Genomic DNA, 52027 nt, shown 5'->3' with positions numbered 1-52027 from the left:
CTTAATTTTCGGCACACATAGATAATATGGACTCCATATTATGTTTGTCAAAATGTCAATTTGTCTTATGTCACATGTCATATGTAACATAAATTTGTTATGTATTTTTAACATATTAAAAATCAACGTATTAATAAAAATACGTCACATACAAAAATCGACTTAGTAATTCATAATTACTTGTACCAAAATATTTTACCAATTTATAAAGCACAATAACTTGTATTTATAATAATTCATTCAATTTCAATTGTTTCCTTAAACAATAATTTCATCTGAGTAATGAAACAATTCAATTTCTCAGACCGTATCTCTTTTAATCAAATTTCAATGAGATACGTAAATATTACTTCCAAAATCGTCCGTCAATTTTAAATATTTTAATTAACCCGTATCTTCATACGATCAATTAAATGATCAATTAAGAGTGTTGCCCTATAGGTATGACCTAGGGGATCAACTGATCACCACCGTCGCACGACAGTAATGTCAAACTCTAGTCAGCTAATCATTACCGATATGTGTGGACCAGTTGACAGTAAAAATATTACTTCCCAATTGTATTCTTTATAATGAGACTTAAACACGTGATCATCATGATCAACAATCGTGATCGCATTATTGTCGGAGGACACATATTCCAACAATCTCCCACTTGTCCTCGACAAGTGTGCGTCACCAATTCTCTTGTCCTATTACTATCTCCCACTCAATGCAAGGTGTCTTTCAGGTCGTACTTGCAAGTGATCATATCGAGAGTGGTTTCCTCGATCTGGAGAATAACTGATTGACCGGATTTATCCACCATTGAGACATTCCGAGCGTGGCCACGCATTTCCAGTTCATTACTCCTCGAGTGGCCCTGAGATATTGTTATAACCCTGACTAGGGGTGGACAATTCCTATCGCACTCATTCCCTTCAACTAGCCACAGCCATCATAACCCAAAATATGCCCATTTGACCCCATTTACGAAGGTCGTAGTAACACAAATCAAAGTTAATCTGAAACTGTGCCATCTTAGGCGAATAGTCTTTAGTCAAAAGAATCGACTCATTTGAATACTATAGCAGCTCTCGCCACGACCAGGCTATATAAATTTGCCAGAACTCTATAAGCGGTCATAAGGCTCGACAAAATGTTCCTAACAGTCTGCCTATGTGATCGACTAGTCATCTCACATGACTCTATGGCACTTGAACTTGCCATCAATCGCATCACACTCTAGTCACTTCGAGACGTCACCTCATGTAAGTAACTATGGGCAAATACAATGCTAATCCGTGTTCACTTAAACGGGGTTCAATTGTCTCTACAACCCATTGGATGTAACAAAGTATAAGGTGAGTTACTAATAACTCAAACGACAAATGTCGACATCACACTCGGGTAGTCAATACCATATTACAACCTTGTGATGCACATCGCAAGTGTGTAAACACTTGTTGATTGCAATAGAAGTTTAACATGTCATGTGTCCATGTGTTCAAATTTCTCAATCGTATTGTCCTTTACATTCATGTTATCACTCATAGCATGAACCTTACCAAGTACACATCAAGGTTCCCGACCTTGGTTTCGGTTCTTTATCTTGAAAGAACTTCCTTATCGATTATCACATAACGAACGAATTTGTGATGAATGATATAACTTGTACTGATCAAGTACTCCATCCGCACACAATGCACTAGGTATATGTTTCGCAGAGTCTTGCAACAATTTGTCAAGATGATTAGCCTAGCACTTCTCACAAGTCCTAGCATATTAGGAAAGATTAGTTTTGAGCAACTTCTTCTCTAACTAAGTATCTTTCCAAACTTCTTATTTCTCTTTTGAGCTTGAAAGGCTTAGGATTCTCATAAATCCTTACATGTGCTCGGATTTTCATTAATATGTGCAACCTCTTGTCACATAACAGAGCATTCTGTCAAACACCGAAATCGCTCATCGGATTCTTCTCGAGAATTCATGACTTTCTATTATAGCTTACAAATGATTCATCATGCTCCTATGCATATGATTCATAATTGGACATGCGCATGATTATTCTAATGGCGGAAACATTAGTAACTTTTAATCATGTCATCAACTATATTTAGGTTCAAGGAACGACCATGACTGCTAATGACAATTCCATTTTCATTTAAATGAATAACCTATGTTTCTTGTTGATTCGATGTGTATCTTTCAATACTTATCCAACATCTCATGATGTAGTTGGATTCATCATGGTCCATTTTCATCCAGAATTGAAAACTCAAAACTTCCTCTGTGAAGGAAGGTATTAGCTCGTCATTCTTCAATGAGTGATGAGTTATAAGCTTTTACAAGATGATTGCTCTCACTAAATAATTCCATGTCTTCACATGATAATTTCCAAACTTCCACTCAATTCCACATGTTTCGAAATTTACTTCTTAATTGAAACATTTCAAGAATTGAAATTGAAATATAAATTGCATTGCCAAGTTATTAAGATAAAACTATATATGTTCCCATCATATCCATTCAAAATACCTATTTTGAAGTGGTCTCATCTTAACCTTATTGAAAAGATTTTAATCTCTAACTCACACATATCATAATGATGTGTAGCAATGTCATTATTCAAATATAAATAATATCTAGAACACGTCCTTTGAAATACCCTTTCGGAAGGAGGTTTAACCATTTCATTTTCATAATGAGGTTAAGTAATGACATCTGCGTGGTTAAAACTTGGCTATTGAAGATATCGGTATATCAATCCTTGCAACCTCTAGTCATAAATCTTGTTTATTTTCTAGGATGTTACTTTGATTCATTTAGGCTCTTAAGTAAATCTCAAGGTTGAAACTATTGGTCAAAATTTATCATAAACTAGTCTAAACTTAGTCAAAACTCTTGTTAAGACTTTACATTAGTCATTTTTCTTACAAAACTTTCTTTTGGTGTCCTCACGTAGTTATCTTAAGAATATGTTCTTTCGATTACTTCACTTGGTCTCATTAGTCATGTAGAACTATTTGAGACCATATATCTCATCTCTTGGGTATACTATATAAATAGATATACCTCCATTCAAATCATTCTTCCTTGCGTAGATCTCATTTACACAAGTACACAAACTTATCTTGGTGTGAGTTGTGTCCTCATTTTTCTCCCACTCTATCTTTAGAATAAATATACTAGAGATTCAAAGACAGCATATGAGACACAAATAATGATTTTGAAGTATAAGGAGAACTATCTCATAGTTTGACTAATAGTTTTAGATTATGAAGTGTACTTGGTGATTGACATTCTTTTAAGGGAGTTCATAGACTCAATATCACTTTATAAATGATCATACACAAGCCTTAAGCATGTGGACATATAATGAATCCCGTCATTATAGTTGTCTATTAGATCACTTTAAGTGAATAATCATATGTTTCTAAGAGCAAGCATTTAAATACAAATTTTAGAACAAGGATAAAATGATAAAACGGGTGACTTGGGTTGCAAACCAAGCCACCATTATCCAAAATACAACCAATTATCCAAAATACCTTTCCATGTCGAACACGGAAACTTAAGGTTCTAAAAATCCAAAACATAATTAAAATAAGACAATAAAAAGCAAAGCTCCATGAAAGCTATTCCTAGCTTCTTGATGGTTTCTCAAGCTTGCTTTTCTTTTCCCTTGTATTTGCTTGGTGGAGGCCCTATTTACAATAAAAAGGGAGATACATTATCACAACTTTGTATCACAATACCATAGTTGAATTAGAAACATAAAAGAAAGGATAGTCATTTACCTACTGGAGTAATCTTTCCATCCTTAATATCACCAAGGTATTTGGAACAATTTCTTTTCCAATGTCCAACACCATTAAAATAATGGCATTTATCAAGAGGACCCTTCTTGATTTTTGAAGTGCTAGCTTCATAAGTCCTAGCTTTGGTGAAAGTGGGAGTTTGCTTCTTACCCTTTCTCCCATTCTTTTTGAACTTCCCCTTGCTTTTAGTGCTTATGTTAAGCACATCCTTTGGTGGGTTCACATTTAACCCCATGTCCCTTTCGGCTTGCACAAGTAACTTGTGCAATTCTTCAAGAGACACATCCTTGTCTTGCATGTTAAAATTCACCCGGAATTGAACATATGCCTTGACTTTGGATAAGGAGTGTAGAATCCTATCTACAATGAGTTCTTTGGGGATTTCAACCTTTTGAATCTTCAAGGTCTCCACAAGCTCCATAAGTTTGAGCACATGAGGGCTAACCTTTTGGCCCTCTTTGAAGTCGAGATCAAAGAATGCCGCGGCCGCCTCATATTGGACGATCCGCGGAGTTTGTGAAAACATTGTCACAAGCTTGGAGCAAATCTCATTAGCGGTGCCCATTTTAAAGGCTCTCCTTTGGAGATCCGCCTCCATCGCAAAGATCAACACGTTTTTCATTGCGGCGGACTCCTTATGGTAAGCCTCATATGCTTCCCTAGTAGCGGCGGTCGACCTAGTATTAGGTTCGGGTGGAGAGGCCTCGGTTAGGTAACGAAGCTTGTCGTCACCTTGGGCGGCTAACTTGAGTTGGGCATCCCAATCGGAGAAATTTGACCCATTCTTTTCAAGTTTACATCGATCCATGAAGGATCGGAGCCATGATGAATTAGCGAGAGGCGTGGCGTTAGGGGTTTGTGTAGCTATTTGTTATGAGAAAAAGAAGTGGTCTACAAAACAAAATAGAAGGAGTAAAACAAATGTCGTTTTTATAATAATACTCGTAAAAAGTATAATTTAAACAAGTTTTATGCATTTTTCTAGTGACCTCTACCCAACTAGATAAATGATTCCAAGACCCAAATTCATATTAACTTAAGCACGGTGGGGCCGATTCATCCTTTATCAATATAACTTGGTGGATTAACGTTTAATCGATTCTACTTTTAGAACTCTTGGTCGATAATATTACATTAACATTTATCTTTAGCCCAAAACACATTCAACAAGGGCACGGTGTGGCCGATAGAACCCTTATCGAAAAACTTTTGTTGAGTTCAATCCAAATTTCGAATAAATGTGTCCATGATCCAAACCCACATTAACTTGGGCACGGTGTGACCGATTCATCCCTTATCAACATGAATTCGGTGGATAGACATTTATCACCCACTTCCCCTACGTAACAAGGTTTGTACCCCGGTGTGGCCGAGTGCACTCCCTCACGAAATAGGTTTTCATGGTTTCTACTATTTGGTAAGGCTATGTCTCAATGGATTGTATTAGCGAGAGGTCATGTCAATTTATTATCTATCACGTTTTAAGTGAACTAAAGCGGTGAACTACGATAATTGTAATTGACACGGTCGATAAACTCGATGAAAGAAGATGCATGTTTTAGTTATGGCAATTTAGCGATGCATGTGACATATAAATAAAATGCAAAGCATAAAAATAAATCCTAGTATGGCCTTCCTAAAATAGAAAAACTATTTAACTATTACATATTCGGAAACCAACTCCATTGGTTCCTTGAACTTCGGTTGTGGCACGCATCTCGAGGTAACACATTCTTTATGTATCGCCATCTTGAAGAAATCCGTCTTTGGGAACTCCGAAATAAATAAAATTACATAGCAAATTACATAATTTCCTATTATACATTTGTAACTAAAATAAAATAAATCTATTAAATTACAAAACGGTGATACGAGATCACAATAAATTACAACCGAATCGATATTCCCATACATTTCGGGTACCAATTAAAAACTAAGGCCATACTAAGTAAAAATTACATAAAATAAAATTTATGACAATCATAAAGAAAATGCAGCATTATAATATGTATGAACATGCCCAATTTTATGCTAAATCGCCTTTAAATAGCCAATATCGTATATTACTCGGTTTTTACGAATTTGCGTGATTTCAACATTTTATAATCACAAAATTACATAAATTCATATTTATGCATAAGTTAATTACCCTAACCTCTTAGAACTCAAAATTTAGTCTTCACTAATTATTTGACCATAATTAACTCATATTTCAAAAATTGTTCATTAATGGACTTAAAATTATAAAAATAAGCTATAACCTTCAAATAAATCACAAAATTTTCAAATAAATTCAAAATTTAAATTCATGAACATTCTGGAAAATACCATGACACTCATAATGTTCAAAAAACTTAGGTTAAAAATTTCGAAATTTATCCGGAAAAACAATGTTGCGGTTTATCGGTTTTAACTAAAATAATCATAAAAACATGTGAAAAGGTATATTCATCAACTTTTCAATTTTATATCTCAAAAAGATAATAAAATGCAACATGTGATGTTTTTCTTTAGTCATAGAGCATGTTTTATTAATATTTCACAAATTAAGTCACTATTCATGCTATTTTTCTTCAAAAATCCATAAATCATGCAAAAAGACTTCAATATAGCCTATTATTTTACACACATCTTTTAAAATTGCATGTGACAACATACTAAATTTCCATGACCAGATTCGAAATTTATCATATATTAACCTATTTTTCACTTAAATCCGATTTTAATAATGAAAAATCCCTTTTTCGAGCATAAGAAGTCCAAAAATTATGAAAATTTACAGGTCATCTCAAAATAATATATGTGACAACATATCCAAAAATCACTAGAAAATTAGAAGTTTAGCTAATTTTAGTCCGAAAATGACATTTTATTCATAAAATCATATTTTTAATGTCATTATTATGTAATATGAACAATAAAAATCCATAAATTAACCAAAATATCCTAAAAATATTTTAGGACCAAAAACTTTTACATGCATAATGATTTTCGTGATATATCATAATAACACAAATTAAACAAGTTTTGTATGTTAATCTTTATAACTTGGAAAAACTTTTAACCGATTTGCATGCAAACAACCAAGGCTCTTGATACCGATTGAAGGAAAAGTAGATCTAGATACTTAACATATTCATATATGTTTTATTTTAATTTAATCATAAAATTAATTGGTGATCTTATGCATGCAAACAATAAACAATATAAAGAAGAAATCTTTATCTTACATTAGATTTTCGGTTTTTAGGGCACAAGAGAGATCTCCTTCTCTCTTGTTCTTGTGCTTTCCTTAATGGAAGAACAAAGACCCAAGTATAGGATCTCTCCCAAGATATTATACCCAAGGCACACTCTTAATAAAATTAATATTATGTAAACTAGAACAATATTAATTTAGGGAAAAATTGACCCAAAAATATTTTGGAACTCTCTATATTTCGGTTAGAGAGAGGGAAGAGAAAGAAGAGTTTTTATCTCTCTAAAACTCAAATTTTAGATGAAAAATGAATAATTAAATAATACACTTACTACATTTTAGTGTATATTAGGTAAAATAAGATGAACAACCAAAGTGGTTTTTCATCTCTAAAAACCAGGTGGAAGAGGGGATTAGAGGGAGCCAATGCATGCTTGAGTTGTTCTTCACAGTGAGCATTAGGTTTGCATGGCTAGTTTAGTAGGTAATCATTGTGCTTACCACTAACAAAATCAACTTAATTTAAGCCTAAACCTCCTCTTAATTTTCGGCACACATAGATAATATGGACTCCATATTATCTTTGTCAAAATGTCAATTTGTCTTATGTCACATGTCATATGTAACATAAATTTGTTATGTATTTTTAACATATTAAAAATCAACGTATTAATAAAAATACGTCACATACAAAAACCGACTTAGTAATTCATAATTACTTGTACCAAAATATTTTACCAATTTATAAATCACAATAACTTGTATTTATAACAATTCATTCAATTTCAATTGTTTCCTTAAACAATAATTTCATCTGAGTAATGAAACAATTCAATTTCTCAGACCGTATCTCTTTTAATCAAATTTCAATGAGATACGTAAATATTACTTCCAAAATCGTCCGTCAATTTTAAATATTTTAATTAACCCGTATCTTCATACGATCAATTAAATGATCAATTAAGAGTGTTGCCCTATAGGTATGACCTAGGGGATCAACTGATCACCACCGTCGCACGACAGTAATGTCAAACTCTAGTCAGCCAATCATTACCGATATGTGTGGACCAGTTGACAGTAAAAATATTACTTCCTAATTGTATTCTTTATAATGAGACTTAAACATGTGATCATCATGATCAATAGTCGTGATCGCATTATTGTCGGAGGACACATATTCCAACAACATTTACAGTGGAGTATCTTGGGGAATACTCCAAAGAATATTCCTAAAAGTAATATCCTACCTAATATATTATCTATTGATAATATATTTTCCTAATATTCTATTTATCTAATATTCTATTCTAATATTCTCTAATAGAAAGATTTAGGATTATTGCATGAATCAAAACTTCATGCACCATGAGTTGGGGGTACCTTAGTAAGCAGTCGTCTTTCACAGTCACTGTAGGACATTGCAACACCATACCTTGACACTGACGTCAAGGATGTTGTTGTGTCTTTTCCGGCTTACTTTAATAATGTGCTACGTGCCTACGTCAAGCTACTGCAGATTGTAATAATGAAGTTTGATGGAGCTGTAATTTTATTTATTTTTCTAAGATAGCATGTTAGATCGCACATGAGCCTGGGCCGTGTCCGTCGAAGAGGAGAGAGTGTCCACTTTACAAGTATAAGGAGGTTCCATTCTAAAACCAATTCGCCATGAGTGGAGTAGCTCCTTGGTTTATAAAGTAGATCACACTCCTCTATTTCTTCGATGTGAGAGATCTACATGTGATTTTTCACACGCCCCCTCACTTGAAAAAGTGTCTCATGTTCGATCCATCGACAGGAACACCATTCTTTTTCGAACCTGTTTCATCGGGCGGGAATGTCGTCTCTTTTCGGACCCGCCAAATAATGGCCGAATTTCTCTTTTTTGCCGGACGGGAACGCTGTAGTTTTTTCGGACCCATCTTTGTCTCGGAACCTAAGACAATGAAATTTCAATGAATTCGAAAAAATTAACGTTCATTTCGTTTGAATTTTGACGGATCTGAAAAGTTACGACGCTCTCGTCCGGCGAAATTCTTTTGACATGCTCGAAAAGAGTGCGTTCCTGTCCACAATTTGAAGATCGAAGATTGAAGAAACCGATTTTTCGTTCGTTCTTTTTTTTTGTTATTTGTGCGTTTCTCGATGGGCATTGCCTAGACCCCTAAGTTTACCATGACTTTCCGTTACATTTTCGTTCTTCCTTTTTGTTTTTCATCTTCCCTTTTTTTATTCGCATTTTGAGGCGTGCGTTCACCCATGGACGGTTCGAAAGGATGATTCATGTCAGCCGACCCCAAATCATTTTTGGATTAAGGTACTGATGTTGTTGTTGTTGTTACTATTGTATTGAAATTTCGTTGTCAGAAACGCCGCATTTTTTCAAACCTAGAGAAAAAAAAATCATCAATCGGAAGAGAACGGCAGGCCAAACTTTTCAAACTCCTATTCAATCAACGAATTATAACACCAAAAATTTGGTGCTCGTATCACCCTTATTAAATGGAACTATGGAAGTACATGGTACGTACCATAGTACCGTCTAATTGGCATTGTGTCACGGTCCGAAACTTTGAGTCGGGGCGTGACGCGCACCTTTGTCTAAACACTCGACAAGGATGCAAGCGAGAGCGTCAGGCACTAGTGTTTGTCAGGCACTAGGCACTCGTAATCGATCTCGGGTTGTGGGTGTCGAAATCCTAGTCTCGATCGACACACACGGGCTTGTTAGATTGGTGAAGGCAAGAGTCGTTCACAAGAAAGCAACAACAAGCAATAAGAAGGCAACTTGGTGGGAAGCAGATGCTTGATTGACTAGTACTCCCCAAAGAGGGAAATTTGATATTTACATCCTGGTAGCAGGAAACATTGATTTTACAAGTTTAGTTCAGAATAGCGATATACCTATTTATGGAAATAAAAGCTATTCTAAAACTAAGCTAAACTAAGAAATTACTTACTAAAAAAGTACAAGGGAAATAAAATTACATAAGCATAAATAAACTAAGGGTTCAAGTGTGCGGATCATCACACTCTCCCCCACCTAATCTGTTGCCGTCCTCGGCAACGCTTCAAAATCTTCATGGCTGGTTCAGTCGGCTGATGTCGCTGGAAGTTGATTGGAGCGGATGTTGGCGCGCTTGCTCTTGTTGCGGGTGGGATCTTCAGGATCTGGATGGTAAGGCTTTAGACAGCTCACATGAAAGACAGGGTGACACTTCATCCAGGCAGGGCGGTCCAGCTTGTATGCTACTTCCCCAATCCGTTTGATCACTTGGATTGGGCCTTCGTACTTCCGCACTAGACGCTTGTCTCGTCCTCGGAGGAATCTCATCTGCTCTTTGTTCAGCTTCACCATGACCATGTCGCCTACTTTAAACTCCCTTGGTCTCCGATTCTGATCCGCCCACTTCTTCATGCGGCGAGACGCTTTCTCCAAGTAAGCTCGAGCAATTTCGGCATTCACGTTCCATTCTTTCACATATTCGTGGGCTTTCTTTGTCCGGCCTCCATATGTATCTGCAACTGTGGGAGGCAATAGCGGTTGTAAACCTGTAACAAGCTCAAACGGGCTCTTGTTGGATGAAGAGCTGGTCTGCACATTAAAACAGAACTGGGCAACATCAAGGAGTCTTACCCACTCCATTTGAGTTGCCCCCACAAAGTGTCTCAAATACTCTTCCAGCATGCTATTGAATCGTTCAGTCTGACCATCCGTTTGAGGATGGTAACTTGAGGACATCCGCAGCTTCGAACCCAGGAGCTTGAACAATTCTCCCCAAAATAGTCCCGTGAAGCGAGAATCGCGGTCACTGACTATACTTTGAGGCAATCCCCAATATTTCACAACATGTCTGAAGAACATGGTGGCAGTTTCTTCAGCGCTACACGCCTTAGGAAAGGGAATGAAAGTCGCGTATTTTGAGAATCGATCCACAATGACAAGGATCACACTTAACGCCCCTACCTTCGGCAACCCAGAGATAAAGTCCATAGAAATACTCTCCCATGGTCGTGTAGGTACGGGCAACGGATTTAACAAATTTCCCCCGCTTCGTTTCTCTCCCTTATCTTGCTGGCAAATGAGGCATGTCTTCGTGTACTCCATCACATCATCCTTCATCTGGGGCCAATAGTAACTTCTCTTCAATAGGCATAAGGTTCTCTGCCATCCCGGATGACCAGCCCACAAGGTATCATGGCACTCCTGTAGAAGCATCTTCCTTAACCCGGCCGCCTTTGGAACAAAGATGCGATGTCCTTTCGTGAATAAAAGCCCATCTTCCACCCAAAACTTGCGAGTCTTTCCTTCTAAGGCCAACTGTTTCAGAGTCCTCGCCATTGGGTCTTGGTCGAGGTGTTCCTTTGCCTTAGCTCGAATATCTGTGAGCACGGTGGTGGTGGACAAATGAGCAATCGTGTGAAATGTAGCCAAATCACATCTTCGGCTTAGGGCATCAACGACTCTGTTTGCGGCTCCTGGTCTGTAAGCAAATTCCACATCGAACTCTGCCAACAACTCTTGCCATCTAGCTTGTCGGCTTGTCAGCTTGGGCTGAGTCAGGAAGTGAGATGCTGCGGTATTATCAGTCTTGACAACGAACTTTGATCCCAAGAGATAATGCCTCCATCCCCGCAAGCAATGAACAATAGCTAGGAGTTTTTTCTCTTGTACCGCATAACGAGTCTCGGCTCCATTAAACTTTCTGCTCTCGAAAGCCACAGGGTGACCATCTTGGAGTAGCACCCCCCCGAGGGCGTAATCAGATGCATCCGTCTCAACTTCAAAAGGCTTCGTGATATCCGGCAACGCCAAGACCGGTTCCTGTATCACTGCTTCCTTGAGCTTCTCAAAGGCCCTATTCTTGTCGATAGACCACTCCCACTTATTATCTTTCTTCAGCAAGTCGGTGAGCGGGGAAGCAATTTTCGAGTACGCTCGGATGAATCTTCGATAGTAGTTTGCGAGCCCCAAGAAAGAGCGGAGCTCAGACACATTCCTTGGGGTCCCCCAGTCCTTGATAGCGGCAATCTTCTTCGGATCCATCTTCAGTTTGCCTTTGCCCACTATGTGACCAAGGAAATTCACTTCGGGTTGGGCAAATTCACATTTCTCTCTTTTCACGAACAGATGGTTCTCTCGTAGCTTCGCGAACACCAACTCCAAGTGTTTTACGTGTTCAGCCAACGATCGACTATATACAACGATATCGTCCAGATATACCACCACGAATTTGTCCAGGTACTCGTGGAAAACATGGTTCATCAACGTACAAAACGTTGCAGGGGCGTTCGTCAAGCCAAAGGGCATGACCAACCATTCAAAAGACCCACACCTAGTCAAACAAGCAGTCTTCGGCTCATCTCCTTCGGCAATTCGAACTTGATGATAACCAGACCTTAGATCGAGCTTGGTGAAGTATACAGCGCCTTGTAATTGATCGAACAAATCCGCTACCAATGGGATGGGGTAGCGGTTCCTCACCGTCAGCTTGTTCAGAGCCCGGTAGTCGATACACAATCTCAGACTACCGTCCTGTTTCTTCTGGAAGAGTACAGGGGCTCCATAGGGAGCTTTGGAAGGTCGTATCGACCCCGAGCGGATCAGATCGTCTAGTTGTCTTCGTAGTTCCGCTAGTTCGGGAGGCGCCATCCGATATGGTTCTCGAACAGGAGGTCTTGTGCCCGGGAGTAATTCAATTTGATGGTCTACCGAACGTCGGGGTGGCAGACTCATAGGTAGTTGATCAGGCATTAAGTCCTTGTTGTCCTCTAGCACCTTCTCTACTTGTGGGTCTACGCATTCCGCAAAGGTGTCTTCTTTCATGGACACTGTACAAAAGTATGTAGGCTCTCCCTTTTGAAGTCCCCTCTTCAACTGCATTGCCGAGAGGAGTGGCCCCTTTTGCTTTCGGTCAGTTTCAACAGCTTTCACAAGACATGGTTTTGATCCCACCATTATTAAAGACCCATTGTGGGGCGCCAAAAAGGTCGGGGTCCGCTTCATAAAATCCATGCCGAGGACGATCTTGAAGTCATCCATCGGGACGCTGGTGAAGTCGAGCTTCCCCGTCCATTCGCCCATCTTGATCACCACTTCTCTAGCCACACCCTGAATCGGCAAGGCTTTGGAGTTGACAGCTTTCATGCTTCCTCCTCCTCGGTTCAACTTCATTCCAAGTCTCTTCGCTTCGTCGGGGGTGACAAAATTATGGGAGGCTCCTGTATCTATCATTGCTCGAGTAGCCTTTCCATTGACGTTTATCTCCACGTACATCAGCTCCGTGGACTTGGTCTCGGAGCGCTCAGCGCCTTTGTCCATTGAGCACAGCATGTGGACTGCTCCCATTCGAGCCATTTCTCCTTGCTCACTGGCCTCATCATCATCGCACCCCTCTGCATCATGGCCTATCCCCTCGGGATTCTGTTCTACCGACATCTTGGACAAATTCTTCTTAAGGGTGTTGAACTCCCCCTGGTGAGGGCACTCGAACATTCGGTGCGGTCCTCTGCAAAGGAAGCACGCGAACGGCTTCCTAGCAGTCGATGCTTCAGAATTACTACCCTTAGAAGAGGTTGGAGTGGAATTCGCCGGACCCCATCTCCTATTATCACCTCCGGGACGGAACCGACTATTACCCGTAGAGGGAGGTCTTGCTTGTGAAGTCGTCCCTCCAAACCTTTGGTTGCCTCCGCCCATTGCAGCGAATACCTTCTTCTGGGAGGTTTCGCGCTCCGTGTAATAGTCAACTAGCCTTTCACCATCGTCATCGCAGTGAGAGGGACTCAGTGTTGTCGCATGATTTCTCGCTGAGCCCACTCCTTCAAACCATCAATAAACTGAAACACCCGATCCTTCTCGGTCATGTCCGCTATCTCCAACATACAAGCCGAATACGCTTTCACATAATCGCGAATCGAGCCTGTATGTTTCAAGTTCTTTAATTTCCTTCGAGCAAGGAAATCGGTGTTCTCCGGGTAGAATTGCTCCTTGAAGAGTCGTTTGAAATCGTCCCATGACTCTAGTCTAATGGTCCCTGCCTCGATCTCGGCATGTTTCGAGCGCCACCACTGTTTAGCGTCATCCGTTAGGTACATACTCGCGGTACTGACATTTAGACCTTCGTCGAGTGAACTCACTCGGAAGTATTGTTCCATGTCGAAGATGAAGTTATCGACTTCTTTCGAATCTCTCGCCCCACTATACTTGAGGGGTGTAGGCGGCTTCACCTTAGGAGTTCCATCAAAACTCCCGTCCGCGGCCATTTTCATCAAGGTATTGCACATGTTCTCGAGTTGCTCGACTTTGTCATAGAGATAACCCATATCCGAGTTATACTCTTTCGGAATCGCCTCTTCGACGGCCACAAGGTGGCTCTCATGCCCCGCTATGGACTCGTCTACGGCCTCGAAGCGGGCAGCGTGCCCCTTTACCGTCTCCTCAACTCCTTGGTGAGTATTCCCCAAACTCACAACGAGAGCTTCCAAGGATGGAATTTTCTCATCCATCAATTTCTCTAAAGCCGCCACTTTGGCCTTAGTATCACTTTTAGTCCCACTCGGTTCTACCCCCTTTGTTGCCATCGTATACAGCAGCCCGTCAAGAAGACCGGGCTCTGATACCAAATGTCACGGTCCGAAACTTTGAGTCGGGGCGTGACGCGCACCTTTGTCTAAACACTCGACAAGGATGCAAGCGAGAGCGTCAGGCACTAGTGTTTGTCAGGCACTAGGCACTCGTAATCGGTCTCGGGTTGTGGGTGTCGAAATCCTAGTCTCGATCGACACAAACGGGCTTGTTATATTGGTGAAGGCAAGAGTCGTTCACAAGAAAGCAACAACAAGCAATAAGAAGGCAACTTGGTGGGAAGCAGATGTTTGATTGACTAGTACTCCCCAAAGAGGGAAATTTGATATTTACATCCTGGTAGCAGGAAACATTGATTTTACAAGTTTAGTTCAGAATAGCGATATACCTATTTATGAAAATAAAAGCTATTCTAAAACTAAGCTAAACTAAGAAATTACTTACTAAAAAAGTACAAGGGAAATAAAATTACATAAGCATAAATAAACTAAGGGTTCAAGTGTGCGGATCATCACACATTGTCTAACAATAAATTTATAGGGAAGAGAGTAGTCAAGAGACTACAAGCTGCATATGAAAAATTATCGATTTTTTTATACAATAAAATAAATATCACCATAAAATCCGGCCGGGGCACCATAATTCATTAGTTCCTCCGACAGGGTAGCGAAAGATCGTTTATTAGGCCTCAAGAGCGTGAATGATACCATATTAGAATCGGAGATGGGAGAATTGCATAAAGGTAATCGTAGTATTATTGATAGTTCTTGTCCGGAATGACTACAATGATATTAATATCGCAATACAGATATTATTCCAATTACGGTATATTACAGTATATACCGTAATATTCTCGTAACATAGTATCTTTCAGCTAATTTAATGACAACCATTTGACATGCTGTCTTTTTCTTTTTAGGGTTATTTCATATGAACAATCCATCTAATGGGTTGTTGGCTTAAATTATTCTATCATTTTAAGTAATTCGAATTTAATCCCTCCTATCCCTCCTTCCTACCCAGAACACGCTGGAGTGACCGACAACCTAAACAACAGGTTACCTTATGTACTTAAGGGTTAAGACACCTTAATTCTTACCCTAATTAAAAAAAACCAATTCATCTCTTTTCCGATCCCTCCGTTCATTACTCCTCCGTCGACCGTCGGCGGTCCTCTCTCCGACCACAACTCCTCACGCAGTTAATCCTCGGCGCTGACTCCCTCCGATCACCAGCGCAGCTGCTCACCTCCGCGCACGTCAATTCACCATAAACCCAGGGGCGAAGCCACCTAGTAGTAAGGGGTGGCGGCCGCTACCCCAAACTTAAAAAAATTGGTTTAGAAGACGGATTTTTGCTACCCCGAATATTGCTGAATAGCTAATATGTAAATGTTATCTAATTAAGTAACAATAGACATTGTGGTTCAATGGTAAAAGGCATTGGTTTTCAACCTAGTGCCCTGGGTTCGAATCCCACTACTAGCATATTCCTTTTAATTTTTTTTTTTTTTGCTACCCCAGAAATTAAATCCTAGCTTCGCCCCTGATAAATCTACTAGACCACCATTAAACTTCACCAACTCCATCCCGAATCTTCTTCGTTCACCAAAAAGCAGTATTTGTCGTGGAATGGGTGAGATTTGGGAGTTAAATGAAGAGGAAGGAAAATGTGACCTTCTACAACGGGTAAAAAGGTTAAATAAATTTGTTCTGGAAAGGAAATGAAGATAAGAGGGACCAAATTGGGATTACTTAAAGGATAAAGTAATTTAAGCAGACAACCCAGAGAATAGATTATTCCTATAAAATAACCAGTTTTGTAAACGGAAATTTTCCTTTGACATGCTAATTTATTTGATTACAATTTACTATAGTAGCAATCATGTCAATTTTATACGGATTACAGTTTACTATAGTGTCTTTTGAAACACTACTACACACTCAACATCAGCAGGAAGGGTCCCTGCCCTGTTAAAATCTACTATTAATGACAACCATGTGAAGAATCACATTCGAACTTGGTTCGTCAGCGGGAATGTCGTCGCTTTTTGAACCCGATAAAAAGTGGCCCAGTTTTTCGTCACACGGAAAAGTCGTCTCTTTTCGGACCCGTCTTCGCGTTACAACCCAAGAGTAAACCTTGGGCTTTGATACCATGTTAGAATCACACATGGGCATGGAGCCGCTTCCTCGAGGAGGTTAGAGTGTCCACTTTACAATTCCAAGGAGGTTCCATCCCAAAACCAATAAACAATGGGTGGAGTAGCCCCTTGAGTAATAAACTAGATCACTCTTTTCACTTTCTCCAATGGAGGAGACCTACATGTGATTCTTCACACGCCCCCTCACATGTAAGGTCTCATTTTCGATCGATCGACAGGAATGTCAGTTTTGCTTTTTTGGCCGGACGGGAACGTCGTCGCTTTTCGGACCCGTCTTCGCCTCATAACCCAGGACTAAATCTTGGACTCTGATACCATGTTAGAATCGCACATGGGCCAGGGCCGCGCCCTCGAAAAGGATAGAGTATCCACTTTACAAGTCCAAGGAGGTTTCATCCCAAAACCAATTGACATTGGATGAAGTAGCCCCTTTGATTATAAGCTAGATCACTCTTCTATATTTTTCCGATATGAAAGCCCTACATGTGATTCTTCCCAAACCATACGACAGGAACGTAAACTATAAACTTAATTTATTATATTTTTTTGTCTTTTTTTTTTAACTTTTTATTCATAATTGATTTGACTTTTTTTTTCGTAATTTATTTTCGAAGTACTATTTTTACTCATTATAGTGCATTTTTCACCAAATTTTCCATTTTCTACCCTTGACTAAAAATCATCAAACCTAATTCTCTTTACTTCCCCCTATTGTTAAGCCTTACCCTTTTTAATCTTCTTAAATTATTCAATTATGAACGATTATTCGAATGAAGATCGGGTATTTAATTCGTTAATCTCATATTAATAATTAAATTAACTCTTTTTAGAATTTTATTTCTTTTTAATTAGGGTTTATCCCTAAACTAATGAAGACTAATTAGTTTGGCATTGTAGGTTTGTTGGTGGTGGTGTTTTAAAACCAGGCATGGTTCGACGGTGGTCCGCCAGCGAGTGAGAGTCGCCGTTGAAGCAATGGTACGGAAGTAATGTTATTTGTCGTATGGCGGTACGGTCGTAATAGAGCAGTGGTAGGGTGATTGATGCAGGAGGGAATGGCATATTGACGGCAATGGTGGTGTAACTGGTGCTAGTTCGGTTGGCTGGTGATGGTTTAGTTGGCCAGCGATTCAGCGAGGCGGTCGTATAGTTGGGTTTTTAACGGTGGTCCATAGTAGTACGTAGCAATATTGTTCTTCGTCAGCGTAGTACATGGATGAAATTGTTTTTATTCAATGTAGAGCAGGCCATCAGCACGGGCTGACCCGGCCCGGCCCGGACTCGGCCCGCCCTAGCCCGTTATTTTAGGCAACCTGGCCTGACCCGACCAGGCCCGGCCTTAGCCCGCCGTTAACTTTGGCCTGGCCCGGGTCCATAAATTCCAGTCCGGCCCGGCCTTGGCCCGCCATTTTAGCAAAAATAAAAAATAAAAAAATAAAATGGTAATGCCCACCAGCCCGGCCCGCCCTTAGCCCGCCTATGATCTTGGCCCAAGTCAAGCATATCCCAGCCCGGCCCGGCCCGGCCAAGCCTGGCCCGGGTTTGACCAGGAGAGCCCGGCCCGCCCCCTGGCCAGCCCGGCCCGAGTACAGGTCTAATTCAATGTATTGTACGGTGTAGTAATGGCTTTGAATATTTGATGTTATGAATATGATATTTCTATTTTTTTTTAACTCAATGTTATACATTACATAGTGTTTGTAATGTTAATTTATGGAATGTAATAGATACATAGTTATTTGTATTTTATCAAACTAATTTATCACAGTAGTATAAGATTATCATATAATTTAATTTTTTCATGAATTAGAGGGTAATAGATGTTTGAAATTAGAGAGAAAAGATTAGAGAGAGATTAGAGAGAGAAAACGGGAGGAGAAATGAGAGGGGTATAATTGTCAACAATGTAATACGATGAGTAAAATGAGTACTGCGAAAATTAGCACCTTTTTTTAACGATATACATAAATTATGTGATTTTAGAAAAAAAAATCATTTTTGATAATCACAAGCGTCGAATTTAACATTGTAACTTCTACATATATATTTCAAGAATTTATTGTCAAATTATTGGCAAAAATAAATAAAGTAAGATATTAAGAGCCGTAGAACTCACACAACAAAACAGAAATGAAAAGAACATCTCATCTACTTCAATACAACCTCAAACAAATGATCTGAAGCTCAACCTTCTTCCGCTCAAACATAGACGCATCACAGCAAAGATCATTCCAATCTAACCATCTCAATGTCTGCTCAATCGCTTCCTCCGCCGATTTCTTATCGTTCCTGAACCTATTGCGACATTGTCTCACCATCTCGCTAGCCTCCTCTATGTAATTCTCCAAGTCGGTCTTAGCCTCAACTGCCCTTTTGTATTCCTCGTCTTGAGCCTTATACATCGCACCCTCTAACACCATCCTATCAATCAACTCCTTTGTTAGCCTCCCGCCATGTTCGGTGATAGTAATCTGGTCCTTGTTTTTGGTACCGACTAGCTTAGCTGACACAGTCAAGATACCATTAACATCGATCTCAAAGCAAACATCGAACTTAGACGCTGCTTCGGGTCCAGGTGGTATGTCGTACAAATAGAACTTGCCCAAAAAGTTGTTGTCTACAGCTATATATCTCTCACCCTCATAGACACTAAACCTCACTGGATTTTGATTCTCATATCCGGTGTATAGATTCCCATACATCTTAGTTGGGATGGTCGTATTTCGAGGAACAAAAACTTTCATGGATTTATCTTTAACCGCAACACCAAGTGATAAAGGATTAACGTCAACAAGCACAGTATCCTTGTGATCCCCAACACCGGCTAAGATTGCCGCGTGATAAGCAGCTCCATAGGCAACCGCCTCATCAGGATTTATACTTCTACATAGCTCTTTTCCATCGAAATGGTCTTGTAACAATTGTTGCACCTTTGGGATTCGAGTTGACCCGCCCACAAGCACTATATCATCCACATCGGTTTTCTTCAGCTTCGCGTCATTTAGACATTTGTCTACGGGTTCTAAACATTTCTTGAACAAATCCTGATTTAAGTATTCAAACCTTGCACGGGATATTGTGGAAGAGAAGTCTATTCCATCTAAAAGGCAATCAATCTCAATTGACGTACATGTAATCGAAGAAAGGTTCCTCTTAGCCCTTTCGCAGGCGGCTCTCAATCTTCCTAGAGCCCTGGGGTTTTCATCCAAATTTTTCTTATATTTCCTAGCAAACATGTCCACAAAGTAGCTCACCAATCTCGTGTCAAAATCACCTCCGCCAAGGTGGGTATCGCCACTCACGGCTTTAACCTCAAAGGAATCCTTTTGGACCGTCACTATAGAGACATCAAAGGTTCCGCCACCAAGATCAAAAACCAGTATATTTTTTGTCGCGGCATTGTATTTAGTAAGCTCCTTGTCGAGACCATAGGCAATGGCAGCAGCAGTGGGCTCATTAATGATGCGCTCAACATTGAGCCCGGCAATGACTCCAGCGTCTTTAGTCGCCTTACGTTGTGCATCATTGAAATAAGCTGGAACAGTAACAACAGCATCCGTAACTTCTTTACCCAGATAGGTTTCGGCAATCTCTTTCATCTTCACAAGAATCATCGATGATATTTGCTCAGGACTAAATAGCTTTTCTTCATCCTTGTAATTCACCACAATTCTCGGGTAGTTACCTTCACTGTTCTCAGGGTCAACAATGACTTTAAAAGGCCAGAGTTTCATGTCGTCCTGAACTATTGGGTCGTCGAATTTTCTTCCAATTAGCCTCTTTGTTTCTGTCATTCAAATAAATTTAATCAAGAATAATTCCATTTGAACTAAAGTTATTATTCGTAAGAGTATTGATCATAAATACGGAGTACAAGATATGGTGTATAACTAATGGTTCACTCGAGCCTTTATTTGGTAAAACTAACTGAAAAGGTAGCTGAAAAGTGAAAAGTTAACTGAAATCTGAAAAGGTAACGGATAAGTAACTGACAAACCAGCTGAAAAGGTAGCTGATTTGGACAAATAAACTACTTGCCAAACAGCTGCAAAAACTACTTGCCAAAAACTAACCGAAAAGATAGCATTTCATTTCAAATAGCTTATTTGGACAAATAAACTACTTGCCAAACACTTGCAAAAACCAAATAACTAAAATTTTAGTCAAATAAACAAAAACCAAATAGCTAAAATTTTAGTCAAATAAACTACTTTGCTCAAATAAGCTACCTAAAGTGTCATGACAAACAGATCCTAACTCAAAAGTCAATTGAACCCAAAATCTTATGTCTAGTACATATACACAACATGAAACACTAATAAAAAATGATATCTTACTAGACCAGTGAAATGGGTTAGGTGATTGGCCTATGAGTTATGTTATTTCGCGTTTGGATAAAATAGGGTGAAGTCTATTTTGGCTTTATAAAATACGAATTTTTACCGGTTGAGTTAGAGTCAAAAATAGGTAAATTAAAGCCTTTTTTTAGATGTTTATTTTCTTAATTTTAATTATAAATATATAGTTATTGTTAATTTATATAATTATCTAATTTAATATTACTAAGGATAAGAAATTTTGCATCTAATATATTCAATATCGCAACGTTATACGGAGTATTTGGTTGATCAGTTGTTAGACGTGTGTGACAAACACCAATTATATGTTAACCATTTGATTAATTAATCCCGTGTAAAACTATGTTTTAAAACAAATATAAACATATTTTATTTCAAAAAATTTAAAATTTATATTATTTAATCATTTTACATTGATTTAATTTGCTTTAAATACAATTTCTCAATAAATTTACCCATTTAGGGGTCGGGTTACAGGTGTGGTGGGGGTGGGGCGTGGGGCGTGGGGGGTGTTACCCTTAATGCGAGTTATTATCAAGGCGGGTCGTTTTCGAATTCGTCTTATTTTGGACGGCTTTGGTTGGGTTTTTTTCTTTGTAAATGATCCCAATCAGTATTTTGGCTCGGGTTATCTTTTGACAAGTCTATATTTAACTCCTATAAATGAGTTTTTATTAGTTGTTTCCTTATTTTATTCGTACAAAAAATAAGACGTTCATATTCTTTCCAATAAAGCTCGTGAAATGTATATATCAGGTCAACTCCTTTATTATAAAGGGGTTAAAACTCCAAATCTATACTACCAATTGTATACCGCTGGTTGCATAATCGACTAATTGGGAGGATGGTGGTAGGGGGAGGGAAGGTTGGAGAGGGGAATCTTTGATAACCTTCCCTTTATATTGAAAATTATTCTTTCCATAATTAAATAATAGATTCTTCCTTACGTTTTATTGGCGGTATATAGAAGATTTTGTATACTGAGTGTAACCGTAACATCTTCCAATAATATACACATAAAACATAAGGTTAAATGTTGTCTTGAAACCGAATAAAATCAAATAAATTAGCATGTCTTTGCAGATAAAATGTACTCGTTAAACGTAAAAATATAGTAATCCGTAATATAAAAAATCAGTTAATCACCACTAAACTAAAAGATTAAGAGTTGCTCATAATTTTTCCGCTCAATTAATTGACAAAAAAGGTGGGCCCATATTAAAGTTTTAACTTTTAATTGATTGACTACCAAATTGCACCCAGAATAAAATATTTCAATCAAATCAAATGTCAAATAAAAATATGCTTAACACTGCCATTTCCTCAACGCTCAATTGATTGACCATAGAAAGTTGTCTCATATAGAAAATAATCTTTTAATTGATTGACATATAAGATGCACCTATACTGAATAAGTAAATTTGCATAGTTTCAATTTTATTTGCATTTTTTTTTTAATAAATTGTCCTCTTTTTTTAAATTATGTCATCCTTATTAATATGGGTAGTTCTTAATAAAAGATATGGAGTAAAATTTAATAATTCTAATTTTTTCTATTAAAAATAAAGGAAAAAAGAATATGGGTGTAAATAGTATTTTTAATTGTTTGTAAATCGTCCTTCTAGATGTATCGTATACTGTTTAAATATATTTCCGTTATAAAGTCAACATGCGCTTTACTTACATTTCGTATCTAACTCAATCCTCTTATCCCCCTATAATTCTTCTACAACTAAAACTAAAAGATTAAATCATCTATAATTTTTTCCGATCAATGCAATAATAAAGTAGCGAGTCTATATTAGATTATGTTATCCCATAATAGTCAGCTATCATTATTTTTAATAATAAAAATAGGTTCACACAAAAATAACTTAATTTAAAATCCTTTGATTACTACCCTTTTTTTAAAAAATATTGCTAATATTATAATCAATACATTACAACATTCTATTATAAATACAACTCATTTATGTGAATATTTTAACTTTTTACGAGCTCTAGCCTTTATATATCCAACCCTCACAAATGTCTTGATTTAGCACGGGATCTCAACTAGTTAAAAGAAATAAGTTAATAAGGTAAGAGTACAAACCAAAGATAGTGTTACTAGGGTTCATGGGGCCCTGGTGTTTAGCAGCATCGCCAATAAGGCGATGGGTTTGGGTGAAAGCAACACAAGACGGTGTTGTACGGTTGCCCAAGTCATTGGTGATGATCTCGACACGATTGTGTTGCCAAACCCCTACACATGAGTAGGTAGTCCCAAGATCGATCCCTATAAAAGGCTCCTTTAGATTTCTACTCGTGGCTGTCTTCGTGCACGAGCTCTCGCCTTTCTTTTTCAGAGTTGGGAGCGGAGAGCTCATCTTTGCAACTCGATTTCAGTGATTCTTTTCGGAAGCTAATAATGAAAGAGTTTGCTTATTTAATTATAGCGTCGATATGTTATATATAGTACGTCGATTGTTATAAGTTTTGCATTAGACTTTGTCAATTATTATTTGTACAAGAAACATACTCCGTCTTACTAGATTTAGTATTAGGCATTGCGTGTGGGATTACCACACTAATTTTTCAACTGACTTTCTGAATATACCAGGTCGCCACTGGTGGAAATGAGATGCAATATCACCTTCTTACATATCTTTATACCAGGTCGCCGCTGGAGGAAATGAGATGCATTATCACCTTCTTACATATCTTTATACCAGGTCGCCGCTGGTGGAAATGAGATTTAATATCACCTTCTTACATATATTTATACCAGGTCGATGCTAGTGGTACTGAAATTCAATATCACTTCTTCCATATATTTATGTAAGTATAGGAGTTTGTCATACATGTATGTGGGTTGGTTTACATGTATCGAGACTTGAAACCACCCCTCAAAACAACTTGGAACATTATATTATTGAGAGAGCACTTTTTCGCACCCTTTACACGTTTTTCATGACTCTTTCCTTCATTATTTTCAGTAAATTTGCCATACGTCAATTCGTTGGTGTTTATTTTCATTGCAAGCTGTTGATTGCAACAAATTACAAGCCAGTTTCATTGAATTGAAGTGAAGGTTGAATAGTAGTAATCTCAAATTACTTGGTCAACTGTCGTCATTCACAGTCACTGCTCAATCCGTTGCAAACGACATGAAGAGATCGATGATTGTGGTTAACTACAAGATGAAGAGAATAATTTTTCCCAAGTAACATATCGTCCATGATCCTCTCCGAGATGGACATTTCAACGGCGCACCTTAGCTTGGCACTGATGTCAGGAATGTTGTTCTCTCTGTTCCGGCCTACTTTAATAATGGTACTAGTACATCTTAGAATTTATTCCCTAAAATAAATTTTCATCTCCAACAGTTATCATCAGGAAGGTCATCGTCATTGACTCCATATTTCTTGTCAAGGCGTTGGGCGGGGCGAAGCCCGGGGGTTTCAAAGTCAAAAGCAAGTGTTTACATAGCCGGTACATAAAAAAAAGGAGCCCAGTGCACGATGGCGTCCACGCTAGGCGAGGGTCCAGGAAAAGGTCCCACCACAAGAGTGGGATTGGGGCAAGCCTTCCCTTGTCATTTTGGCAAGAGGCCGCTCCAAGGACTTGAACCCGTGACCTCACGGTCACATAGGCAGTACATACCTAGAGAAAAACACGTTCCTTAAAATCCTTACATACTAATCTAATATATATACATCCACACAACAACACAAAAGACCATCTTCCATCTTCCAACAACCATCATTTATACCACCTCCTCATCTTCATCTTCCTCATCTTCCTCATCTTCCTCATCTTCATTGATTCATAATGTCAAAAATTCAAAATCAAATCCATCAAGCATTTGATTTTATTTGGTTGCTGAAAAGCATAACATTGAGGATTATGAGAAGTTCGTATTATTTAAAAATTCTTAAAATTGAACATAAATTCTACTACCCATGAGAAGTTTGCATTGTATACCTACTTGAACTCAAATCCGTATAACCAAGTACGGGTAGTAAGCAAAGCATCTACAGTTTCTGGCTTAAGAGAGATTTCCATTTAGTAATAAGTCTACTACCCATGCTGAAGGCACACTGGTCGTAACTGGAATAGCTAAGATGTCTTTAGCCATGGAAGCAACGATAGGAAATTGTTTCTCATTCTCTTTCCACCAGGATAGAACATCAATCTCCAATGTATGATGTATCCGAGCCTCGTCTAGGTACATGTCTAACTCTAACATTGGAAGGACTAGGAATAAAGGCAGCCAACTAGCACTTGGTCGATCCCTCTTAATGGTGTGTTTTAAGGAAATGGAGAGGATAGGAAATTGGGAGCTCCCTAATCCCTACTAATCACTTTCACCACAGCATTACCAATGCTTCGGTGGCACTACGCCAATGGTTAAAAATATCGGAAGGAAAAAAAAAATTGACAACTATATATACTCACGAGTTTTACTCAATCTCCGTTTTAAGCTCACAAACTCCATAAATGAGCACAACTGTTTCAAGCTCAGGTGAGCTCAAATTGACTCGAGCTCGAATTTTGCTTCATGTTCACAAGCCGAGTAAGGCCAAGGCCATGCTTAAGTAGGCTTGTTATCACCTCTACTCATATACAAGCGAAGGGAGTATGTGTTGTACTAATTCTCTTTCTTGCGGAGGTAGATTGAATACCAGGCTGTCTTGTAAACACGTAATTATCATGAATATATTAATCATTTCTTTATTTTCTGATCGCTTAAAACTTAATGAGACACTTTATTTTTCGGCCTTTTATCACGATTACTTCGTATGATTCATGAAGCAATCTAGCACTCCTTGTAAACTGTAATAAAAACGTTCATTAGAGGTTACAAAGTACAAATCGGAACATAATGTTAACACACATTTTTCGAATTAGGAGAACGAATGAAAGCTATCAAAATCAACATTTAACCAACTAACCGCAGTCTTAGGAGTGTTCTCACCGAAAACATCATCACAAACACTCTGAAGCTCAACCTTCTTTTTCTCAAACAAAGACACGTCTCCACAAAGATGATTCCAATCCAACCATCCCTTTGTCTGCTCAATTTCAACCTCAATCAATCTCTTTTCATCTTCACTCATCATTTCGGGACATTGATTCATCCTCAATATAACCTCCTCTACATAATTCTCTAATGCGGCCTTAGCCTCAATTGCCTTTTTGAATGCTTCGTCTTGAGCCTTATACATCTCACCCTCTTTCACCATCCTTTCGATCGCATACTTTGTTAGCCTTTTGTTGTGCTCGGTGATAGTGATTTGCTCCATGTTATAGGTACCAACTAGTTGAGCTGACACGGTCAGGATACCATTAGCATCCATCTCGAAGAAGACATCAAATTTAGACGCGCCTTTATGTCCTGGTGGTATGTCATGCAACATGAATTCACCCAAGAAGTTGTTGTCTTTGGCTTTGAATCTCTCACCCTCGTAGATACGGAAAATCGCTGCAACAAGGTTATCAGATGGTGTTTCCAAATTCCTAGCAATCTTCGTAGTAGGGATGGTTGTATTTCGAGGAACAACAACAAGCATGGATGTATCATAAACCTCAATACCAAGTGATAAAGGAGTAACGTCGAAAAGCACAATATCCTTATGATTGCCAACACCTGCAAGGATGGCAGCATGAGAGGCGGCCCCATAGGCAACCGCCTCGTCCGGGTTGATCCTTCTACATAGCTCTTGTCCATTGAAGTAATCCTGCAACATTTGTTGTACCTTTGGGATTCGTGTTGATCCGCCCACAAGCACTATATCGTGCACATCAGTTTTCCTCATTTTTGCGTCATTTAGACATTTGTCCACGAGTTCCAAACATTTCTCCAACAAATCCATATTTAAGCTCTCGAATCGTGCACGCGTTATAGTTGAACTGAAGTCTATCCCATCCAAGAGACAATCAATCTCAATTGATGCATTAGTTGTCGAAGAAAGGCTCCTCTTAGCCCTCTCGCATGCGGCTGTCAACCTCACTAAAGACCTAGGATTGTCACCCAACTTCTTCTTATATTTCCTCTCAAACTCGGCCACAAGGTACCCCACCAGTCTCCTATCAAAGTCACCTCCACCAAGGTGAGTATCACCAGTCACAGCTATAACCTCAAACACATCCTTTTGAACGGTCACTAAAGAGACATCGAAGGTGCCACCACCAAGATCAAACACTAAGATATTTTTCTTCGCCCCATTGTTATAGCCAATAAGCTCTTTGTCGAGGCCATAGGCAATGGCAGCAGCGGTTGGCTCACTAATGATGCGCAAAACATTAAGCCCAGCAATGATACCAGCGTCTTTAGTCGCCTTGCGTTGTGCATCATTGAAATAAGCCGACGATAATAACGACATCCTTAACATCTTTACCCAGATAGTTTTCAGCGATCTCTTTCATCTTCACTAGAATCATTGACGATATTTGTTCAGGAAAGAATTGCTTTTCTTCATCCTTATATGTTACAACAATTACAGGGTTGTTGCCATTAGTAGTATCACTAGCGTCAGGAATGACTTTAAATGGCCAGTGCTTCATGTCATCCTGAACGATAGGGTCATCGAGGTTTCTGCCTATTAGCCTCTTCGCGTCTGTCCATCAAACAAATGATTCATCATCATGATTATATTGCCATCGATGTGGTTAACTATTTAATTGAAAACTTAAATCTATTTAATTTGCAAACAAATTCAGGTTACGGCCCTTAATTAAACTATCTAATATACGGAATAAATCACAAATTTTTCACTTGATAGTTGGTTGATACACACAGAAGTGCAGATATCAAATCACTAATTCATACCCGCCGTTGAAGTTAATAAGATTGAGTACTAAAACCATGTGCTAATTTAAGTGCTTAAACTGAACAAACATCTACTGAAGCAGACAAAGTCATAGTAGAAATGTAGAATCATGGGATAGCTCGGGTAATGTCGTCGAGTTAATAACAGAAAAACTATAAACAATGTTTGAATAGGCCATGAATCCAGTGAATATTTACCCTACCAAACACCATATTAAATAACGCTGGTAGATTCCGGACTAACAATAGATTGATCAATCAATCTACTAATTTTATGTGTTTAGGGGAGATAATGAAACGAGACAGCTCACGAGCAACTCAAACTACCCTCGCTCGGTCAAAGCTTGGGTTCGACTTGAGAGCTTAACGACTCAAGCCAGGCTACAATTGGCTCAGCTCTAAAAGGTCCTGAGCGGCTCAAAAATCTATTAATTTCATGTAATTAGTGTTTTGAGATTTAAATCGAAATTTTACCATATTCTAATTCTGTAACCGTATTTTTTAGTTATTTAAAAGGATTTTACTATTGAACAATCTACCTCATACAATCCTAACAGCCTTATCGATCTAAAATAAAATCCTAACAACATTGATAATTAGGGATAATATTCGATACACTATTGACTACGAATATAATTAAAAGGGTTATGATCTTTATACATGAAAGAGCAACTACGAATTGAAAAGAAGACAACTAATTTGAAAATAGCTAAAAACAATGTTATAATTCGGCAACACAAAAACTTGTGAGAAATGGTCTTTCAATAACTTACTAAGAAATCACTTTATTACTCTTATACTCCCTCCTATTCATTTTAACCTTCCCCCTTTCCTTTTTCATCTATTCATATAACTTTCCCCCTTTCCTTATTTAGTAAAGTTTTATACTTATTTTAATCACCTTACCCCACAACAATACCCCACAATACTCAATACTTTCATCTTTATCTTATTTTAATCACCTTACCCCACAACAATACTTATTTTAATCATCTTACCCCACAATAATACCTTCCCTCTCTCCAATTACCTTACACCACCACAATACTTTACAATAAAATAATCCTACCCTTAATTTGCGTGCCATTTTGAAAGGGGAAGTTTAAAATGAATAGGAGGGAGTACTATATGTGACTATTTTATTACTTTTGATATCATTTTACCTCAAATTGTAATTAAAATATCAATAAAACAAACTCGCCACAAAAGAAGGTAAAAACACAAGGTAAAGAACAAACCATAGATAGTGTTGGCAGGGTTCTTGGCGGCCTGGTTTTTAGCAGCTTCTCCAATAAGGCGCTGAGTTTCGGTGAAAGCGACCCAAGACGGTGTGGTACGGTTGCCCAAGTCGTTAGTGATGATTTCAACTCGGCCGTGTTGCCAAACCCCGACACATGAGTAGGTGGTACCAAGATCAATCCCGATAGCAGGCTGCTTTGTTTTCTCATTCCACCGTGCCTCGCATTTCTCCATCAGAGTTGAGAGCGATAAATTCATCTCTTTGCTCTCGACTTCAATATTTCCTATGTCCCAATCAATTGCTTATCTTTACGGTTTTTAGCGTTTGATTGGGACAAAGGGCGTAATAACTTTTGATGGAGAAATTTTCCGAGTTTTATTTTAGAATTTAGCATGGGATTAACTAAACCTCAACCGCATCTTTAATACTATTTAAAACATCACTACGAAATTTAGTAATGTTGCAAATTGGCAGAGACTGAGTACTCGAAAATCAGTTGAAAAATTAGTGTTATACGCGTAATGCCTGATATTACATCTCGCAAGACGGAGTATGTTTTTTGAGTAAATAATAGACATGGTCTATGGTTTTTCTAATAATGTGTATTCATTCAATTCAATACTCTTCTTTTCCTTTCATTTACTTTTAATGGTCGGGATTTTGTTCTGAGATAATCTAACGGTCAATCATATGATAAGTTAGAGAAAAAGAATAACGATTCAAGATTATAGCACTCACAAGGCGGTCTTATATATTGTATTGATAAGTTCCGTTATCGGGCCTGGACCGCACCCGTATATGAAGGAGAGAGAGTCAAACTTATAAGTCTAAGGAGGTTCCATCCCAAAACCAATTGGCAATGGCTGGAGTAACTCCTTGGTTTATATGATAGACAACTCTCTCCTCTTTTTTCAATTTTCATAACAATATATTATTCGACATTATAATATATAATCATATGATATCTCCCTAATATTCTCCAAGATAACGATTTTTAATTTTTTTTTCTAAAAAGGCACTGTTTGGCAAACGGCAGAAGCAGATTAATGATAGCAGATAGCGTTAGCAAAATACGGTTGACAGATTTTAGTAGCAGGTTTGACCAGCATATTAAATTAGCATAATTAAGAAAATGTGTTTGGTAACTAGCAGATTATATGAAAAGTCTACCATTTCCATGTATAAACTCAATATGCTATTACAATATGCTGTTATTAGCAGTATATTCAAAAACATTAGATTCCGGCCAATATGCTATCTGAATATGCCATTAATCAAACAGATAAAATTAGTAGATTGATTGGTCAAACTACTATTTAAGCCGGAATCTACTAATTTCACCTAATATGTTGTTTACCAAACAGAGCCTAAGAACGAAACTTGTAAGATTCTCCACGCGACAATTTAATAGTCGAATTGCAAATAGAATTGAAATTCGACTTAGAAAATCCAAAGTAAAAGTGCGACTCGACTAGATGGGACTTATTCTCGTTGATCAGTCTATATTTATAGCATTATTACAATTACAATTACAATTACAATATTACACTAGACCATTCTCTAATTGAATTGGTTTTGTTATTAGTGTGATACTAGTATTATTCTGCAGTTAACTAATAGTATAATGGATTGACCTGCCAATTCTTGATCGACGCAGCTGCTGACTGGCAAATAATTTGGGATTATACATGTCAAGATACGGCTCACCCATAATAAAGACACATGTGAGTATCCCACATTGAAAAGGGGGCTGATTTATATCGACGACGTTTTTCAAAAAAAAGACGATAACTGCCCTTCCACCCATCAAACACTTTCTCTCTCTAAAAAATTTCCTCTCAAATTCAACTAAAAATCAACTAAATTAAAAAAAAAAACCAACAACAACAATTAACAACATGACGGATCCCGAATCACCGGTACTTAAACAACTTAATCGCTTCATTATTTGGTTAATTTTTTTTTCGCACCGTTAAATATGTTCGATAATTAATTTACGTCACGTATTAACTTAGTAATAGCAAACATTGCGATTTTTCTGCATAAATCTGAAATTTGTCCCCCGAAAGTTGAACCATGGACCAAAGTTGAAATCCAACGTTCAGCTCATGGTCCAAACGTTGGAAATCAACGTTCACCATGGTCCAAACAATGGAAATCCACGTTCACCATGGACCAAACGTTGGAATCCCACGTTTGGCCACATTGATTTTTTTTTTTTTTTTTTTAATTCCTCCATGGTCAAACGTCCAAAATTTACGTTTCACCATGGATGAAACAACCAATTCTCACGTTTCATCCATGGTGTCCCCTTCCCCATTTTTTTCGACTCAAATTCGATACCAACAACAATATTATTCGACATATAATTGACTTATTTTACGCAAACAACTATACAATTACAACTAATTAGCAAAAGATTGACAACAAAAACAACAATACAATTACAATAATTGTTAAGATCTAGACGGAGATAATTCATAAAGGTGGAGAATTGTATTATTGATTGTGTTGATCAGTTACATCGATATGGTGAGGTATTTATAATACCTCACGAATTAATGAAACCCTAAACCTAATTTGGCTAACCCTAATGGTAGTCGGGCCTAGTATAGGCCCAATCTCCTAATCCCCTCCCGCAATCGTAAATGCAGTACGTAGTACGAACTTTACGATTGGAGAAATACAAAGGAAAAAAAAAGAACATAAAAAAATGAAATCTTCAATCTTCGTCTTTTTCAATCTTCATTAAGTCTTCATCTCCGCAAGGTTGGTTGATAAGATAAACGAGTATAAGACTCGTTAGAAAATTTTCTTCGAACAAGAACGTTAAGCTTTTCGGACTTGTCGAAAGTATTAGTTAATTTGCAGGAACCCTAATCGAACCTGACAAATATCAATAAAACGGAAAATTATCCGTCAATTTCAAAATTTGGAGAACGCTAAGTTTTTCGAACTCCAAAGAAATCAATTTAGGACCACCTTGAACGAATTTGAAGAACTTTAATTAAGATTTCAAAGAAAAGATGATTTTTTTTTCCTTTTTTTTTTAATTTAGGGGAAAGCGTCGCAGCCATAGCAAAATTGCTACACAACAAGGACGCACCATACTACCATTATTAATGAGCCTTCTAAAGAAGGCAGGAACAAATGAAAAGCTTTGTATTTTTTTTTTTGTAGAAATTTGCAAATACGGAAGAAGATCCCGCCGGTGGGTGTAGTAGGTTAAACGACCCACCGGCAGGGGAAGCGGAATTTTTAGAGTCCTCAGAAAAGAGGCTCTGATACCATGTTAAGATCTAGACGGAGATAATTCATAAAGGTGGAGAATTGTATTATTGATTGTGTTGATCAGTTTAATCGATATGGTGAGGTATTTATAATACCTCACGAATTAATGAAACCCTAAACCTAATTTGGCTAACCCTAATAGTAGTCGGGCCTAGTATAGGCCCAATCTCCTAATAATAATACAAACAACAATCTATCTTTCAAAACTAATTACAAAGCTAATTTAAAAAAAAAAAAAAAAAAAAAAAAAAAACGGATATGAACAGTAGCGGTGGCGACGGTAAACGGCAGTGGCGGCGTGGTAGTGGCGGCGTCTGGTGGTGGTGTGGTGGTAGGAGGTGGTGATGGTGTTTGATGTTGGGAATATTTGGGGATTTTTGGAGTTAGAGGGAAAAGAAGAGAGTTAGTGAGATGTCAAGGGCAAAATTGTCTTTCGGAATGAAAACGTCGTCGATATTTACGATATGCCTAGAGTCTAGACTCTAGGTACTATATATCCGTTGTTTCTATTAGCGATGTACCACGAACAATGATCAATAAAACAACGATCGCTCTATGAATTCCTCCCTCTCAAATTCTAATACGTTATGATAAGTACAAGTGTCGAATTTAACATTGTAACATTTATATACATTTCAAGAGTTTATGGTTATATAAGATAAAATGAAAAGATACAAAATAGAAAAGAACACCCACATTATCAAAATATCATCAAAAAGGCCCTCTCAAGCTCATCCTTCTTATGCTCAAACATAGACACATCACCGCAAAGATCATTCCAATCTAACCATCTCAATGTCTGCTCAATCGCATCCTCGACCGATCTCTTATCCTTCTCCTTGATCCTATTGCGGCATTGTCTCACTATCGCGCTAACCTCCTTGATGTAATTCTCTAAGTCGGTCTTAGCCTCAACTGCCCTTTTGTATTCCTCGTCTTGAGCCTTATACATCTCACCCTCTAATACCATCTTATCGATCATGTCCTTTGTTAGCCTTCCGCTATGCTCGGTGATAGTGATCTGGTCCTTGTTTTTGGTGCCGACTAGGTGAGCTGACACGGTCAGGATACCATTAACATCAATCTCGAAGCAAACTTCAAACTTAGACGCGTACTTGGGTCCTGGGGGTATGTTGTACAGCGTGAATTTGCCCAAGAAGTTGTTCTCCGTGGCAATGGTTCTCTCACCCTCATAGACATTGAAACTCACTGGATTTTGGTTCTCATATGCTGTGTATACGTTCCCGAACATCTTAGTTGGGATGGTTGTATTTCGAGGAACAAAAACTTGCATGGATTTTTCTTGAACTTTAACCCCGAGTGATAATGGATTAACGTCAACAAGCACAATATCCTTGTAATCTCTCACACCTGCTAAGATTGCTCCAAAAGAAGCAGCTCCATAGGCAATCGGGATTTATGCTTCTGCATAGCTCTTTTCCATTGAAGTGATCTTGCAACAATTGTTGCACCTTTGGAATTCGAGTTGATCCGCCCACAAGCACTATATCGTGCACATCAGTTTTCTCCATCTTCGCGTCTTTTAGACACTGGTCCACGGGTATTAAACATTTCTCGAACAAGTCGTGATTTAGCTTCTCAAACCTTGCACGGGATATTGTTGAAGAGAAGTCTATTCCATCGAAAAGGCAATCAATTTCAACTGATGTCTCAGTAGTCGAAGAAAGGTTCCTCTTAGCCCTCTCGCAGGCGGCTCTCAACCTCCCTAGAGCTCTGGGATTTTCACCCAAATTTTTCTCATGTTTTCTAGCAAACTTGTCCACAAGGTAGCTCACCAATCTGATGTCAAAATCTGCTCCGCCAAGGTGGGTATCGCCACTCATGGCTTTAACCTCAAAGGAATCCTTTTGGATCGTCACTAAAGAGACGTCAAAGGTTCCACCGCCAAGATCAAACACCAAGATATTTTTTGTCGTGGCATTGTATCCAGTAAGCTCCTTGTCGAGACCATAAGCAATGGCAGCAGCAGTGGGCTCATTAATGATGCGCTCAACATTGAGGCCGGCAATGACTCCAGCATCTTTAGTCGCCTTACGTTGTGCATCATTGAAATAAGCCGGAACAGTAACAACAGCATCCGTAACCTCTTTACCTAAATAGGTTTCGGCAATCTTTTTCATCTTCCCGAGAATCATTGACGATATTTGTTCAGGACTAAATAGCTTTTCTTCATCCTTATAGGTCACAACAATCCTAGGATTGTTACCTTTAGGATTCTCAGGGTCAACAATGACTTTAAATGGCCACAGTTTCATGTCTTCTTGAACTATTGGATCATCGAATTTTCTTCCAATTAGCCTCTTCGCATCTTCATTTAAACAAATTAAATGTTAATCGTGATCAACTAGACCTGTCAAAAGCTGACATGACTCAAAAACTAACTGTAACTTAACTAGGAAATAACCCCTTTTTTCACCCCCCGGACTCGTAAGATAACTGCACCCGTTTTGACCAACTTAACACATTACTTTTAGGATTGCATTTGACCAAAAAAATTGAAAACTTCATTGAAAGTTATTCGACAATTCGACACTTATTTTGTTCGACGATAACTTGTAGCCGAGAGTTGATCGACGAGTAACATAATTTCATAGTATTAGTTGAGTAGGAAAACTTTATTTAAGTATCAGTTTTCTACATTTAGAGTTAATGAACATTTCTATTACGCTCCCTCACTCGAATGCCTATTGGGCTAGCTCTGATACCATGATAGATGAACCATCTCAACCAAAACTTTAAGGTGATGATTGAGGCTCAACTATTATATTTATTTCTATTAAGAACAATTACAAAATACTAAAATTATTTAATAAAAAACTAAAACAAGTCTAAACGAGCTTCGATCCGAGCACTCACTACTAAGCTATAAATCGTCTCATGTTTGCTCAAACTCGGCTTGAAATCAGTTTTGACTGATCTCCCTCCGAGCTCTGAGCAAGTTGATCCCCAAAGCTTTATGAGCCGACTCACGTCATTGCGAGTTCTGATTGTATTTATGATCAATATCTTATAAATATACTCCCTCAGTTCCGGTCATTTGTATACCTTTGGCTTTGGGCACAAAAACCAAAGATAGAGGGGGGCAATTAATGGATGACAAGTATTCCCAAAAATGAAAAACAATTGACTGATGCACCAAAAATGAAAAACGTAAACAAAAGACTTGAACAGAGGTAGTGGTAATTAACTTGAGTTTGAAGGGAATGAATTAAGCTCAAAAGTTAAAAGGTAAACCACTTTTATACCTCATTATAATAGTCTGGATTAGATGTGTCAAACGAGTGTGTTACAGATCGGGTAATTTTGGGTTTGAGTCAGGTAAAATACGTAATAGATGAATCATCTCAATCAAAATCTCAAGGTGATAGTTGAGGTCCAATTATTATATTTGTTTCTATTAGTTCTGATTCGTAATTAAATATTATTTTACCATTTATGATTATCTTTTTATTATGTTTGTTAAGCATTTTATACTTGTAAATTGTAATCAATATAATTTATACAGTACTTATTTTTTAATTTGATTTCAAAAGTGAAAAACAAAATAACGATTTAATCGAGCTCAAGCTATGCGCTAGCTAATTCCGAATTTAGCTTTTAAGCTCGGAGAATTCAGAGCCGATTCCAAGCCTGAGCTTAAATTTAATCAAGCTCAAGTTATGCGGCTGAGTTCAAATCGGCTTGGGTACATCCCTAAAGCAGTTGATTAAAAGAAAAAATAAGTTGAGAGAACAAGGTAAAGAACAAACCAAAGATAGTGTTGGTAGGGTTGATGTGGGCCTGGTTTTTAGCAGCATCGCCAATATGGCGATGGGTTTGGGTGAAAGCGACCCAAGACGGTGTTGTACGGTTTCCCAACTCGTTAGTGATGATCTCAACTCGACCGTGTTGCCAAACTGCGACACATGAGTACGTTGTCCCAAGATCGATCCCGATAGCAGGGTCCTTTAGTTTTCTACTCGCGGTTGTCTTCTTCCACCAGCTCTCACCTTTCATCTTCAGAGTTGAGAACGACGAACTCATCTTATTCAACTCAATTTCACTAATTCTTTTCGAATTATGGAAAGAGTTTCTGGTTTTAGTTATTGAAATTTAGAGTGGGATTAGTATATATAGTGGATTAGTTCACTTAAAAATTATGCTTTAGACTTCGTCACTTAACTATTTGTTGAAGAAACATACTTCGTCTTACGAGATTTAATATTAGGCATTGCGTGAGGGCGTGCCATACTAATTTTTCAACTGACTTTCGAGTTTCGAGTACCAGGTCGTCACTGTGTGGTGTGGCACCGAGATTCGATATCATCCTCTCATATACCTCAGTTTTTAATTATGTACAGTCTGCATGAATTAAATTAAACTTGCCAGATGGAAATTATCGGAAATTATTTGGCATTTATTTTCATCGCAAGCCGTTGATTGCAACACTTTAGGCCCGATTCTTTCCGGCTTAATTTCAGCTTATTGCAATTCAGTTCAGCTCAGCTCTATTTTGTTCAGCGTCATTCAGTCAAGTTCAACTCATTTCTTCACAAGTTAACTCTTACTTTAGCTCCATTCAGTTCAGCTCAGCTCCGTCTATTCAGTTCAGTTCAGCTCCTTTCATCCGAAAAGAACAGAGCCTTATTAAGAGCCGATCTCAGACGTGAGGGTTGAATAGTAGTAATCTCCAATTTCTTGATCAATTGTTCGATGAAAAACTGGTAGAAAAGATAATTATTTATGCAAAATAAAATAGCTAAATAGTAAGACTTATTCAATAAGGGAAAGATCTAGGAAATTAATTATGCAAAATGAATCACTAAATAATAGTATGTCTTATTCAATAAGGGAAAGATCCAGGAAAATTTGACTAATGCTCAGCTGTAATTGCAAGAATCAAACTTCATACACGGTCTTTTTTTTTTTTTGACGAAGGGAACAAGATTAAATAACAGAAAAAGGAAAGAGTTTAGGTTACATCATGGGGGCGGGTCGGGGGAGAGTGGCACACAAGCCAAAACGGAGTCCAAAGTACAAAGATGAATAACAAAGGGAGGCGGATAATCCCACTCAAAACAGCCTAAAGAAGAACTGGTGTCACGAATGGAATTGTGGGCAATGGCATCCGCAACACGGTTGGCCGATCTCTTCTCAAATACAAGCTTCAAATGAGGGGAGTCCTGCAAGAGGTCCCTACACTCAAGAATAAAGTTAGTACACGGTCCACAAGGGGCAGAGGGGCGTAAAATAGATATCACTGCATCAAGACAATCAGAAGCAATCAGAACATTATTCACATGGACTCTAGAGCGGAGAATCCCATCGCGAATGGCGAGTACCTCACAAAGGAAAGGGTTAGGGGCAAGAAAGCGGGTGGACCAACCTAGAACCCAGGAACCATCACAGTCTCTAATAACACACTCCAGGCTAGCAAAGTTAGAGGAGGGGGAAAAGGCCGCGTCAACGTTGGTTTTTAGCCAACCAAGCGGCGGAAGGTCCCAGCTCAAAGGGTAGCTAAAGGCATCATGGGGGTGGTAATCGCAGGAGGGGCAGTGCGGGGGCGGTCAGAGGCTCGGATCCAAGCAGAGGTCTGGGAGGTGACAGAAGCACAAAAGGAAGGAGGGGAGAGAGAAATAGGTGTGGAGAAGGTTAGGTCACAACGTCTAAGCCAGAGACGCCATAACTGGAAAGTGAAAAGGGTACTCCAGGTAGAGGAGTGAGAGGTGCAGTTATCAAAGATCCACTGTTGGAGGTCGGAAGTGAAAAAAGAGTCAGGGACGTTAAGGAGGGTCCAACAATGAGAGGCAAAGCAGCAATCTCGAAGGGCATGGAGGGAGGTTTCAGGAATAGAAGGGTTGGGACACAAGGAGCAGGACGGACTGGGCAAAATGTTTCTCCCAAAGAGAGAAGCTTTATGCGGTAGTTTGTTCCACCACGCAAGCCAAAGGAAGACTTTAATCCTAGGTTGGGTCGGGAGGTCCCAGAGCCAGCTCAGGTCGGTGGAGAGAGAGGGAGGGTTGAAAGAGGGGTTTGGGCGGCAGAGGGAAAGATAGGTCTCACTAATATAGAACTTGCCTTTGGGAGCAAGGGAAGTGGTAAGGATGTCCGGTCTTGGTGTAGACGGGATGGGAATGGAGAGGATGTTGGTGATGATATGGTCAGGTAGGATGAACTCAAGGGAGTAAAGGTCCCAAGGTCCGTTAGAGATGATGGTGTTCAATCTAGCATTGGAGGAGGAGAGGTTTAAAGGACCAAGGATGACATTTCTGAGGGGACCAAGGCAGGTCAATGGTCATCCCAAAGGCTAATGGTAGATCCATCACCAATGGACCAAGAAAGGTGGTCTTTGAGGATGTTCCATCCTCTCCCGACGCTTTTCCAAATATGGGAGCCGCAGGAAAAGGATCGGCGGGAGGGAGAGCAATATTTACTGTGTAAGGTCGTGGCACCAATGGAAGAAGTATTGAGGAGGATGTTCGAACTGAGCTTAGCAGAGAGGGCATCATTAAGGGGGGTAGCAGCCTTAATTCCAAGGCCGCCAAGGGTGAGAGGGAGAGTGACAAGATCCCAATTAGCAAGGTGAAGTTTATTCGCAGACTGACTTGACCAGAGGAAGCTCCTCGCAATCTTGTCAATGTCACGCAGGATGGAGGAGGGGAGGTGGATGCATTGCATTGCATGGCTAGGGATGGCATTGATGGTAGACTTAATAAGGCAGATCTTGCCAGCTCTAGAAAGGAAACAGGATTTCCAAGTGGCTAATTTGGACGTGATGTTATCAAGAATGAAATGAAGATCGGCCCGTTAGGTTTCTTCCCTAGAAGGGCGAAACCCAAGTAGGTACCGAGGTTGTTAGTCCTCTTGATGCCCAGGGCATCTTCAAAAAGAGCGGCATCGAGAGGAGGAGTGTGTTTGGAGAAGGTGATTTTACTCTTGGAGCAATTGATCTTTTGTCCAGAGTTAGAACAAAAGGAGAGGATGGTGTCTTGGAGAGAGCACAAATTTTTTTCAGAGGTTCTACCGAAGACCAGGATGTCATCAGCGAAGAGGAGGTGGGAGAAGGAAACGCCACCTTTTCCAAGGGGAAAGGGGGTCCACTCAGTGTCATGGCAGGCTTGATGGATAAGACGAGAGAGGGCTTCCATGCAGATAATGAAGAGGTAAGGAGAGAGGGGGTCACCTTGCCTAATTCCTCTGGAGGGGAAGAAGTTGTCGAGAGGGGTGCCATTAAGGGTAACATAGGCAGAGGTCGTGGAGATGCAGCTCAAAATAAGAGAAATAGTATCAGGGTCGATGTTGACAGTGATTAGGCAAGATCTGATAAAGTCCCATTCAAGTCTATCAAAGGCCTTCTCAAGGTCAAGTTTAAGGGCGAACCATCCAAGTTTACTCTTGGAGGTGCGCATAGAGTGGAGGATTTCAGAAGCAATGATGAAGTTAGTATCAGTACCCCTTCCAGGGATGGAGCTCCCTTGGTTGGGGGAAATCATAGAGTACATAAAGGGCTTGAGGCGATTAACTATAATCTTGGTGATCAGCTTATAGGTGGTGTTGCAAAGACTTATGGGTCGAAAGTTGGTGATGGATTGAGGGGAAGGGATTTTAGGGATAAGAGAGATAGAAGTCCTGTTGATGGTCTCAGGGACGGTTTTAGAGAGGAAGATACTCTGGATGAAGGGGATAAAGTCAGGTTTGATAATATCCCAGCATCTCTTGAAGAAGTCAGCATGGAAACCATCCGGCCCCGGAGCCTTATTATAGCCAAGGGAGAAAAGGGCGGCACGGATTTCTTCTTCGGGGGGGATCAAGTAAGTCGTGATAAAGGGAAGCCCAGAATGGGGGAGGGAGTGGGGGGGGCAATGTAGGCAACCTCTTTGCCAGAGGTGAAAAGGCTAGTGAAATAGTGTGTAATATGACTGTTCAAAGCATCATGACCGGTGATCACAAGGCCAACATTGTTGGTGAGGGAGAGGATGCGGTTAAAACTTCTACGGAATGTGACAGATTTTTGGAAGAAAGAAGTGTTACGGTCATCATCGGTGAGCCAACTGATGTGGGAACGGTCTTTCCAATAAAAATGTTCAAAGTCAAGAATGCAGTTGAGATCATGGGTGAGGGAATCGTTTAAGATAAGAAGGAAGTTGGAGTTAGGGTTAAGGCACAGCTCACGCTGGACACCAAGAAGACGAGAGGAGAGGCATTTTCTCCTTATGGGGAGATTACCAAAGATCGCATTAGCCCAGTCACTGACTCACTGATGGTCAGGCTGAGATTAGTGAGTCTAGTCGGAATAGAGTCACTCAGAGAAGGCCAAGTATGGGCAACCAGAGGGTAAAAGGAAGGTTCACAAGTCCAAAAGGTTTCAAATTTGAAAGACTTAGGGGCGGGTTGGTGGGGAAGGGAAGTCTTGAGAATAATCGGACAATGGTCAGAGGAGAGATGGGTCAAGTGATAGTTGTGGGAATTAGGGTAATGGTCAAGCCAAGATTGGTTAACCCAGACACGGTCAAGTCTCTCAAGGATGAGATTAAGATGCCGCCTATTAGTCCATGTGAATTTAGGTCCCGAAAATCCAATGTCGATTAGATTACAAGAGTCAAGAGTAGTCTTGAAAAGGTTCACTTTATTTAGTTTTATGCCCCGACCCCCAGTTTTATCAGCACTGCAAGTAACTTCGTTAAAATCGCCTAAGCAAACCCAAGGGAGGTCATGGTTAACATAAACATTAGCAATGTCGTTCCACAAAATATTTCGAAACCTGAACTTTGGACTCCCGTAAACCGCAGAAAGTAAGAAAGTAAAAGAGGTAATAGGTACCTGAACCACCACATTAATCAGCTGGTCAGATTTATTAAGGAGAGTGACGCCTGCTTTTACCGAATTCCACAGGACAATGATGCCACCAGTGAACCTCACCGGGTCCAAGATCTCAAAGGAGTCAAAAGGGAGCTTGCGCACGATGGCCAGGGAATTAGGGGTCCGAACTCTAGTCTCAGACAGAATCACGATAGAGGGGTTGTGGGCGTTGATGAGGTAAGAAAGGTGGGTATGGAATGAGGGTCTAGCAATGCCACGACAATTCCAGTAGAGAATATTCATATTAGCGGGTAGGAGAAAAGGGGTCGAGGGGTCAGCAGGGTTAACCCCGTCCTATGCCACGTCTTGCCCGTGGTTTAAGCAGTCGTTGAGATGGAAGCGGTTCAGGCCGCACAGGGTCAGGAGGAGTTCCCTGTGTTCCAACCCCCGAACTTGCTCCCAACTGATCCACACATCCAGGGCCTTCAACAGAATTGCAGTTCGAAAAATCACAATTGAGTTTGAGAAACTCGCAGTTCTGAGGTCTTTGGATGTCGAACTCAATAGATAAACCCTCCTCAATCGAGGCAAGATGGGCATAGGGTCCAGCGGAAATTGGAGCTCTGGTGGGACGATTAGTGAAGAGTGTGCCACTCCCGGAGAAACCACATCAGGAAGCATTTGAGGACAGGTGGTAGTAACGGCAGATCCGATAGGTCCGGCAAGTGAGCAGGGTGTAGGCAGCCCGAGATCATTTTGGTATTTATGAGGCAGATGTTGAGGCAGGTTTGGGGTGGTTTGTAGAGGTTTGCGAGAATGGCTCGCAAATTGCAAACGGTTGCCTGACGCGAGACGAGGCGAAGTTCTTGGGTGAAGGTTGATGCGTGTCTATTATATGATGTTTTACACCTCATTTCACACGCATTTCAGAGCTCAGAGTAGTTTATTGTTAGGAAATTGTACACGAACTGAAAAGACAATAATGAAAACCGCACCGAATTGCTATGCTTTCCTAATAGAACAATTCGACCCTTACTTTAGTGCCTGGGTTGTATCGAACTTTCTATTGAGATAAGACGGTTGCCCTCTATATTCGGCACAGAATACAGAGATATAATTAAGAAGTATTTTTGAGTAGTTTGTTAGATTGTTCAATGATGCAGAAGATGAGATTGTCTGTATAACAAACATCTTCAACCCCATTCTATTTATATAGATATGAAAAGGTGTAGGGGGGTGTATTTGTGAAGAGTAGTAACTTTTCACAAATTCCGACATATTAAATGTCTATTGTGGGAATTAAAACCCGTCAAAGTTTCCCGGGCATTGCCCCGAAGCCCCCCGTCATAGTTGTTCAAATGAAAACTATTCCGTAAATTCATAAATAATTATGCAAGTGTACACTCCGTACTACCCGAACTTACATTATATTATAACGAACTTACCCATCTACGAACCAAATACGAGCACGCTAAAATGAACCGGTAATTACACTTAAATTACCAACATTCCTCCCCCATTTAAGCGTAATTCAAGATTGTAAATAAGTTAACAAACATACCAATTTATGCATAAATGAAAATGTCACGAAGATTGAATTTCCACTTAGTGAAATTACACATTCCAAATATTCGAGTATCGGGGTGTGACTTAGCATTGAACCCTTTCTACCCATTTTGAATACATGAAGATAACTCACACATAAATTAATTTACTTCTAAAATTACGAAACCGACACTTATTTTCAAGCCTAGTGTCCCATATCTATTCATGAACATATCAGGAGTCAAACCCATACTCCCTTGAAGCGGTTGTACTTCATGTTCATATAGGTTGATTCTTTTCATCGTGTCCTTGCAAACACACTTTTTCAAAAGATCAACCTTACAACATGCAAGTCTAAGCACACACCTCGGGATATAAATTATTGTGTGCTTCAATCTCTTAACAATAGGTCTTCCACATTGAATTCAGTCTCTAACGTTGTATTAGAGGGGAATTGGGTATCCTATTGCCAAGGATCTTATACGAGTTTTAGTCTCATCCCGTCAACCGACTTTATAACCGGTCAAGTCCTTAGTTGACCCTTTATGCAAAGTGATCAACTAAAACTGAGATCTCACAAAAGACAACCAATATCAATTCCCATTTATGATAGTCTATAAACCGTGTTATAACAAACACCCCGGTGCGCACCGTTATTCACTATCAAAATTATATGAATGAAATTGGTCAAATACTTTAAGGAAAATCGTAGATTATTTTCTTCAGCTACTTAGCCTTTTAACCGGCTATGCTAACACTACACATACCAATTCCAATGTCAAACTCATAATGCAAATTCGATCTTGGAAATCCATATACTCATGGTACTTTCCCAAGTAAAATATACTACCACTAGTAGAAAATCACCTTCTACATTTGGTACTTCAATTTGCAAAATACTATCCATCTAAGACCGAAGAAAAATGACATAGGATAAACCATAATTCATGGTTTACTTTATACATTGTCACACTTGCTTAATCCCTTGCCAAAGATGAGTACTAGCTATACTAGTTTACTTACTCAACTTGTCAAACCGCAATAATTAAGCCCTTGTGAAAACCCGAGTAATAGCTCCACTTTCATTATTTGAATAAAAGCGTCATACTCGACCATTGAGAGTATTAACCGTAGAATAACAATCATACTCTCACACTTATCCTAATACCGAATATCATATTACCTCCCCCATGTCTTTCATAGAAGAACACAATGACAAAACCACCTTTTACAAGGTAAATAATCTTTGTTTTGTGTCAAAGACCAACTTGTCAATAATCCTAGAATACATGACAACTCCATAACCGGATTGTCAATAATTGTATATTCAATGCTATTGATTTACGTCTTACATGATAAACCACCATGACTCCATAATCTCATCATGGTTATCACAAACCATCATTGCCGAGATTATATGGTAAATAAACCAATTAAATAATCAAACTTTAAAATGCCTTACACAAGATATTAACATGTTAAATAATCATGCAAAACAGTTAGCACATTAACAACATTATTAAATAGCCGATCAAATATCCATTGATCAAAACACTATTTTCCATAAACATTCTTCTATGTTCATCTCACATAATATCCAAAGTAAGAGATAACACAATTTGAATATTTATAACTCTACATGGGTGACTTTGAAATTCCTCCTTGAATAAATTAGCCTACCCAAGATACCATATATTGGCTCTTAGACCACCCTACATCAATACACCATGTTTTTAATCCATATATATGAATGCATATATAATTGCTTACTCATATTCCGTGTATTAAATTCAAGAGAGTATTATACTCTTTCTCACTTCATAAGGCTAATCTTATCATTATACTACAATTATCAAAATAACGATAGTATATGTATGAGTACACAAATTAAACAGAGAATAAACAAACTACAAACATTCACGTCATAAACTAGCTACTGTATTATCATGAATGTACCAATGCAATACCGACGACCATCAAAGATACAATGATGACACTCATCTAAATATAATAATGTCATGAAACAATGCACAATAACCGCATCACAAAGGCATGAACATCATTAAATCAATTGATCAATTAACATATATGTTAATAGACGTATTCAAAAAGAAATACACTAGAAAATATCAACATACAACTTTTTATCAAATTTTTATATTTATACCCATTTCAATAAACTTGTCCCAAATAAAACATAAGGTCAAGTAACAATGAGATGGATTTGATATAGAATTATATCCCTTTTCATGGGTGGGTCTCCAACAACTATCCTTAAGCCAATCTAGGGCGTCTCAAGTTATCATAAAACCGAAACTTCACACCACCCAATAACCAATGCACTATGCTATTGAGTCATACGAACATCCGTATATACCGTCAATCTCGCACACCCGCGCATCATATCTAGGAGAGTTTATTAATTATATAAACACTCATTCTATAGAGTCAACAATCAATACGATTGATTATCTTATACAAAATACATCGATTGAAGCCAACACCCACATAGCAATATTGATCACTTGCAGTAGATCAGACAGTCTCACATTAATCAGACAGCCAAAACTTGATCTGATGTAAATGACGATCAATACATACGTTTAAATTATACATGCCAAAAACTTAAAGTAATTAGTTACAAACCCACATAAATAGCATATTACAGCCTGATAGCATACAACTACCAACATTATGCATCAAACTTTCTTTATGGCCAGCATGGCGTCTTGGCACATTGAATGTCAAACCAATTCATGATAAACATCACTAATTCACTTGATCAATAAAATTATGTTAACAAATACATTTAGCATAATAAATATGTTATCATTAATGCATATGTCGTATAACGACATAGACAACGGTATTGTTCATATATTGTTTCCCCAAACAAATTTACGTTCATATTAACCAAATAAGATCAAGGGTACAATAACACACATACCCATATTTATAAAATCAAACAAATGATATATACACATGTGTTAGACATGATGCAAACTTGAAAATTAAAGGCAAATAAACTCTTCATCAAGACAAGTATATACTCCCTATCCATTAATCAAAATCCCAAAAGAAAATCTCTTTATCAAAGACAATGATAGTATATGTGAAACAAAGTCCCCTGCAAAAGAACTAGCATGAATGCATGATCTTCTTGATAAAGGACGAAAGCAAGTGGCCAAAGTATGATGCAATCCGTCAATGGTAAAAATGTATTCTGACATAACAATTTATATGTAGGACTACATGATCGCCCAAATTCAGAATGATCACTCCAAATTAAATCATGACTAGAGTAAACCCATCAGATTACAATCGTCATTACCATTGTAAATCCGATTCACCAAACTCGATTAACAAACCACAAACAGTGGAATAATAAGTCATAACTTAATCATTGCAAGAATTACCAATGCAATATTTTAATTACAATAATTCTCATGATAAATCAAGAAATCAAACAACCACTATAATGAACCAAACAATTAATAATCCCATGAAAACATTTGGAGATTGCTATAATGTAATCATCGTAGTTTATCCATATGCTCACTGAGATTTTGTCAATTAACATATAACTATGTGATTTCATGGAGCATGACATTCTAACATACATAATTGCACGTACATTACCAACAATTTGACATTGTTATTAAACATCACAAATATCAAAGAAAGTAAAATATACTTATCTCCAGAGAACATGGGAGACAAATACTTAAACGGCTTCATAGTTTAAAAATCTCATACAATCGCCATTCCCATTCTGCCAGTTCTTGAAATCAACACCCTCGAACTTCTCCAGTTTGCTAACCTTTATTGTCATTTTCTTACCATTCGTCATCTTGAAACATTTCGGAAATTGTTCTATTAGATTGTTAGGAAATTGTACACGAACTGAAAAGACAATAATGAAAACCGCACCGAATTGCTATGCTTTCCTAATAGAACAATTCGACCCTTACTTTAGTGCCTGGGTTGTATCGAACTTTCTATTGAGATAAGACGGTTGCCCTCTGTATTCGGCACAGAATACAGAGATATAATTAAGAAGTATTTTTGAGTAGTTTGTTAGATTGTTCAATGATGCAGAAGATGAGATTGTCTGTATAACAAACATCTTCAACCCCATTCTATTTATATAGATATGAAAAGGTGTAGGGGGGTGTATTTGTGAAGAGTAGTAACTTTTCACAAATTCCGACATATTAAATGTCTATTGTGGGAATTAAAACCCGTCAAAGTTTCCCGGGCATTGCCCCGAAGCCCCCCGTCATAGTTGTTCAAATGAAAACTATTCCGTAAATTCATAAATAATTATGCAAGTGTACACTCCGTACTACCCGAACTTACATTATATTATAACGAACTTACCCATCTACGAACCAAATCCGAGCACGCTAAAATGAACCGGTAATTACACTTAAATTACCAACATTTATGCTACTATTTACCTTGTTTCGTGTATTTCTTCCTTTTCGTGTGATTTTGTAGGAATGTGAAGAATATGGCGGGAAATCGAGCCGAATCCGTCCCTAAGTACTTAGCATTGCATTTGACATGGGGTATTGACTCGAGGAATGAGCTTGGTGCGCGTTTCAAGGCCTAAAGATAGCAAAAGCATGGGTGCGTATGAGTTTAACAAGCAAAGAAGCACTTCACGATATTGCAGCCTGCTTCAGATGGCAATATCTCGAGTTCTAGAGCTGATAATCGAATGATTCCAATTGGAGGTGAAATTTTATCCTCTTAGCTTTCCAACGCCGCATAGAACGCCTGATTTGATCAAGTAACGAAGAAATGGCAGCTGTTTTAATATCGGTGCGCGCTGCAGAATTCGTCAGAATGCATTACTGTACAGCACCATTGGTCGATCGACTGGCCTACATGGTCGATCGACCAGAGCACGACTATCAGAAGTTCCTGTACAGCACACCTTGGTCGATCGACTGCCTGCTATGGTCGATCGACCACCACACGAGCTGATGCGCAGATTAAAGATATAGAACGAGAAATCCGAAGCCCATTGTATATTAGGTTTAGGAATAATGTTACGTTATATTCCTATATAACGTAACCTGACATTAAGCTTGAGTCATTATTCAGTTATTATTTCAGTTTCTAGGCTATTAGTAACTAGTTTGGTGCCCGTGCGTTGCACGGATTATAAAATAATTGGCTAAATATATGTGTAAGAATGTTTTAGCCTTTATTGTATAAAACGGATTGTTATTTTAATAGTTTAACTAAATTACACTTGAATAAGACATTTTTTTTTTCCATTGGATAATAGTTTTAAGAGATTTAGCTCTGATACAACCTTATGCCTATTTGATTCCTTCTTTTTGGACCTCTCCTCACCACCTCAACCACACAATTGATGTCATGTGTTATTGTCAAGGCAATTGAAACGTTTCTGACAATGAGTTTAATTAGTACTCTTTTTTGCATCATCAAAATGTTCGTTTTACTCATATTCATTTTAACCTCATTTTGACCGTTATATTAGGTCTCAGTGCTACTTCTAAAAGTTTCTCCTTAAACCTTTCTTATTTTTAAAGAGTGCTTTTACCCTCACCTTTAGACAAACTTACCTGACCCCAATGATTCGGACCAAATAAATCGATCCGAACACTATCCGCACTTATCCGCACCTGAGGACCCAAATCTAACACCCGATACTTAAATTGGCCCGACTCTATTTAACACAACTCGAATGTTTATTATCGCAAACTGACCGTTATCCCCAAATCACTTGAAAACAACCTACCCAACCCAAACCCGTAATGACCCTACTTGTCCCAACCCCGCCTGAACTCTCGCAAAACCAGACAATCCAAGCCAAAATTGAGTTGACCTGTACCCGAACCGATTGGCCAGTATGCCAGGTCTACTCACCTTACCTTTCTTTTCTTGTTGGTTCAATCTTAAATAGTTATGGTACACCCATACCAAACACCGTATTTCTCTATTTCTCTTTTCTTGTGGTTTTCTTGATGGGGTATACTCCCACATAATTCTACCCTCTCTTGTGGGAGTTTGCCTACTTTGCCTTCTTTTGGCATTAGCTACCATTATTCTAAGAGCATCATCCACATTATATGGTTTTTATACTCCTTTAATTTAATCTCCAATCTAGGCTCTTTCAAAACTTTGATCGCTCCAACTTGTCTTGATTTACTCTGACCTTTTGTCTTTAATCATTTCGTGACTTTGGTCAACTCAGTGTTGGACCCCTTTAACCAGTAATGGCTTTCTTCCACTCATTTTCATTCCTCTTCTTGGTCTCTTGCCAACATTACTCTTGAAGCCTGCCCTTGTCCACCAAATCTATTAGGCCCCTCCGGATTCCCCGTGGCACAAAATCAATGTAGCAGGCTCCTTCTAGTTACTTCTCTTTTGATGGGTATTGTTGTAAGGACGTTTTAGCCTTTATCGACATCAAACGTGTGGTTAAGGTCGGTCTAAGGGTGTACCAAATCTATATTAGTTATTTATCATACTTCAGATACAAAGATCAAAAGGTAGAAGACGTGTACATATTTATCATATTTGTCATACTTCAGATACCAAAATCTATATGTAATGCAAGGGTAAGTGAATTAAAATAAAAATAGATCGCCATTTTTTATTTGTTTTACAAATCAAACCTCTCAAAACTACTATCTAAAGGGAAAAAATATATCATCCAAATAATATCCCTGAATCTCACTACTAAACTCAGGGAGTACCTAATTATCCCTCGAGACACTTACCCCCTTCCCCGAAACCTATCCCCACCTCTCGGAAACATACACACACATGACACACCCACCAACCCTCGCCTAATAAGAAAACATAAGGAGAAAAAAAATATAATACTACTACTAATTTGCATTCTTTATTTGCTTGTTCAATAAGTTTTTTAAAATTATTCATACCCCATATATATTTGTCTTACCGAGATTTCTTATCAAAGTATCCTCCACATAGTGAATATTAAGTAGTACTTTGTTACTCCCTAGGTCACGGTCATTTATTTACCTATTCCTATTTAGAACGCCTTATTCATTTGTTTACTTTTCTATATTAGGAAAGTTTTTTTTATGGTTAATTTGATTATACACCTCCATTATGATCCACTTGTCATCCTCTAAAAACCACCACAAATGGTCCCCTCCCCTCTTCTGTCATCTTTGTGTCAAAACAAAAGGTAAACAAATGACCATGACAGAGGGAATATTCAATATAGATGTCATTTTTGTCGCAACGGTTAAATACGTACACATAATTGTAAGTAATTAACAAATTCATGTCTAAATAGAGTTGTGAATATATGTCTATTTATTAAAGATATGTATATCGATTATATCATGAATATATTATATCATAAATATGAATATGGCATCTCAGTGAAGATAAAACGAAGTTTTTCGCACACATTAAAATAAGCAAGTATAGAGTATAAAATAAAAATTAACCAAAACCAATCAATATGTAATAACACTAATTCGGTAAAAACATACTCCTTATTACATTAACTATAATTCATCTTGAGGTAACTCTGAAATTGTTTTTCGCTTTTGTGTTTTTGTTTCTTGTTTAACATCATCTCACAATTCATATACCCCATACGTTAATACATAATTACATATACGGTCCGTCTTGCTTCAGACCGCCTTATTTCAGACCGCAATAAGACCTCTCACAAGTGAGAAGCACATGAGTGGTGGGACACCCCCATGTGCTTTCCCACTCACACCCTAAATGGGTTTTTTGTGAGAGGAAATGGTATCCGTCTGACCATTTCAGACGGATATGGCGGTCTGAAATAAGAATTTGTGTTACATATATTCTTGTTTAAGATAGAAGTTTCCCTCTTAAACCTATAAACGGGTCAAATAGATACCATATGACATGATAGGAAATGCCAAAATGCCTAGGAAATGCCAAAATTTTTGTTCCTATTACTAATTGTATTTTGACCGTATTTTTCTTCAATTATACACGTTACAAAAATAAAATTCACAAATACTTTTTTCTTAACAAATCTAAATATGTTAGTTCCATCTTCTAAAACTAATTTGTTTTATAATAGACTTATATGGAAAATCGTCTTAAACAAATATTTGTGAAAAATCATGTACTACAAAAAGGCGAATAATGATTTTCTTAGAGCTCATACAATAATTTTGAGCCTTCTTGATCACCCATTATACCCCGACTGTTATGTAAGTCATCTTAGCGGATACGTCGACTAAATTATGCCAACTCGTGGGGATCTTTGTAATGTTTCATTTTTTTTGTTTGCCTGTGATCAAGTTGCACATATTACTGACTTCACAATTTGCTCATTTACACCCTTTTTTCTCATATTGATCGACTGTCTGTTGTAATATAATAAAGCATATTAGGATTAGTCCTAACCGATATAGATGATAAAAAAAGATATCTTAATTTTATGTGAATTGCTTTATATTATTACATAATATAATAATTAAATTACTTCTATTAATTTAGGTGTGTCAATATAATAATTTAATTACTTCTATTTAATTTAGGTGATTCAATATAATAAAATAATTACTTCTATTTAAGTTAGGTGTTTCTTTTTAATTTAGGTGTCAATATAATAATTTAATTCTTCTATTTAAGTTAGGTGTTTCAAAAAAATTGGAGACTACCACGTCGCTCGAAAAAAGCCTCAAATATATATTTATATTGATTAGGGTTCTTTAGTTTACAATTATTTCCTTCAATAAAATTAAGTTACTTTCGCATTCGGTTCTGGGATCCTTTCTCTGCAATTCCGTTCGGTATTTCCGCTGCTCTTATTTCAGTTTCATTACTCTTTTGTTCTTAGTTTAGAATTGCTAGAGTAGTAATCCCAAAAGCCAATTATCGTTTATTGTTATTTGCTTATTTAATTATTTCAAGCATGAATCCAGTAGTTTCATTCATTAATTTTGCTGTTGTTTTTATCAGTATCATGTCTAGCTAAATCACCATTGCTAAGATGTAGGGATCTATAGCGTAGATGGCCTTAGAATAGGTGACCCCGCATTAGGGCTTGGTCGATCGACTGGATTAACTAGTCGATCGACTGAGCCGGTTGGTCGATCGAATGACTTCGTGTTTGATTAGCATTGTTTGATTCGTTAAGTGCAATATTTAACAATGAGACCGAGAGAAGACTTGTTAGATACTTAGTTTTGACCAACCCGTAGATCAAAAGATAGGGAAG

The 52027-nt window shown here is 38.3% G+C and overlaps 1 protein-coding gene and 1 pseudogene across 1 annotated transcript; both read right to left on the bottom strand.

The window, feature by feature from the left end:
- Positions 1-18904: 18904 nt before the first annotated feature.
- LOC141594656 (heat shock 70 kDa protein 18-like) lies at positions 18905-29420 on the bottom strand. Its single transcript, XM_074414658.1, has 3 exons — positions 29162-29420; positions 27622-27711; positions 18905-20436 (listed from the first exon to the last, which is right to left on the bottom strand). The coding sequence occupies exons 1-3, from the start codon at positions 29418-29420 to the stop codon at positions 18905-18907; spliced, it is 1881 nt and encodes a 626-aa protein (XP_074270759.1).
- Positions 29421-33154: 3734 nt separating this feature from the next.
- Positions 33155-36498, bottom strand: LOC141594655 (heat shock 70 kDa protein 18-like; annotated as a pseudogene).
- Positions 36499-52027: the final 15529 nt, after the last annotated feature.

The sequence above is a fragment of the Silene latifolia genome, chromosome 8, assembly GCF_048544455.1.
Source record: "Silene latifolia isolate original U9 population chromosome 8, ASM4854445v1, whole genome shotgun sequence".
In the NCBI taxonomy this organism is placed as follows: Eukaryota; Viridiplantae; Streptophyta; class Magnoliopsida; order Caryophyllales; family Caryophyllaceae; genus Silene; species Silene latifolia.
This window is presented reverse-complemented; position numbering and strand designations above follow the sequence as displayed.

Excerpts from the sequence above, each read along its gene's own strand:
- LOC141594656 (XM_074414658.1), bottom strand. The coding sequence starts at position 29,420 with ATGAATTTATCGCTCTCAACTCTGATGGAGAAATGCGAGGCACGGTGG. Across the intron at positions 27,712-29,161 it reads CCCTGCCAACACTATCTATG|ACGCGAAGAGGCTAATAGGC; the intron begins GTTTGTTCTTTA and ends TTTGATGGACAG. Across the intron at positions 20,437-27,621 it reads TAAAGTCATTCCTGACGCTA|GTAACTACCCGAGAATTGTG; the intron begins GTGATACTACTA and ends AGAACAGTGAAG.